We start from the raw sequence: 71,146 nt of genomic DNA on the forward strand, positions 1-71,146 counted from the left end.
TTTGCATGTTTCATCCATGTTTTTTTCACTTGAACCTCTGTCTGACCAGGCTGACCTGGCGCTGACATGGGTGTAGTGGGTATAAAGAGTCTCCAGGTAGGTTGTCCCCGACCTCCACAGGGCCTTGCTCTTGCCTTGTGTTGTGCAGTCCTTGGAGCAGTGTGCAGTAGTCCAGCATTGATGAAATCCAGACTCTCACGAGGTGCGGTCCATGGTCAGGCACCACGGTTGAGGGAGTACCCTTGCAAGCGTTTGGCGTTGGTCGGCCTTGCGTTGCCTTTGGAGATGGGTTGGACGGGGTTCAGCCTTGAGTTACCCTTCTACGGTTTGGTTGTTATGGGGCCACGGCAGCGCTCAATACCAACACAACCTCCTACAGAAGACAGTATACACAATTACACAATACACAATTCTTGGCACCACCTCTACTGGGCTAAGTGGTTGTCACTGAGGTAGAACGGCATCAAAGCCACACAGTAGGCAAAAGCGGAAAGAAACTTAAGAAGCTGAGACAAAACGGTGGACAACGGTACACACCAGCAAAAAGATTCACACTGGAGCCTCCTCTGCACACACCTAACACTTTTAATCTAACAGTACCAGCACTTCTCACTAAGGGCGCAAGACTTTTAATGGGAGAGTAATGGCACTTCGCACCAGGGGTACAGTACTTCAATGGTAGAGTACTAGTTCTTCTCAGCACTGCTGCAATACATTTAACAGCTGAGTTCCTGCACTTCTCAGCACTGCTGCAATACATTTAATGAGAGAGTACCGGCACTTCTCAGAAATCCTGCAATACATTTAATGAGAGAGTACGGGTACTTCTCAGCACTGCTGCAATACATTTAATGGGAGAGTACAGGCACTTCTCAGCAATGCTACAATATATTTAATGGTAGAGTACAGGCACTTCTCAGTACAGCTGCAATCATTTTAATGGGAGAGTACCGGGACTTCTCACTGCTGAAATACATTTAACAGGTGAGTTCCTGCACTTCTCAGCACTGCCGCAGTACATTTAACGGAAGAGTACCAGCACTTCTCTGCACTGCTGCAATACATTTAATGTGAGAGTATCTGTACTTCCCAGGACTGCTGCAATTCATTTAATGGGAGAGTACCAGCACTTCTCAGCAGGGCCGGACTGGGAACAGAAACCGGCCCTGGCACACTTCTCAGCCAGCCCCCCTGGGGTGAGGGGGAGTGCCGCAAAGCAGTGTGCGAGGGTCGGTTTCGGCCGATTTTGTTACTGGGGGCCGATATTGCCGACCCCCGGTAACAAAAAAACGGCCCCCCAGGGGTCCAAAATCGGCCCCCACCCTAGCGGCCCACCGGGGAAACGCCCGGTGCCCGCTATGGCCAGTCCGGCCCTGCTTCTCAGCAGTGCTGCAATACATTTAATGTGCGTACTGGCACTTCTCAGCACTGCTGCAATACATTTAATGGTACAGTAATGGCACTTCTCCTCACTGCTGCAGTACATTTAACGGGAGAGAACCGGCACTTCTCAGCACTGCTGTGATACATGAGAGTACTGGCACTTCTCAGCACTGCTGCCGTACTTTTAACGGGAGAGTACCGGCCCTTCTTAGCAATGCTGCAATACATTTAATGGGAGAGTACCAGCACTTCTCAGCACTGCAGCCATACTTTTAAATGGAGAGTACCGGCATTTCTCAGCACTGCTGCCGTACTTTTAAATGGAGAGTACCGGCATTTCTCAGCACTGCTGCCGTACTTTTAAAGGGAGAGTACCGGCACTTCTCAGCACCGCTGCCGTACTTTTAACGGGAGAGTACCGGCACTTCTCAGCACCGCTGCCGTACTTTTAATGGGAGAGTACCGGCATTTCTCAGCACTGCTGCCGTACTTTTAAAGGGAGAGTACTGGCGCTTCTCAGCACTGCTGCCGTACTTTTAACGGGAGAGTACTGGCGCTTCTCAGCACTGCTGCCGTACTTTTAACAGGAGAGTACCGGCACTTCTCAGCACTGCTGCCGTACTTTTAACGGGAGAGTACTGGCGCTTCTCAGCACTGCTGCCGTACTTTTAACGGGAGAGTACCGGCACTTCTCAGCACTGCTTCTGTATTTTTAACGGGAGAGTACCGGCACTTCTTAGCACTGCTGCCGTACTTCAACGGGAGAGTAATGGCATTGCTTAATAGCAACTTTGTACTTTAGGACACTTTTGTATTTCTATTTGCAGCACTGTCCAATAAAATATTAAAACCACTTTGTGGTTTACGGAAATCCCCGAACCATAAAGGGCTGGCGAACAGAGTCTGCGGAACAGTAGAAGTAATGCTTATGCGCTACAAAGATGCACCTGACGTAGATAGTACAGAAGGGGGAGACCCATCCTTTTTATCGCACTATAAAAATGCATGTGACATAACATATTGCAGAAGGGGAGACACGTCCTTTTAATGCACCATAAATGCACGTGACATAACAGGGGAGACACGTCCTTTAATGCACTATAAATGCACGTGACGTAACATATTTATTTATTTTATGCGTTTTTATATAGCGCGGACTTTACCCGAAAGTGTCCGAGCGCTTCACAATAGGAACAGTAATGATACATGAGGAGAAAATTACAAGTGAACAAATTACAGAAGCAAATGTTACATTACATGAGGCAATAGTGACAATTGTGCATGTATCAAGAGCAAACAAATACAAGAGGTAGCAAACGATACAATGCAAGAGGAAAAGTGACATGTGTGCATGTTGCAAAAGCGTACAAAGTACAAGTAGAGGTATAATACTGCAATAAATGGCAGACACTCAAAACACAAGAATAAACGTTACGTAGGCAATGGTGGCACTTGTGCAAGTATCGAAAGCAAAGAAAATGTAAGAGGTAGCAAACAGTACGTTACAAGAGAAAAGTGACGTGTGCATGTTACAAAGAGTGCCAAAAACAGGTAGAAGGATAATACTGCAAAAAATGGCAGAACGCACTGGGAAGGCACTTCTATAGTAATGTAGAACAGAATTTCCTATAATGGGAGGACTTCCTTCAGATAATAGAGAGGGCGTGAATTAAATTTGGAGGGTCTTTGAAGGAGGAGGCAGGTCCTTTTTAATGCACATTAAATGCACGTGACATAAGATACTGCAGGAGGGGGGCCTTTCCCCCTGTCAGACTTTCCTTCCCTCCTCCTGCCTTCTCATTTGTTTATTCACCTCTGCGGCTTGCCACGTATCCCTGCTCCACCCCCCCCCCCCTCTCTGTCTCTCGTTCCTCATTCTCTGCTTCTTTCCTTCTCTTTCTCTCGGCCCTTCCTCTTCTCCTGTTTCCAGCTGCCGTGCACCCACCCTCCCTCCCTCCTCCCACGCTCACTCCTTTCCACAGTCCCCCCACCTCCCCTCGCGTGTCCTTCCCTCCCCACTCTCCTCTCCTCTCCCACCTCTTCCATGCCCTCTGTCTCTCTGCCCTCTGTCTCTCTCCCGCTCCTCTCTCCTCCCTCCCTCTCTGGTCCTCCCCCGGGGTGGCGCTGGGGCGGGGCCGGGGCTGGGGTCGGTGCTGCTCGGCTCGGCCCTATCCTCACTCCGTCCGGAAGAACAAGTTCCACCGGTTCAGGAGGCGAGGAGCAGCGGCCGCGGGGAGGAGGCGCCGGGAGCGGCCGAGGGGTGCAGAGGAGCCCGGGAGCAGAGAGGGGGAGTCCTCGGGGAGAGGAGCGCGCTCCAGGTGACAGCACCCGGGAGAGAGTGCACGGACCGAGAGAGGAGAGAGTGCACCGACCGAGGGAGGAGAGAGTGCACCGACCGAGGGAGGAGAGAGTGCACCGACCGAGGGAGGAGAGACTGCACCGACCGAGGGTGGAGAGACTGCACCGACCGAGGGTGGAGAGACTGCACCGATCCAGAGAGGACTCCTCGGAGAGAGCCCCCGGGGCGCCCCCTGTCACTGAACCCTTCCTGGACGCGACCCCCGAGGAGCCCCCACCCGCCGGTGACAAAGCCCCAGGCTTCAATATGAGGCCCCAGGTGGAGACTCCCCCCGTGGACGAGAGATAACCCCGGGAGCACAGAGCACTCTCCGCGGCCCCGGGTGCCAGGACCCCCAAACCGCGCAGAACAGAAACTTCCTCTGAAGGAGACCCCCCTCAGCCATGATGATGGACAAGAGGAAGGTCTTCGTGGCGCTTGACGTCCTCTGCGTGATGATTGGTGAGTGCTCTTCGGACCTCGGACTCTCCATCCGTGCGCAGGTAGCCCTCATGCCTGACCCTGGTGGCTCCTGCCTGACTCTGGGACCTTCATCCTTGCAGTGCTCTCTCTATCGCCTGTCTCTGGCCTCTCCTGCTCGACTCTGGGACCTTCATCCTTGCAGTGCTCTCTCTCTCGTCTGTCTCTGGCCTCTCCTGCTCGACTCTGGGACCTTCATCCTTGCAGTGCTCTCTCTCGTCTGTCTTTGCTGCCTGACTCTGGCGTGGACTCTTGTGGCTGTCTTGTCTCTACTGACTGATGCTGGTGTCTTTCTTGTCTGCTTTTGTGTTGTGTTTGTCAATTTACTCTCTTTCTGATCCTGGTCTCCTGCCTGGCTTGGGCTCTGGTCTCCTGCCTGCCTTGGGGCTCTGGTCTCCTGCCTGCCTTGGGGCTCTGGTCTCCTGCCTGCCCTGGGCTCTGGTCTCCTGCCTGCATTGGGGCTCTGGTCTCCTGCCTGCCTTGGGGCTCTGGTCTCCTGCCTGCCCTGGGCACTGGTCTCCTGCCTGCCCTGGGCACTGGTCTCCTGCCTGCCCTGGGCACTGGTCTCCTGCCTGCCCTGGGCACTGGTCTCCTGCCTGCCTTGGGGCTCTGGTCTCCTGCCTGCCTTGGGGCTCTGGTCTCCTGCCTGCCTTGGGGCTCTGGTCTCCTGCCTGCCTTGGGGCTCTGGTCTCCTGCCTGCCTTGGGGCTCTGGTCTCCTGCCTGCCTTGGGGCTCTGGTCTCCTGCCTGCCCAGGGCTCTGGTCTCCTGCCTGCCTTGGGCTCTGTTCTCCTGCCTGCCTTGGGCTCTGGCCTCCTGCCTGCCTTGGGCTCTGGCCTCTTGCCTGCCTTGGGCTCTGGCCTCTTGCCTGCCTTGGGCTCTGGCCTCTTGCCTGCCTTGGGCTCTGGCCTCTTGCCTGCCTTGGGCTCTGGCCTCTTGCCTGCCTTGGGCTCTGGCCTCTTGCCTGCCTTGGGCTCTGGCCTCTTGCCTGCCTTGGGCTCTGGCCTCTTGCCTGCCTTGGGCTCTGGCCTCTTGCCTGCCCTGGACTCTGGTCTCCTGCCTGTCTGGCTCTGGCCTCCTGCCTGCCTGGGCTCTGGTCTCCTGCCTGTCTGGCTCTGGCCTCCTGCCTGCCTGGGCTCTGGCCTCCTGCCTGCCTGGGCTCTGGCCTGGGCTCTGGCCTCCTGCCTGGCTGGGCTCTGGCCTGGGCTCTGGCCTCCTGCCTGCCTGGGCTCTGGCCTCCTGCCTGCCTGGGCTCTGGCCTCCTGCCTGCCTGGGCTCTGGTCTCCTGCCTGCCTGGGCTCTGGTCTCCTGCCTGCCTGGGCTCTGGTCTCCTGCCTGCCTGGGCTCTGGTCTCCTGCCTGCCTGGGCTCTGGTCTCCTGCCTGCCTGGGCTCTGGTCTCCTGCCTGCCTGGGCTCTGGTCTCCTGCCTGCCTGGGCTCTGGCCTCCTGCCTGCCTGGGCTCTGGTCTCCTGCCTGCTTGGCTCTGGTCTCCTGCCTGTCCGGCTCTGGTCTCCTACCTGTCCGGCTCTGGTCTCCTACCTGTCCGGCTCTGGTCTCCTGGTCTCTTTCCTGGCTCTCTTCTCCTGCTTGCATCTGCTCTCTTGCCAATACTGACCCTCTGGTCTCCTGCCTTACGCTGACCCTCTGTTCTCCTGCCAATACTGACCCTCTGGTCTCCTGCCAATACTGACCCTCTGGTCTCCTGCCTGACGCTGATCTTGTGCCTGACGTTTGTCTTCTGCATGTTGCTGATCTTGTAGCCTCCTGTCTACCTCTGTTCTCCTCCCTGGTTCTAGTCTCTGACTTACATCTAATTGTCTGGCCTCTGATGGGCTCTTCTACCCACCTCTCCTTTCCTATTTTCCTCCTGTTACCCTCTTGACCTGCTAGGCCTGTTTGTTTATCTTTCAGTTACTTCAGGCGTCCCCACCATCTGCTCACCCCTATCTCTGTTACCCCTGTCAAGGGTGTCTCTTGCACCAGCTTTCTCACTGGTGTTGTATCCCTGAGGTGTGCTTTGTTGACATCCCACTTCCTCTCCAGATTTATAGCAGTGTAAGAAGGCGGTCGGTCCTTGGTGGTCACCCGTCAGCTCTTGGTGGTCACCCGTCAGCTGTCAGTGGTCACCTGTCAGTGCTTGGTGGTCACCCATCAGTGCTTGGTGGTCACCCGTCAGCTGTCAGTGCTTGGTGGTCACCCGTCAGCTGTCTGTGCTTGGTGGTCGCCCGCCAGCTGTCTGTGCTTGGTGGTCACCCGCCAGCTGTTTGTGCTTGGTGGTCACCCGCCAGCTGTTTGTGCTTGGTGGTCGCCCGCCAGCTGTCTGTGCTTGGTGGTCACCCGCCAGCTGACTGTGCTTGGTGGTCACCCGTCACCTCTCTGTTCTTGGTGTGCCCCATCAGCTGTCTGTTCTTGCGGGTCACCCATCAGCTGTCAGGTCTTGGTGGTCACCTGTCAGTTCTTGGTGGTCACCTCTCTGTTCTTGGTGTCACCCATCAGCTGTCTGGTCTTGGTGGTCACCCCTCACCTGTCAGTTCTTGGTGGTCACCCCTCACCTGTCAGTTCTTGGTGGTCACCCCTCACCTGTCAGTTCTTGGTGGTCACCCGTCAGCTGTCTGTTCTTGGTGGTCCCCCATCAGCTGGCTGTTCTTGGTGGTCTCCCATCACATGGCTTAATGAGGAATCCTCCCCGGACATCTTTGCTGCGACCCCGCCTGGCTACTACATTCTCCAAGCTAACAGAGCCTCGGGTAAGCCGGGCGGTGGGGTGGCAGCTATCATCAAGCACCCCATCAGATTTTCCTCATTGGCTGTGGACGGTATTTCTCTGGTTGATTGTCTCATCCTTAAACTGGAGTCCCCAGTGGCACCTCTTATCTGCGTCTTGGTCTACCGACCCCCTCAGCACATGCCCAACTTTCCGTCCATGTTTGGTGACATGCTCTCTCAGCTGGTCATCAATAATTCCAAAATATTAATCTTAGGTGATTTTAATTACTGGTCCTCTGATGACCTTTTCAGACTTTTTAAGGGACCTGAATTGCTCCCAACATATCAAATCGGCAACCCATGTTAAAGGCCATATCCTGGACCAGGTATGGACTGTTAATTTAGATATTTCCACCCCTCTTGTTCTTCACTGTCCCTGGTCGGACCATTTTATTATCACTTTTTCTTTTATTGTTACATCTCACACCAGTCGGATACTGGAGGGTAATCTCCTAGCCAGGAACTGGAATAGAGCTGACCTTAGTGAATTTGTATCTTTGCTCAGAGCCTCTCCTCCTCCTGACCGTGACTCCTTAGACACTCAAGCCTTAGACCTCAAGCATTGGCTCGAAGCAGCGCGTGATACCGTAGCTCCTCTTAAACAGGTCAGACTAAAACGCCCTCACAATGCACAAAGATGGTTCTCTGAGGAACTTAAAGGCATGAAGCTTAGACTTAGGCAGGCTGAGCGTTGCTGGCGACGAGATTATGCTTCTGATTAAAAGCTGGTATTTACGACTCAGCTAAAAGAGTATAAGCTAGCCATTCTGCAAGCTAAAACCTTTTATTTTTCCAAGAAGATTGTAGACTCTGCCTCTAAAGCCAAAGACATCTTCTCTATTGTTGAGGAACTGTCACACCCAGATAGGGTTACTATTAAACCCCTCCCCTCTCAGGAGCTCTGTGACTCCCTCAACCAGTTTTTCATTGATAAAATCACAAAAAATAAAAACAGTATTTGTTCTTCGGCCATCCATCCCTGACCCTATTGTTCCTGCTGCTACTCCGGTTACTCTTAACTCTCAGCTGATCACTTAGATACCCCCGATCTCGGAGGATGAGTTTCTGGCTCTGTTGAACAAGGTTGCTTCTGGCTCCCCTACTGACTGTTGTCCCCCCCCCCCCACGTTCTGCGTGAGGCTTTTGCCGCCTGCCCCTCCCCCCTCTGACACTTCTCAACAATTCACTTAAAATGGGTCTAGTTCCCAGCTCTTATAAAGTCACAGAGGTGGTGCCTATTCTTAAAAAGTCCAACGCTGATTCGTCAGTTATGAGTCATTTTTGCCCCATTTCCCTACTTCCCTATCTTAGTAAAGTCCTTGAGTCCCACGTCACCAACTCTCTGAGCTCTTTTATCGAGCAATCGCAGTTCCTCGACCCCCAACAGGCCGGCTTTAGACCCGCCCACTAAACTGAGTCTGTCATTTTCTCAGTGATGGAGGAGCTGCGGAGGGGTGCAGACCTCAACATCAGCCAGGTCTTGGTGCTCCTGGATATGTCGGCCGCCTTTGACACGGTCGACCATGACATCTTGGTCGGCCGTGTCAGAGAGGCCGGCATCCAGGGACCTGCCCTTAATTGGGTTTGCTCCTTTTTGAGCAACCGTCACCAGGCTGTCCGTCTCTCCCAGTTCTCTGCTGAGAAAGTTGGGATGACATGTGGTGTCCCACAGGGCTCTTCCCTCTCCCCTCTTCTTTTTAATTTGTATCTCACCCCCTTATTCGGTCTTTACGAAACAGCAAGGTCACTGCATTTAATTATGCGGATGACATTCAGCTGGTTTTTGATATCGACCCATCAGGCCAATCTATCCATAATTTTCAGTCCACCCTATGCCACATCAGTGACTGGCTGGGGGCAAATCACCTCAAACGTAACCCCGATAAGACCGAGTTGGTTCTTATCGGGGGTGCAACTAACCCGTGGAGATCTAATTTTTGTCCCTCAAGTTTGGGTTCTCCCCCTATCCCTACTACTTCAGCTAAAAGTCTTGGGGTGATCATCAGTAATGATCTCTCGATAAAGCCCCAGATTAATGCTGTAGTTTTTTCAAGTTTTTTTCACTTACGTAAAATCCGCAAAATTGCTCATTTCCTTACCACCGATGCCCTCACCCTGACTCTATTGGCTTTGGTCATTTCTAGAATAGACTACGCCAATTCCCTCTATGTTGGTATTCCTGTCTATCAACTGAACCGACTACAGTTGGTCCAAAATCAGGCGGCACAGCTAATTTTCCACCAGCCCAGGCACCAGCATGTGCGCCCCCTGCTGAAGACCCTTAATTGGCTCCCTGTAGCGGAACGTTGCTACGTTAAACTAGGCTGCACCATCTTTAAAGCCCTAGCTGGCCTTGGCCCGTTATTCATTTCCTCTTTGCTTCACCATTACGTGCCCCCCGCAATCTTCGCTCCTCCCACTTAGCCCTACTCAAGACTCCTGTCTTTAAACGTAAGAAACACGGAGGGCTCAGACTTTCTTTCCTTGCCCCTTCCTTCTGGAACGCACTCCCCCCGGAATTTAGGCTTACGGTTTCTTACACCCATTTTAGGTCTCTTCTCAAAACCTATCTGTTTCGCAAAGCTCACAACTGAGTCCCCCCTGACTTGTTGCTATATACTCCCCCCTGCTCACAGCGCCAAGAAACCGTCAGGTGTTAGTTGCGCTTTACAAAAGCTTTTACATAACATAACATAACATAGCTGTCTGGTTTTGGGGGTCCCCCATCAGCTGTCTGTTCTTGGTGGTCACTCATCAGTGGGTCTTGCAGGAGGCATGATGTGAGAGTAGTTGTGTCAAGATGATGTGAGAGTAGTTGTGTCAAGGAGAGCGAGGTGGCCCTGTACCCCCACTGACCAAGAGCTGCCACCAGCTTGAAGTCATTGCAGTCACCACCCAACGGTTGGCCCTTAAAACGCTGCGCCCTCTTTGCCTAACTGCGGCACGAGTGAGTCCAACCTGCAGAACCGTGGCAAACCCTGCGGAGAGCGAATGCAAAGAGCGTGGACCATCCACGGGCCCAAGAAGAGATGCCAACATTAAAGACCTCCAGAGGTACACACTGGGCATTGTAAGTGGCGGGACCCCGCATCAGCAATCTGTTCTTCATGAAGACCTCGTTGACCCTCTCCAAGGTGCCTCTCGGCGTGCCTAGCCTGCTCTTTGACTGCCCACCTGCTGAGCCCTCGCCTCCTCCATGACCGGCTGCTGGTGAATGTGTGTGCTCCTGGTGTCCAATCTGCCTCCTCGAGACTGGGTCCTTGGCTGGAACATCTGTCCATCGGATGGTCCACCACGTCCTCCTCAGATGTCATGCGGTCCGCAGGGGAATCTCCCACGACTACTTGAACCTCAGACCTGAGCATCCTTGAGAATGCTTACGCCTCCGTATTGTTCATTCTCGGTATGTCCACCGCCCGCTCTTCACTCCTTCGCTGTCCTCGCATTCCTACCATGCTCCGTGTCGATGTGTCTGAAGTGACACCTTAAGTTCTTCTCATGCTGTGGAGGTCTCTGGATCCGAAACATTCAGTTTCTTCTAAGACTGTCTTAATGATCCTCCCCTCGGCATCATCAGGGTGGAAGTTGTGCTTTCCCCCTTCTGCGTGTCGGGCTTTGGTCTTCTTGCCCAAGGTTGGATCTCTCATGGACAATAGATTCGTATTTGTGGGTGATACCATTGTCCTCAAGGTTGGAGGGGTAACTCTCTTCCTGAGTTAAGATGTCAGTTTCTCAGCCTCTCGACTCCTCTCTCCATTCCTTCCTAACTGAAGTTTCTCCCATGCCCTCTCCCCTTGCATGTGCTGATGACGCATGTCTTCAGTACAAAGTTTCCCACACAATGTTATCTACAAGCCAAGACTAAGGTCTCTGGGAGATCAGAAAAAGCCAGAAGGAAGTGTCAATTCTTGGCAGATGTAAATCCCCAGTCCAGGCCAGCCCACTCAGTCTGGCTTCATCTGTGCTGTAGGCCCCCCTCATACATCACGCTCACCGTGGGTTCCCTTCCCTCCTCTCTTGCAGGGGCCATCTTGGGTTGAAGAGATGCAAGACTCTAGTATTGCCAAGTTGTGGATTTGAAAGTCTGGTGCGTGGTGTGACACACACACTCGCACTAAGTCTGGGCATTGAACTCCGCTCAGCTCTCAGAGTTTGCGGAGATTTCCACACTCCGTGTTACACGGAGCTCGCAGAGTTCCACAAAAGTCAGTTTTGCAGAATGGAGGTTTTTCTCTCGCTCGCGTTGTTCAATGTCAAGTTGGAGAGCGTGAGCAAGGAAAATCCACCTCCCGGAGGGATTTTTTCTAATTCGTGATCGTCAGCATCAAGTTGGCAAGCGTGAGCATGGAAAATCAACCTCCTGGTGAAATTCCTCAATGCAGGCGGTCAGATTTCTTATTTTGTGTTGTTACGTATGCTCGCGACTGCTCGCGTAGAGAAACTGTCCGCTAGCTTTGAGAAAGCTGCTGCTCAAGTTAAAATCTATCTGAGGGGCAGAAAGGAAGCAGCTCCCACTTGAGCGGTGCATGGTGCCGTTTGCGGTGACTGCACAGTGCAGACAAGCACCTGGCACTGAAAATGGCAGTGAACAGCATTTATCAAACGCACTCCCCTGCTTGCGGAGCTGCACGTAGCGCGGCAGAGGTTTTTCTCACTTTGCGGAGTTTCGCATAGCAGAGCTCCGCAAACTCAGGGCAGGTGTGGACAGCCTTCCAAACAACTCCTGACCATAGTGTAGACCAAGGAACCCCAATGCCCAGATTCTGCTGCCACCTACAGGTGCTATGTCGCCAACGCGCAAGGGCTCGGGTCTCTGCAGCGGGGTCACCACTCTAGTCCTCATTTGTTCCTTCATTCACATCTTTCTTCTGCCTCTTGCTCTCTTGTTCATCTGTACTCTGTCATTTGCTCACTTCACTCTTTTCGCCTTGGCTTCTCTGCTGCACTCTTGTCCTTCTGTGTGCAATACCAGCCCTCTAGGATTCTGCTCTCTCTGGCTCTCTTAACACTCTACTTTTTCATTATTTGTTTAACTTCTATTCTCTCTTTGACTCTGCTCTCTTTGGCTCTCTTGTTCCTCTGTACTGTCATTTACTGAGTCCCTTCCCTTCTCTTTTGGACTCTGCTCTCTCTGGCTCTCTTGCTCCGCTGTACTCTTTCATTTATTGAGAACCTCCACCTTATGGACTCTGCTCTCTTGTTCCTCTGTAATCTCTTTGGCTCGCCTCACTCTCGTTCCCTTTATGCTGTATCTGACTCTCTACCTCTGTTCTGTTTCATGGTTTCTCTTCCCTCTAGGGTTTTTCTCTCTTAGGCTCTGTACCTGTTTCATCCAGTGAGTCCCTTCCCTTCCCTCTAGGACTTTGCTCTCTTCTGCCTTTGTTCTGTTTCATCCATTGAGTAAGGTCCCTTCCCTCTAGGACTTTGCTCTCTTTGTCCCTGTTTCACTTCCTTCCATCGACCCATCTCGCCCTCTTTCCCTCTGCACTCTTCAGCCCTGCATGTCTTGTCACCGGCACTCCCCTCCCCCTCGGCCTTTGACTTTGCTGGGTTGATTGCTTCAATCTTTCCTCCGGTCGTTGCTGTGATTGGCTCGCCTCTCTTCCTAGATAACTTCAGTTTATGGTAGCTTCTGCAGTGCCATGTGCTGGAGATACGCGCCTGCTAATGGACAGATAAGGAACACTCCCATGGTGCAACGGGGCGTCGCTCAGTGGTACGCTAGTGGCCACTTACCTGCAGCAGATCCAGTAGAAGTGGTTACTTCAGCAGCGCTCCTTCTGTGGGGGCTTCCGTGGCCCTGAAGAGCTGGGGGGTTTTGGGAAGTCAGCAGGTTTTGGCAGAGGTATCTAGTGTCACTCATTGCGAGTGAGACTCACGCATGTGCAGGTTTGGTTGAGCTTTCATTGGAATCAGGTGAAATGCACAGTTGGTGAGAAGGGGCTCGGACTGACCTTCTATAGGTGTTTCTGATCAGAGTTCAGCTGTGAGCGCTGCAGCCCCCTAGAGCCCCAGAGGCTACAACAAGCCCTCCGTCAGCCCCTGGGAGCCCCAGAGGCTACAACGAGCCCTCCGGCAATCCCTGGGAGCCCCAGCGGCTACAACAAGCCCTCCGGCAGCCCCTGGGAGCTGCGCTTCTGGCACATTACAGCGCCTCTGCACATTACAGCGCCTCTGCACATTACAGCGCCTCTCCACATTACAGCGCCTCTGCACTTCTTGGGGACACTGTGTGTTCCACCTTTAATCTGGATGTCTGTGCAGGACATCAATTGAGTGCCGCTGGAGGCCAGCCATCGGTTTTTAACTAAGTGTTGGTGCTATTTTATTACTTTTGACACTCTTTTTTTATTTGTTAATTATTTAAATTAGTTACTTTCTGTGTTGTCACTCATATCATACGTCTTGTGACGTAAGTTCTTATGATGTCGTGTAACATTCTGATTAGTACTTCCAATAGTTTCCAAAGCTTAAGTGTTCACTTTTAGATCCAACGAGGTGATGTTCTGGGTGGCCTCTGCCGGGTGTTTGTGGATACCCTTGGAACCCTGCCTGAGGGAGACGCTCCACCCTGACAGAGGGACACGCTTGTCAACGAGAGACATTATCCTCCCTGGCTTAGCTGAGGGAGCTTCTCATCATTAACTGAGACGTTCCTCCCTGATTGAGGGAGACGTTCATTCATAGCTTGGTTGAGGGGGACGTTCATTCATGGCTTGGTTGAGGGAGACGTTCCTCCCTGGTTGAGGGAGACGTTCATTCATGGCTTGGTTGAGGGAGACGTTCCTCCCTGATTGAGGGAGACGTTCCTCCCTGATTGAGGGAGACGTTCCTCCCTGGTTGAGGGAGACGTTCATTCATGGCTTGGTTGAGGGAGACGTTCCTCCCTGGTTGAGGGAGACGTTCCTCCCTGATTGAGGGAGACGTTCATTCATGGCTTGGTTGAAGGAGACGTTCCTCCCTGATTGAGGGAGACATTCCTCCCTGGTTGAGGGAGACGTTCATTCATGGCTTGGTTGAGGGTGACATTCCTCCCTGATTGAGGGAGACGTTCATTCATGACTTGGTTGAGGGAGACGTTCATTCATGACTTGGTTGAGGGAGACGTTCATTCATGGCTTGGTTGAGGGAGACGTTACTCCCTGATTGAGGGAGACGTTCATTCATGACTTGGTTGAGGGAGACGTTCCTCCCTGGTTGAGGAAGACGTTCATTCATGGCTTGGTTGAGGGGGACATTCCTCCCTGATTGAGGGAGACGTTCATTCATGGCTTGGTTGAGGGAGACGTTCCTCCCTGATTGAGGGAGACGTTCATTCATGACTTGGTTGAGGGAGACGTTCATTCATGACTTGGTTGAGGGAGACGTTCATTCATGACTTGGTTGAGGGAGACATTCATTTATGGCTTGGTTGAGGGAGACGTTCATTCATGGCTTGGTTGAGGGTGACGTTCCTCCCTGATTGAGGGAGACGTTCATTCATGACTTGGTTGAGGGAGACGTTCATTCATGGCTTGGTTGAGGAAGATGTTCCTCCCTGGCTCGTATAAAGGAGATCCTTGCGCTTGTCTTGTGGTTCCACGTGTGACTTCAGTTTTGGGCCCTGACGGGCGGTGTTGATTCAGCCATGAGTACATATTGGACTAGTGGGTGGTTGTTTACAAGTCTTTCTTTGCTTTCCATCCCCTCTCCATGTGAGCGTCATCGCTGACTCCGCCCACGCCCTTCTTCAGCTGTGGTTGGACACCAACCACGCCCCAGCTTAGGACCTCCTCAGGGGGAGCAACATTGAAGGTGGTGAGTGCTTCTGCGGCAGCCACTGCACCCTGCAGGACTGCTTGGCTTGTCTCCTTTTGGAAGTTTTGATCAGCAAGTGCAATTTGTATTTGTGTTTTGTACCTTATGATGTGAAACATGGGGACCTTACACGTCTTCAGTGACCTGATGGTGCACAGACACTAGTGCTCGTGCCGTCTGATACCCAATAGCATAGCAAGGAAGCCATGGGCCCTGGTGCAAGCAAGGAAAAGGGCCACTTCAACTGCTGTTGGGGGCAGTAAAACACATCATTGTCAGGGTTCAAAGGCCCCTGAGGGCTCTGGGCCCCGGTGCAGCTGCACCTGCTACACCAGTGGTAGCTACCCCCTTCTGATACCTTTACTCCAGCAGGTGGCTGTGAGGTGGTGTTCCGTTCCACGTGTGTGTCTGTGTGTGGCACTGCAGACGCATGTGTGCTGCGGGGCTCTTCAAAAGCAGTGGGTTTGTAGTAAGGCCTCACCTTCAGGGCTGTGGCTGGGGCCTGGTCTGACAGTGAAGTACCTGCACCTGGGTTGAGGTCACGCGCACCAGGACCCACCTTTATACAGTCCAGCGCCCAGGGTGGTCGGCCCAGGACCCTACTTTGGGTTCAGTAAGTCTGTATCCATTCCCCTCTCATGCCACTGGGGCTGGTAGGTCAGTTTCTAGTCCCAGAGCATCCTGGGATCCCCTCTGTCACCCATTCACTCTTGTGTGGTTGACTCAAAGGCTTTATCCACCCCTTCCCATGTACATACACAACTGTTATTCCATGTGGTGCCAGTGGGCGGAGCCCTCTCCTCTGAGCAATCTTCCCTGTGGTGCTGCTGGAAGCCTTCTGCGCCACAGCCAACCCATCCCCTGGCTTTTCATCCCAGATCACAGCCTGACTCCCTGTTAGCTCACTCTCCCAACTTCCGGTTTTCCCCGGAAGTGAGAGCTGTGTGGAGCTGGTGTTGGCCTTAAGCTCCGTTGCCCTGTTTGACTTCTCTTCCCAGGGCACTCCCACAGAGTCCTGGTCTCGATGCTGCTTAAGACGCCCAGGAGCCTGCTTGAGATGCGAAATGATCCCGTGACAGCAGCCGTCTCTTGGCTTCAGGGTTTGAGTAAATCAGTTACAAGTGAATAGCATTTCTGGAGCTCCACGTAACACCCAATCAGAATATTCCAAGCAGGCGTCGCCTGCCTGCACACAGCAAGGTGTTGGGGAATTTTACTCCAGGACTGGAGTTGGAATAGTAAATTAACCGCCTGTACAATTTGGGAGAATGTTGGCCTTTCCTCAGATATTCTAGGACTGGAGTTAGAATAGTAAATTAGCTGCGTTTACATCCAGAGAGCCCTCTGCTACCTGGAGGTGCAACTCTGAGCAAGAAACTCAAGGCTCGGTGCCACAGAAAACCCGAAGCCAAACCCTCCTCCTAGCAAAGGCTCGATTCCAGGGCGGCTTTGGAGTGCGATTGAGTACGCCGCAGAGATGGTGGCTTCCGAGGAAAGGCGGCAAGTGAAAGCCTGTAACCACCTCCCTCGTCAGTCCCGTACAAATTCCAAATTCTCAGACGTGACTCGTCTCGCGGTTCAAGAGACGGGTTGGTACTTGCCAGGTCTGAGCGCGGCCTGCCGCACATGCAGCTTCTCCTGTGACAGAGCGTCTCCAAAATCCTTTTGGCTGCAAGTTGGACAAAATATTTGTAATCCGCGTTACCCTGAAATTAGAGGTCGCCGTCAGAACATTTCCCGCATGTCTACATGTGTTTTACAGTTTACTAAATACAGGGCCACTCGAATAATGCAGCAGAAGAAGACCAAATTATGTGGCAGAGTTGACTAAATTATGCGTCAATATAAGGCAAAAACATGCGGTGTAATGCGACCCATTTTGTGACCGTATTACTTCATTATTTTGTCATTTTTACCCATGTTAATACTATTATAGCAAAGGTTTCACCTCATTAGTACCACTTTTTCTCACCCAAAACCAACAATAAACTACTGAAGATAACTAATCTTCTTGAAGGGCCTTTCACTGCTCAGCAGCACATGTTGATTTGTTTTTAGTAACACTTGATCCGTTTGAGCTAGAAACAACATTTTTCGGGTAAAATCTACAAATTATACAGCATGTGATGGCTTATGAGGCAAATACTGAAAATCCTTAATTATGTGAAAAACATCACTTCCGCAGACTCGTATATTTCCAGGGTCCTTGCATTTATTGTGCAGTTGGAATTCACAGTAACTCTCTTAAAACCCAAATTTGGGTGTTTAAACATTGCTGAATTGAAGCACCCTCTGTTCAGACCTGTTTCCTAAAGCACAGGCCTCGAATGGATGGCCGCTTGAAAGCATGTTCTTCGAAGAACGGGCGATCGGAGTAGCCTGTTTCGGTCATGTCTTCTATGCACTTGGCCTTCATCTGTTCATTAGCTGGTCAGCGATTGCTGTTGTCTCCAGCTACAAGGCCTGCTGAGGTTGTTTAGCTGACTCTCAGGTAGGGGTAGAGAGAATTTGTAATTCATCCTGTGGAATTGGAGGAATTTAGTAATTCCACGATTATAATGCAGAATTATAATAAATTCTAGGGGTGAGCAGAATTGGCAGAGTTTTACGCGGAATCCCATTCAAATTCTGCAAGACTGCGTGAAATTCCACAAAGGGCCAGAGTCGGCATGACGATGCACAGTGCATACCTCTTGGTGCCCTTACAAAAAGATATAAGGGCACCAAGGGGTATCCACTCCAGTGCATACCATTCCGCGCCGTTAATTACTTGTTATATGGGCGTTGAGGGGTATCCACTACAGTGCATACCACTCAGCGCTCTTACATTCTTATTGCATGGGCGCTGAGGGGTATCCACTCCATTGCAGTGTGCAGGTATGTATGGGCACCAAGGGTTATGCACTACACATTGTGATGATCTCTCTGCCCCTTCGCACAATTACACAGAATCTCGTAATCCGCAAATTACGCCCACCCTTACTCTCAGGGCATTTGGGCCTTAAGCTGTCGGGACCAGTTGCGTCCAGACCTTCGTGCAATGAATCTCCTGACATCTTCTTGGTCTGAGGTGGTTTCAGGGCACAAGTCCTAAATAAAGAAGTGGGGGGGTGCTGACGTCACAACAGGAAGTGACGTCACGAAAGGTGGCTTGCACCATCAGACTCATTGCCTCCCCTCACTCACCCCTTAGATGCGATTGCATCAGAGAAGCAAGCGCCTGAGTAGCGTTCTGAATGAGCTCGGATCTCGTCCCAGAGAGGCCAAAGAGTGAATGTGTGGCTCCATTTGCTCCAGTTATCGAGCTCCCGGTAAAATAAGTTGGGGAACGCCATCCACCCTCGTGGTACCCCGACTCAAGCCCTGGTGGTTTTGTATGCAAAGGGTTCCCACCGGGGGATCCCGCCTTGATCCGGCGAGGTCGAGCCGTGGTTTCCGGTTGGTGTTTTCTCCTGGAGGACTGTCAACCAGGCCCTTCTAGGGTGTTGTATAAATTATGTGAGCTACGAGTGTCCGCTCCAGAGCCTTTACTACTCAGAGTTGTAGGCGGAGTAACGCAACAATTCCGTGCCCTCAGCATTGTGTTTTTATATGTTTTTAATTTATTTGGTGAAATAAAAAAACTTTCTAGTAGTTTTGACTGGGTGGTGAAGCCTGACAGCCTTGGCACGTCTCGAATGGAAACGTCTCGGTTGTGAATCCTTTCCTAATGCCAGGTCTGTTCAAAAGTTTCGAAGCGAGACCTTCGTCCTGCTTGACATTAGGCCTCAAGAATCTGCACATTTTAACATTTTCAGGAAGCCCTCGCCCGCCCTCTCTCTAGCTTCCTTCTCTCTCTCTCTCTTCTCCAGTTCTCTCAGTCAAAACAGTTTTTTTTCTCGTGCGCAGGGAGAACCATTTTTTTCCAAGAACCCCCCCTCCCTTTCAGATCCTCCCAGCTGAGGGCCCAAGCCAGAGGGGTGACCGGGATGTGAACCTCCGCTTCCGGAAGTGCACCCTCCCTCCCTCCCGCCCTCACGCCTCCTGTCTGGGAGGCCGGGCCTCACCGCTGCCATTTTTAGCCTCTGCGGCTGGCGCGACGGCGGCAGGTAGATTTTTGTGGCCACACCGGTCCCAAAAAGAAGAAAGCGGAAGAACAGAAACAAAAAATAGAGAAGGCCTGCATATTAGTTGTGATTAGAGGCCGGCCAGGAAGTGTGCTGGGAAGGGCTGTGGTTATTCCGGGGCGGGCCCATGTGGGAATTGTTTGGATTTCCGCCAGCGGAAGCTGGGGTTTATGAGCCTCGCACACCTGAAACCTGCGCGGCCCAAGCGAGCATGCGGTGAAGGTGCCGCCATGTGCATCCCTGCACACCGCTATCGGACTCGCGTAGAGAAGTGGCGGAATGAAACTTGAGGGGGGCCCTTGCAAAATGCATGCAGGGGCCCCCTGACCTTCCTGATCCAGTTGGGAGCTCTCAGGCCAGGGACCTTCCAGTCCCGTCGGGGTCCCCCGGAGTTTGGAGGACCCTACACCGCAGGGCCTTTTGTTACACCACTGGTATAGAGTTGTCATTGCAAAGGACATTGGGTATTGCCTTCCACGTACCTCCATAAAAGCTGGAGTAAATTACCAGCGGCGACCAGTTTTCTGCAACACTAATAGATGCCCTGTTTGTACCTCGAACGTCACATCCCACGTCCACATATCGGTCACACCGCGACCAGACCCTCTTCCAAGCGGACATGCAGTCCTTTTTTTTTTTTTTGTATTTTTGTTTTGGTATTTGTATTTTATTAAATTAGCACAGTTAATTGAAACCATTGCAATGAAGTTGTCTCTGTGGCAGTCCTCCTTTAAGTGCAGTGTATAATTTGAGTGCTGTGACGCCGCACAAATGGTATACAAAGTCCATCTTGTGACAGACTTTACCAACCCTGCTGCATTTTACAATGGGACTGTCCGCTAGAAAATCCTGTGATTTGGGAGACAGCGGACACCGGGCACGTCTTCTCTGCCTGGTTCCCTACCCTCCATTCCCGCGACCCCACACCTCTTCTAGGGGCTACCTGTTCCCTTCACACGCCTGCTTCTTCCAGGAGTTGGCTGCGGGCCTTTGTAAATTCTGCCAGCCTCCCCTCTTACTCCTGCCAGCCTCCCCTCTTACTCCTGCCAGGCGGTGGAAGAGATGTAAGCGCTCTTCATGCTTGCCATGAAGAACCCTTTCGTCCTGCTGCCGGTGGGCCCCAGCCTGGTCTTACAGACGGAGTTCACTTCTCCGCAGTCTATTCAGCTGGCGCTCGCTAAATGTCCTCTCGGGTAGGATTTTCCCCAACGTATTGCTGGCATTTAGTGCTATTTTCTTAGGACACAATGCCCACTCCTGCCCCAACTGGACCCAAGGATGCATGTTGCTGTAAGAAACAGCGCTAAAAGCAGTAGTACGCAAATAGAGCTTGCAGCTGCTCGTGCTCGCTAAATGTGCTCTCGCTGTAGGATTTTCCCCCCCAAATTACGCTTAGTAATGCGATTACTCCTGCTCGCGTAATTATCAGGAATTCCGTTAAAGAGTAATATGACATTCCTGGAATTAGTCCGGCGTAGTTGAAATGATGCCCTGGCCTACTACATACTCTGGCGTATCCATAGAGGACGGAATACGCCAGTTACCGCCCTGGAGAGAGAAGGGCGTAGACCCCCACACGCACTGGTTCCAGCAGCCGCAAAAAGTGTCCCATAGGCTCCTGCCTGGAGCGACAGAGCAGCCAGGGCATACACTTGTTCCAGGCATCCGTGGGTGCAGCAGGTGCAGTGGCACCGGGGCCCAGAGGCCTGAGAAGACCACAGCACCCTTCTTTTTGCTGCAGTAGCTAGGGGCCCCTTTGCTTCCTGGCACCTGGGCCCATGACGCACTGGCTGCCCGCTGCAGGCCGCCAGGGCTCAGGGCTGCAGGTTCCACCCAGGAGAGAGGACGCAGAGCCCAGGCCGGCCCAGCCCTGAGGGCAAACAGAGCTGAGAATGAGAGAAGGGGGCGGGGTGGACTAGAGAGAGAGAGCGTGGGCCGAGTGGGAGGGAGAGGCCTGGAAGGAGAGGGGTGAAGTGGAGAAGTGCAGGCGCCCGAGAAAGAGAAGATGGACTGGCACAAAACAGAGGGAACTAAGGGAGGAGGCGTGGGAAGGGGAGAGAAGGCAAACAAGTGGGGTAACAGAGGATGGGTCAAAAGGTGCAGGAAGAGGAGGAAAGACAGGAAGGAGGGAGGTGCATAGCGCACAGATCACCAGGGAGTGTGTCCTGGCCCTATATGAACATTCAAAAGTGAGACAAAAGGTTTTCGTGAAAAGGGAGTCATTTTTTCCACCACGTTTATTGCATTTAAATATTCCCACTGCACAGAACCTACCTTGTCATTACAACACTATGGGGCAGATTTATGTTAACTGGCGCATCCCCAGGGATGCGCCAGTTAACATGCGCCACAGCTCCGCCAGCCATGGTGCGCCGCATTTATAATGCGGCGCACCATGGTGCAAAAACGGCAGCGATGCGTGACGCATCTGTGCCGGAAATGTGTCGCATTGCTGGAGTTGCGTCACAAGCGCGACGCAGCTCCAGCAAGGCTCGGGGGTGCCCCATTTTAACAATGCTGCGTCAAGACCTACGCTTGCTTCAAGCAAGCGCAGGCTTTTGACGCAGCATTGGCTTAAAAGTGACTGAGTGCAATCTTATAGATTTCACTCAGCCACTTTTGCGAGGCGCACCTGCGCCGGATCGCCCACAAGCGGCGCAGGGCTTTACAACGTGACGCATCTGCCTAGATGCGTCACGTTGTAAATCGTTCGTAGGGATGCGCCACGTTTACGCCGCTTTGCGTGACGCAACAGCGGCGTAAACGTGGCGCAAGGGCCTCATAAATCTGCCCCTATGTGTGCAAAGCGGTCGTCTCTCTCTTAAAACATCCGAGCAGAGTCATAACCAACAACTCGGCGTTAACTTGTGTTAACTTCTGCCAAGTGTGGAGTTGTTCCTGAAACGTGTCTGTTTGATGCAATCGTCAAATTGTGCAGTTGGTGGTGGTTTTTGCTGTGCAACCTCAAATTCTTATTTCTCGAGTTTTAAAGCCCACATGCCCCGTAACACAACAACTGAAGTGCATAACGCAGCGGGTGACGTGTTTGCAGTGCCCTGCCTGTGAGGGGGCCCGCTGTGGGCTCCAGAGGGGGTGTCCTCCGGGCAGGAGGGTGAGGCCTGGCCTGGGTGTGTGTGGGAGGGGGGGGGGGGGTCCCGGAGGCCTCGCCCCTGGCGCAGGCGGCGTGGCCCATTGTCCAGCAGGCTGGTGCGGCCGCCACACAAAGCAGGCTTGTTTGCCGCTGTGGGGCCGGACAACAACAGGCAGGGCGGGGGCGCATGGAATGCAGGTGGGGCTGAGAGGGACGGGCAGTTGGAAGGGTCTAAGGCAGGCTGCAGGGCAGTTGGCTGTCGGGCAGGCAGCTTCTCCACTGGCTCTTCTAGGGAGTATATTTGCTTCCAGCAGGTGCGCCCCTTTAATTCTTTTATTTTCTGGGCTCTGCATAGTGTGAACCTGGCATTGGGGCACAGGACAGAAACCCCTGGTGGGCTGGCACCCTGGTCCCTGAGGTGGGCGCAGCCATTGTTGAGCCTTGTATAAAGAGCACACAAGAACAGGACTCTTTTCGGGCAGTGCTACCAAAGCCTGAAACTCCTTTATTTTATTTTATTTAATTTTATTGTATTTTTCTCTTCTTTTTTCTTTGCAGCCTTTTTTTTAGATTTTCAACACAAACAGTTCAAACCCAGGCTCAGCCGAGCAGTGCACTAGGGCAGTCTTGGAAGGTCTTAGTCCAGGGAGCCAACATAAGGGTTAAGGACAGAAGGAAGGAAATGGCCAGGAACTTGTGGTGGAGGGGTGGACAAGGTCCCCAGCACCCCTCTGGTTCGCCCGCCCTGGACACTGCCCAAGTCCCAGGGTGCTCTCGGGCGACGGTCCCCTACCCAATCACGCATCATCAGCGAGGCGCGCCGCCCACACCTGCAGGTGGCCGCCCAGTTTATCGTTGAGCGAATACACGAGCCACTCATAGGGCGCTATTTTAAAGATTTCCACCCGCCATTCTGCATGCAGCGGCTAGGGCGACTGACTCCGGAACCCGGGGGCTCAAGGTTCGATCCCCAGCGCCGGCGGCAGGGGTCTGCCCAGCACCATGTGACTCTGGGCAATAGCTCGCTTAATCTTCCCGTCGGCTCCCAGCGCCTTGACACCTTCGGGTAATTGTTCGCGCTTTAAGAATACTGGACACTTACATTTATAGGACCGAATTATCAACATTTCCATCAGCCATTCTGCCTGTGTGGGTGCATGTATGGGTACATGTGAGCAGCGCGAGTGCCGGACGATACACCGCTAAACCGGCGTCAAGGCCGTGGCAAAGAACCGGCGCTCACGCCGAGACATCGGGGGGGTATTTGTGAGGCCATGTAAGAACATGGTGGAGCAGGAGCATAAAGGTACGTGGCAGCGTTAGGCCCAGTGTCGTCTGCACCTCTGCTCAGAGCCACCGAAGATCTGGACAGTTGTACAGTATGTGTGGAACGTCGCAGCTTGGCAGGACGCAACGCCAACAGTGTGAGTGGTGGCGGAGGCCAGCACACTGGAGCGCATCAAGCCTCTTGTATGCCACAGTAGAGCGCCAAAGCATACTGTTCCACTGAGGCAGTGATCCTCCAAGTACGGCCCGGGGACCGCATGTGGCCCTCCTGACCTTTATTTGCAGCCCCCGGTGATCAGTAGCAATGCGCTGCTGTTTACTAGGCCTGGGCAGAATTTGGAGAAATCCGCCACACTTCACAGAGTTCTGCAAGCAGCGGAGCGTGTTAGGTCGCGCCGTTCACATTGATTATTAGCGCCGGGTGTTTGTCCCTTGCTGGAAAATCAGCAGAAACGGCACCATGCGCAGTGCGAGAGGGTACAGCTTCTTTCTGCCACTCGCGTAGATTTTCAACTCGAGCGACAGCTTCCTGAACGTGAAAGGATGGCTTCTTACCGCGAGCGGTTGCAACTATCCACAACCGTATGCATTGAGAAATCTCACTGGCAGCTGGTCTGGCATTGGATTTTCCTCAGTTGCCAACTTAACGAGCAAGGAAAAACTTTTTCGGGTGATTCCGCATTTTCCGTGGAGTGCGGCAAAATCCACAAATGGAGCGGAGTTCACCGCCCAGTAATACTGTTTACTTGAATTTGCAACAACAATAAAAAGAAGTTAAATAAACAGGCAAGCATTTATTCAGTGGTTAATTGAAGTTAAAGAAAGTGAATAACTAGGGTGTCCAGCACCGCTTAGCTTAAGAACACAAATTTTAAAGGGCTCTTGCAGCAAAAGTGTAAACATTTGATAGTCTCTTCAAAATTCAAAATGATGGATTTCATTAACATGCACAACCATTTTTTCCTGAGTACATCAGATCATATCAGTAAATTGAGTAGTATTTTTTTTTTTAAGAGATAGTTTTAAAAAATGAATGTAGAAACATTCATACCCCACCCCCTAACAACAAAACCAATAGAGAATTAAGAGTCATGTCCGTTATGTGCATTCTTTAGGTGGCCCGGGTTCCTATTATTTATGAACTTTATAGTTTATTAAATCAAACACAGGAGAAATTTATCGAAAGTACACAACCTGCATTCTTGTATTTCTAGGTCATTAAAATGGATTTGGATGAAACAATTTGAATAAGTGGGGAAGCTGAGATTAACCCCAGGTTTTCTGGTTGCACATTGTGCAGTTCGGCCACTGACATATATGCTTCGTTTCTCCTACACCCAACTCACAGCCAACCACCACCCTACTGGCATCAATGCCGCCCTCGGTTACATAGCAGACCGACATTTTTGTCCCCTGGGAAAATGTTTGCACCCGCCCATGCACTGAGGGAAGACCCAGCCCATTGTATTTCCTATGGGCGACCGGTTTCGGGATCACCGACCGTGGTCGCGCAGAATCCAAGATGAAGCCCTTGATGTGGCTATCCATGGATCGAAGGAGGGAGTTCAGACGTGTAAGGGCAATGTACCCAGAATGCTCGTAAACGTGGGAAGGGTAACCATCTCAACCACCTGGACGCACCCCACAGTGAGAGGTTGAGGTGCGTATATTTGGCAAAGTCTGTCCGAGTCTGCTCTACCAGCGACTCAACATTGTCCATTGCCAAGCGTTCCAACTCCCGGCTGACAAGAATCCTGAGATACTTGAGGCAAGACAGCGTCCAGTGGAATTGGTAGCCGTGGACTATGGCCGCCGTTGTAGAGGAAGAGAGGGGAGAGCCTCGCTCTTCCCCTAGTTGATCCTGTAGCCCGTTGTCTGTGCAAAATCATGTATGAGGGTAAAAAGAGCTGAAAGGGATTGAGGTAGATCTGTAAGTGTGAACAGAATGTCATCCACATAACTGAGTATGGAGAAGGGACCTCCCGTGGTTGAAATGCCCACAATCTCCGGCAACTAACTGACAGCCACAGCTAAGGGGTAGAGGGCCAAGCGGAAGAGAAGTGGCGAGGGAGGTCAACCCTAACGCATCCTGTGGCTGATCTGGAAGGGATCGGATAGGACCCCCCCCCCCCTCCCCCCCCCCACAATTCTCCTGCACCGATTGGTCATCCTACAACTACTGGTCCCTGGAAATAAAGTCCTCCACCAAACCGGCTGAGGTCCGCAAAGAGATATCCCCACTCTATGCAGTTGAACATCTTCTCAGTGTCGAGGGAGCAGGCCAGCGCCTCATGTGTCGCCCGCCAGAGGATATGATCTGGGTTTCGTAGGCGGTTGCGGGAGGAGCAGTCCAGAACAAAACCACCCTGGGTGGGGTGTATCAGGGTGGGTATTAACTTCTTGAGCCGCGCAGCCTAGACACTGGCCAGGATCGTAACATCCCCATCGATGAGGAGGATAGTGGGTCCTTGCCTGGTTTGGAGAGCACCGCAATGACGGCCATGCTAAAAAAAAAATTTTTTTCTTTCTTTTTGTTTTTTAAACAAAAAATAAAGTCCAATGTTGTCTGTAGAAGCACTAGAAGCAAAACTGGCTCTTTTACAAACTAACAATATGCTTTTTCTCCAAAGTTATGTGACAAACATCTGGCAAAACACACCACAAGCAAGGGGACTTTAACCAAGCTGCCTATTAATGGTGGTGGGAGGGTAAAGCGATCTTTAAAAAGACGTTCCTTCCAGGAAATAGCTGTTTTGAAAGGTGTGACTTCTGGTTTAAAGAGGCTGGACTTCCTGTATGAGTCATCAAAGCAGGTTTTAAGGACTGATTTCTTTGTGTTATATGGAATGTGAAAGGTGGGCTTGATGTTAGCGACACTGCTCAGTTGCATCTTAACAGGAAGTCCGCTTCCACATGTTCCAGCCCTTGCGTGGCTGCAACAAATACAAACCTCCTTACTTGTGCCTACTACCCTTCCTGGGGAATGAACCAGGACTTTCCAGCCATCTCTGTCCTGGGCTTTTCTTTCAGTCTGGCTCCAGGTGTAACCCATTTCCTTCCAGTCCGCCTCGAGTCCTCGGCGCCTGGTGTTTCTTGGCATTCCTCTTTTCGTTTTCCCTTTGGGGTTCCATGTCGGGTATTTGATGCAGGCTCGCAGAGGGTGTGACCTATCCTACCCCAGCGTCTGTTCTTGATTTCTTCATGAGCATGGAGTTGGAAAGTCTGCTGTCATAGGTCGTTGTTGCTGATGGTGTTTGCCAGCGGATTTGGAGGGTTTTCCTCAGGCAGGTGCTGCTGCAGGTCTGGACTTTGCAGGTGGCGGTCGCTGTTGTCTTCCAGGTTTCTGCTCCATACAGAAGGACCGGTTTTCCGTTCGTGTTGAAAAGCCTGATCCTGGTTTGCCGTGTTGGGTCCAGATCTTCTCTGACTGATTGACGGACGCCCCTACTTTACTGATTCCCGCCTTGACATTGGCGTCCGTGCCACCCTGCTTGTCTATGACTCTGTCCAAGTAGGTGGAGGCCTCAGCCTCTTCCAGTGCATGGTATGAGTTTATCTGACACACCGTAGAGGTGGAGGGGCGTCCGAAGGGTCTCGGTCCATGCTGTCGAAAACCTTCTCATAGTCGATGATGTTGACACCGAGGGGAGAGCTCCATTCCATCGACTGCTCAGTGATGATGCTCAGTGTTGCAAACTGGTCTGTGCAGATCTATCTTTGCCGAAGCAAGCTTGCTGGTCTCACAGCTGAGCGTCGACGTGTTCCTTCATTCTGTTCAGGTTGTTAGAAGAGTTATCCCTCTGTAGTTTCGTAGAAACTCAGGTCACCTTTCTTGGTGATCTTGATGAGATCTCCCTCTTTTCAGTCTGATGGACCCTTTTCTTCTTCGCATGTCCTTCCAAACATGGGGTAGAGCATGTCTACTGATGCTTTTATGTCTGCCTTCAGTGCTTCTGCAGGAATGTTGTCCTCTTTGTAAGATGTTTGATGGCTTGGCGTATTTCTTCCTTGGCTGGTCTGCTGCAGTCGACAGGCAAGTCCTTGTCTTCTGGCTGTACGCCTGGTGGAGACTGCGGAACAGGCTTGTTCTTCAGTTCTTCAAAGTGCTCCACCCGTCTTCGTTGTTGGCCTTCGTTACTCACGATTGTCTTCCCAGCCTTGTCTTTAACAGGTCTTTCTGGCTTGCTATATCTGCCAGAAGGTTTCCTTGTTATGTCATAGTTGTTTGAAGTGTCTGAGGCTTGTTGCTTCCTGGGCCTCTGTGTCAAGCCCATCAATGAATCTTGGCGAGTCTGCTCTTACATTTCTCTTTGCTTCCTTGATGGTTTTGGTGTATTCGCTTTAAGCTTTCACTTTTTCTCCTCTTCTTCAGCTGGTGTTGCCTGCGGCTTACTTTTCCTTTCTCTCTTTGGTTGTGACTAGGAGAAAACTTCCTTTGAATTGTGTGAAGCCAGATGTGGTTTTAAAAAAAACCAAATAACTTTTATTCTTTTTGAGAGATTGGTTGTAGGAAGGACCATCCCATCAGAGTGTGGCCACGGGGGTGGAGGGGGGGGGGGGGGGGGGCGGGGGGAGAATTGTGGTGTAACTTACAGAAACTCATTTCTCGATATATAACTTTTTAAGTTACAGTTCCAAGATTGAAACAACAAAAAAGAACCCAGGGTATAAGGCAATAATGACTGCACCTATCAATAATCTGGCCTAAATAATCCTAAAGTCTGGGTGCTAGGGACCTGAAGCTCAATACCCCTAAGCTTCCAAGGGAATATTCCCACAATTTACAATGATCCAGCACTCCCCACAAGAAAGTGAACAACAAATAAGTATAGCAAAAATTAGAATCCATTCAGCGGGTCTTTTTATTAATGTTCTTTATTCTTATTCTTCACACGACCATAGCCAACACGTTTCGTACAAAAGGACTTCTTCAGGGCAAGAAAATAGTGATTTGAACTGTACTTGTTGGTTCTTCAATCACTCCTCACAGTTTATAGTATTCTTCTAGGGCAGCACCCTGTGAATAATGCTTATCCATTTCCAAATATTATTCTCCATGTACTATTGGCAGTCTACACTCGAGAGTTGCACACAAAGATATTTTTCGATCCTCCAGTCTGTATTCAAAAGGTAGCCATCTCGGTGTATTAAAAAATTCTTCACCCTGTATTGGGGAAATTCGAGTTTGATGCGTGCTCCCAGTCCAATATATGTGGCGTTAGCCCCTCCAAATTAAAGGATTTGATGCTGTGTTCACATGTCGCGTCGTCGTTACCGAAAACCGTCGGTACCCACTGTCTCATAACCGTAAATAAAAAAAGAAAACAATAAAATGGGAGCCAGACCATGGCGTGCGCATGAGGTGACGCTTGCATGGGTATACGTCACTATGCAAGCGGCCCTTTGTCGGCTTTCCTGTTACTCATTTGCGTGGTTCTTAATTGTCGGCTTTCTTTGCCTATCTTGTCCCTCCCTCTCAGCGTAGCCTCTTGATCATACTCTTGATTTGGTTGACTTATGTCCATCCACTACTCACTTTTAGAGAACTACTTTTTTCTTTCTGATTCAGCACTTCATCCGAGTGTGTACGCTTTCCAGCTTCCTCCCCTGTGTGCGTCAGTGAAAATGTGCAACCCCAGCACTTCATGCTGGTGCACTTCACCCTCTGTCACAGCACTCTGTGCTTTCCACAGGTGCTTCTCCCTATGCCTCCTATGTTGCTCTCTCTCTCATACACTGCCCCCACCTCCATGGTCGTTCTTATTTTTGTATTTTTTTTATTTTGCGCTAAAAATTCACACAGTTTTATATTTACCGATCCGAGTGATGTCAGTCATTTTGGAAGGGTAAATAAATAACAAAACAAATTGTGCCTGCATAATTCCTCTTGGGCGTATTGGTTGTTGCGGATAGGCGCACACAAACTTCATCATGCATAGATGCACCAGAGAAAATAAGCACCTTTTGTTGTATCATCAGACCATTTTGTAAATCATTTTTATTTTTTTTGCGATGCTTCCCAGGACAGTATCACCAAAAGGCATTGGCAAAGCCAATAATTCTCAACTTTTCACAAGTGAGACCTGTTCGCTTTGCTAATGCCTGTTTATCTGCTGATGCTGTTCCGCATCTCTAAATGTAAAAATAAATAGAAAAGCATTCGCTACAATAACATTTATTTCTAGTTTTTGCCAATAAGTCTGCATTAGAACGGCCTTAAGGAGAGTCCTGTAGTTTTGCCAATGCTTGTTTTTTTGTTGTTGCAGTTGCTATGTGCAGTCCCCGCTTTGCCCTCCAGCACAGGGGGTATTGTCTGTAGTTCAGTCCACTCAGCAGTCCTGCACCCGGCCCACTAGAATAATCTGGACACCCCCAGTCCTCTCGTGTGGGCGATCAGGGCCGCGAGCCAATTTCCTACATTTGCCCCCGCACCCAGTCTGTGTCTCTGCTGGACCGAGGGAACCCTCATCCTACAGCCCCTGCCACGGTGGGCTGGTGAACTGTGTGGAAACCCTGCTGCCCAGACCACAGCTGGAGCCAGGAGGCGTAAGCGGCTCGCTTCATTCTGGCGAAGCAGCTGTTCCAGGTGTGGGAGTCCAGCTCCCCCATTGTAGATGACTTTAGGGGTCCAAGCTCGCCCCATCGTTGCTGACTTTTGGGATCTCCTCACATGCGCTCTTCAATGCACTCACCTTTTGAAACTGGTAACCTAAGTTAAAGCCATATCTAAGTGCCAAATTACCCATCATGCCCTGTTTGGGCGGGAAGTATTCCAGCCTTCCCTACAGGCTCTGTGTGGCTCGGTTGAAGATGGGAGAACCAAGTACCCAGAGAAACACACCTCAGGGAAAGAAACTTGGAGAACCCAAGAACGTATCTGGGGGGCACAGCTGTACATGTTTAACCCCCCAGTGCCGTGCTCCGCCCGTGCGGAGGTTGACCCATGATGCTTAGATGTACCCTAAAACCGTTCGCATAGATGGACGTCCCTGCGGCGCCTCACACTGTCTCAATGAAGGAGGGTGGACCGACCTCTGACCCCAGTATCGCCACTGAGGTCCCCCTTCCATGAACACGCCCCGCCCCCGAGATGGGGTCTAACCAGGGCGAGATATTGTATTTGGGTGCTCATGTCTAAAAACGGGTGCAAAAGCTCCGCACCAGAGGCGCTCTCCAACAGCACATCCGTGAAGCTGACGTCCGCTCCCAGAGCGAGCTCCGGTCCTGTCCAGAGAGGCCACTGTGATGGCTGCTGCGGCATCGTCCCACCTGCAGAGTGGCCCTGCTTGGCTGCTCTTGCAGACCCCTCTGTAGATCTGGGGGTTGAGAGTGCTGCTGTCAAACAGGCCCGTGACTGACCATCTGCACGGAGTGGAGTGAGGGTCCCCCTCTTTTCATTATTGGCTTTCTCCGCCAAGCCTCTTTCACCAGTCGGCTCGAGACATTCTCAGCCGCCTCTTGGCTCAGCCCAGTGGTGTTTCATCTCTCACCTAATGCTATTGGCTGTTTGGGTGTATCCTTCAGACTCCACTCGAGTGCTTGCATTGGACTGTGCAAGGCACTACTCTACACCTATTACGCTCATGTTCTGGCTCTGCTAGGTCCCTCACGAGTGCCTGTTCTAGTGTGCTAGCACTGTAAGTGTCGACACTTCACCCGTATCTATTCGTTTTGCCAATGCTTTTTTCTTCCATAGCCCCAATCCGTCTCTCCTAAAGTATGTCACCATAAAGGCAGTCATGTCTTCAGGGGGGCCTGAGTGTCTAACCTACCGGATGGAGACCCAGATCGGCAGGAAATGCTAAATATTCAGCAACTCTTCTTGAGGGACATTTTAAGTATCTGTCGTTGACCGCCTCGCCTGTGTGCCAGCAGCCGGCACGCCTCACAATCTCAGGAAAGAGCCCGGATCACACTTTGGAAGACACCCAGTCTTCAATGGGGAGGTCCTACCCAAGCCCACCCACTGCTAGGACTGCAGAGCTCCAAGGCCTGGTCCGCCTTAGGCCTACCACTCTGGAACGAGTAAATGACCCGCTGACCGCCCACTGTCCATGGATGGCGTGAACGGCAGGACCATCCGTTGAGGCACCTGCGTGACTGCTGAGGACCCAGGTATGCTGCTGTGTGAATTTGAATCTTTGAAGGCCAGTTCAGCCCCATAGAGAGCGCCTTCAGTCACACGTCTTGTTTCCTCTGCTTTGGTTGAGATCGAGATATCTTTATGTTCAGGGTAGAGCTGGTCTCTGTGGTTTTTTACCAGAAGTGGCCCCGGTGGCCACCATAAGACCTTGGCTAGTGCACGTTACATCTGCACACGCAGACAGTTTCTTACATTCTGCCATCATTCGTAGACCTCCTCGGCGTGACGCACAGAGGAGGAGAGATGGCGAGTGTTTCTTCCCTGTCCTCTGGTCTGTTGGTGGGTAGTTGACCTGTCTTTTGAAGTGGGCCCTCAAGATTTGAGGGTGTTCAAGTATGTTTTTGGCTCTGAGGAGTGCGAGCGCTTTGGTGTTGCATGTGGCTGACTGGGTGAATTCCACATTTTAGCACTGTCCTCTAGGGTGGAAGTGAGGCAATCGACAGCCATGCACTGTGTTTTGAAGTTGCTGACTACTGCTCCCAAGGGAAGCTCTCTGAAGGGGTTAACAGTGGCCTCCAAGAAGCCCAGGCTCAGCTCCTTCCAGGTCCTATCTTGTTTTTTGGAGCAGGGCTAGCTGTTGTTGTGTCACTCTGGTAGCCGATGAAGGCGTTGGGAGAAGCTCACGCCATGCGTGGTGCAGAGCTTTGGAGGCGGCCATGTTGCTTCTGGTGTTGAAGATTCCGTCTGGATGGCGTCCCGAGGGCGCGTTGGGGGTCTGAGTGGTTACATTAGTTTCAGGACCCTTGAAGTCCTAAGACCTGGACGTGTTTTGGTGAGGAAGGCGGCTGAGCCCCAGAAGGTGGCTGCAAAAGATGGACCCAGCAGGGGTCTGGGGTGGTGGTGGTTAGTACGAAGAATAGTTCTTTTTGACTGGTAGAGTTTAGTATTCTATTGCTGAGAGACCGTCCAGGTGGACGGAGGGTGCCTCGTGATTTTATATCTGGGTGGTTTCGCTTCATGTAGGATGGTGGTTTCTCTTATTTGGTTAGCCATGTTTTATTTACAAATACCCTGTCTAGTTCTATGTCCACTTTAGGCCATTCTTATAGATTGTTTTTTGTTCTGGTGTGTGTAGAAATGAAGAGGAACATTTCAATGTAGGTTGAAATAAGTTTATTCCAGGAACGAGCAGGTACACAACCTGACATGTAGTCAGTTAGCATCAACTGAATCAAAGCAGCACATATATGTCATAAATGGAACACAGTACACAAGGTTCCATAGAATGTAGAATGTGCACAGTTAAAGGTGTATTACATATTCACAACATAACAGCGTGAACCATTGCTTTTTGATTTTACTCAATTCTGTGTATTATAAACCTTCTTACAGAGGCTTTAAGCAAGCCCTCTCCATCCATTGGTCTGTTGAGGTCATTCACATTGTATTTCTGTCCACTTCAGCCATTGGTTAAGTTCACTGTGAGTGACGGCATTCCGCCCTTTCACAAGGAGCGCATCCGCACCCAAAGTAGTTCTCTTCTGCGCCAGGAACTACTATGGCAATGTGTGCTTTTTAGGACCAAAATCATATTCTTGCCTGCAGCCAATTATATTGATCTCTTTTAGATGTATTATGACCGGAAGCTTCCCTAACAATAAAGGTTTGTAAAAGCCATGAAAACAAGCAGTGGCAAAGCCAAAAGGCTGGCGGCTGAATAACCGATGTTTACAGTTACTCAACGGGACTCATTTTATCGACCTCGGAAGGATGAAAGGCTGAGTGGACCCACAGAGATTGAACTTGGGACCAGGAGGTCGAATACAGGCCCCTTCAGTGGACGCATAGGCCTCTAAGCCACCAGACCCGGCTTGCGTTGAAGAGTTTGTGCGGTTTAGATGTGATGTGCACCCGATCCAGGGAGCTGAAGACAAGTCCCTGAAGGGAGCGCAAGCTTCACACACTCTGTCCATCTTCGCCATTCAGGGGTTCTCTGCCCATGTGCTTCACGTCTAGTCAGTTGGTGGAGACCCCACATGCTCCCTGTGCGCTGCCAACATGCATCACACTCCCAATGCTCACACCCCCTTATTCCTTTCCTGTCCCTATGCGCCCTACATGTTCTTGGGGCTCTTCGCGCTCTGTGCACTCGCTCCATGCCACATTCTTTGCATCAGGCTCATTAACCCTCTGTGCTACCTTATGATGAGTCAAAACTGCCACCAGACAAAATTCTGATCTCTCACCAGTAGGAGCAGAAATCACCACTGCTATCTTGACATTTTTATTGTTGCCTGAAAGCTGCCGGACCGACAAGGAAGTTCACTGCTTTTAAACCAATAGTTATTTTTAATCAAAGCGCCCTCCCACCAAAGTCAGAGCCAGGCGCAGCTGCACCGGCCGCACCGCCCTAAAGTCGGCCCTGGTCTCCACGGTGACCCAGCCCTGGCCTATGAACTATAGAAGGACACTTTCCATGGGGCTGTTTGTCGCCCCCTAGCAGTCCTCGCGGCCAGAGGCATCCGGAGGGGGGGGGGGGGGTGGCAGGAAGTACCTGCCGGGTGGACGAATCCAGCCACATCTGAGGCTATTTCAAGTGAAACCGCAGCGAGGGTGTCTCCCCTTACTCAACTGTCCCAGGACTGGGCAAGGGAGGGGGGGGGGGGGCAGCCCAGGAGGCTGTGGAGGAAGCGCGCGACTTCCTCCCTTCACTAAATCTGTACCTTTGTGTCTAAAAATACTCACCTGGCAGTGAGAGCGTTTCACTAAATGTGTATGTTTGTGTCTAAAAACACTAAATGTGTAGGTTTATGTTTAGGAACGCCCACCTGGGCTGGTTTTAGCAGGCCGTGGGCAGGAGCCCTGCTGACGCTGTATCCACCCCGGGCTGGGGGCGTGGCTACAGGACGTGTTTACCGCCTCGTTCGTCAAAATATACACCTCTCGGTGAAAGGAGGTGGCCTGGTGACGTCACTGTTCCAATCTTAGAACTAATGGGCCTCTGCTGCTGTGTTTTTAAAGAGCGAAGTATTTTGGGATGTGGAGTAAACACTGAGTTTACTGCCCAGTGACTGAAGGTCACGTCTCAACTTGCCATCAGTGCGAATGAATGTTTGAATGTAGTATTTTTATAGCACAAACCTAGCCAAAGGGCTGTGAGGACTATTGCACAGGGTGAAAGGCGGGCATTAAGTCACCGAGTGGTAAGGGAGGTAGCTGGGAGCAGAAGTGGACTTTTACCTCACTGAGTGCATTACTTTACTGTTCCACAGCGCCCCGAGACCCTCCCGGGTGATTTGCTGCGCTCTATAAATGTTTGATTGACAGATGCGACGGGACCACGCACCTGCTCCCGCGAGAATGAACTGTACACAGTTGAATGCCCGGATGAGGCATTTAAACGTAGTTTTATTCTGACAATCAAGTGTCTTTGAAAGGGGGTGAAGATGGGGTTCGGATTTAAGGGGGTCGGGAATGAGGCGAAGCACAAACGCTGGGGCCAAAAGACAGAAATGCAAAAGAGAAGGCGGTTATCAGGGATGACCCCAAAGGCAGTGGCGGCTGGCATTAACAAAGGGTGGTGTGACCGTGCTGGGGGAGGGGGAAGGTGTTAATAATAATTTTTTTTTTTTTAAAGGCACTGGAATCTGCCGGCTCCCTCCCGCGTTGCGTCGCTCTTGCTGTCCTCTTCCTGGTCCCAGCAGCCCCTGGGACAGACTCCCATCCAATCCCCGTGTTGCAGACCGGCACGGGTATTGGTTTGAGCGGGCTGAAAGGACACTCCACTCTGGTCAGGGAATCTGTGGGGTTTCTCCAGCCTGGCTGGTCAATGCATCCTTGATGGAGAAACCTAAGGGCACATGTGTGTTTTGGTTGGCCTGAGATATCCGGCCAAACACATATGCGTACTTGGGGAGTCACAACAACAACTCCTCCCCCTCCCATGCCCCGCCCCTCCATGCACAATCTGGCAAACGAAAAACAAAACGATGCTAAAGAATCGAATAATTTTTCGCTTGCTGGCTCTGCGCCAGCCAGTAAGGCGACGCTCCTTCGCCATTGTGGAGCAGCCGCCGCTGCCTCCAAGGGCCCGAGGTCTTGTCATATCCCAAAGTCTTCCATGTCTGCCCGGTCCACTCCACGACCCAGCAGGCTGATGAAAATGGAAAAAACTGGAAGCATTTATTCTTCAAATTACTAAAGCATCCTAGATAGACCGTGAGCCAAGCGAAAGGGCGGGTTCATTGTGAGCGTTAAAAGTGGATCCCAATGGCATCCGGTGCATCTGATTGGCTGTGAATCCTACTTGAACTTTACATTTGTGACGTCAAAGAGGCCTCTGCTGGAATACCAGCGGGCAGTCGAAGGCTCCCCCAAAGACGCAACCAGTTGGCTTTACCAATGGTTGTTTCAAAAGGAAGGGCCCAGAATTAGTTCTGTTTGGCCATTCATTCTAGTCTGGCAATATCCAAAAGACATATGGGGGGAGGGGGTGGAGGCAGTAGACCTCTCCTTGGAAAGGCCTGACTTGTAGAGCCCACATGTATGTACAAAGCAGGTATTAACCCACTCCCTTCAAAGGCGTGTCCTGCAGAGCGCACATGTATGTACTCCCTGGTCCAGTCGCATTGTGATCCCGCCCCTAGCAGTGTCAGGGTGGCACTGGCCTATCGCTGGCTGGTTATGGGCACCGGCTTTGAGTTAGACCCGCTGTACTCCGGGCGCAGAGGCACCGGTGAAACCCGGTCACTGCCTGGTGCACAGTATGCGCCGGCCCGAGCGGCTCTCCGCGGCACGAGCTTCAGCTGCTGTTTTAGCCTCTGTGGCCACCAGATCTTAACCCCTTCCTGATGTCACGGTGGGCGTGTGCGGAAGACGGCCGGGGGCCGTCCAAACTGCGCACGCGTCATTTTTTCAGCACAGCAGCAGAATGTCCGCCGCTGAAAAGGCGTTAAAATAGTCCCACACACTGACTTGCCAGACAACCCTTCTGGCACCGCCAGGTTGTGCTAGAGGCCAGTCCGGGCCTGGGTGAGGTCCAAACCCTCCTAGAAATACCGGGTGGCCCAGGAGGAGTGATGCGGGCCCTTCACAGGGGTGACAGTCCAGGGATGAGCCAGGGAGCCCTGAAGGCCTTCAGTAAATAGGTTTATGGCTGCAATAATCGGAAGCAAAGGAATATTTCAGTCGAAAGGTCGGTGGAGGTGTGGTAATCCTGACAACACGCTCTGCCTCGCACTTATGCTTCTAGGCCCCTAGGAGGGGGAGGCTTGGGAGGGTCTTGAGTCCCCGGGGTGTGAGAGGCCCAGGGAGAACTGTCTCACAAGTCTCCAGAGTCCCAGAGCTGAGCCACTTGAATTATGCGATTCTGCAGCTTTTCCGCATAATTCTAGATTCACCACATAAGAAACCATCTGCTGCATAATTTGCAGATTTTAAAAATTGTTTAGAAATCGTTAGAAAAGCATCATCGGTCGTTGCAGACTGGATGAAGGACAACTGTCTCAAGCTCAACAAGGACAAGACAGAAGGCCTCCTCTTTGGGCGAACACCTCTCCATGGAGCCTGCTGAGCTCGGCGGCCCATCCCCCGCTCCGACCGACCACACCAGCAACCTGATCATCCTCTTGGACAGCAAGCTATCCATGAAGAAACAGGTAAATGCAGTCTCATCTGCCTGCTTCCACGCCCTATTCATGCGCTGCAAATCTTCAAGAGGCTCCCAGTCAACACCAGAAGGACCGTCACGCAGACCCTCCTCATCAGCAGGCTGGACTACGGGAACATACTCTACGTAGGGATCACCGCACGCCTCCTGAAGAGACTACAGACAATACAAAGACCGCGATCTGACTCGCCCTCGACAAACCTACTTCAGACCCCACCTCGAGAAGCCACACTGGCTCCTGATCCAGAAGAAATGCCAGTTCGGGATGCTGAGCCAGGCATACAAAGCCCTGCACAACGAAGGACCAGCGTACATACCGCAGCAACTCCCGCGCCTGGAAACCCTCACGGGGGAGTTGCTCCGCTTTACAAATGCTTGATGGATTGATTGAGAGGCTGATATTGGTGGCAGCCTCTCTACAGAGGTTAGCCGCTCATCTGTGAGTTGTGGTAACTATACGCTTGTACGAATGAGGCGTAACTCTTGCCCACTGAGCTTTAATGCGTGCTAGCACGAGAACATGGCCAGCGACGTCTTTCTTCCACAGTGTGTGTTCTCTTCTGCCACAGAATTAATTTCATCCTTGCTGCATAATTTGGCCGTGCCCCGGGGTGCTGTTGCACACGAGGAGCCGGATCTTCCAGTGCAGGAACCAGCGGGCTCCATGAGCTTGAAGGGGCATGCGCAGGGCTCGAGTCGGGGTACCACGGGGTGGACGGCGTCCCCCTACTTATTTTACCGGGTGGACGCCGTCCCCCCTGCCAAACAGCTGGACTTCACTCTTTGGCCTCTGTGGGACGAGATCGGAGCGCCCAGCACGCTGCTCACACACTGGCTTCTCAGATGCAATCGCATCTAAGGGGGTGAGCGTGGGGAGGCAATGAGCCTGATGGTGCAAGCCACCTTTCGTAACGTCACTTCCTGTCGTGACGTCACTTCCAGTGACAGCGTCCCCCCACTTCTTTTTTTTTTTTTTTAGGGCTTGTGCCCTGGGCATGTGTATTTGCAAGGGGGGGGCAGGATCTCATGGGGGGGGGACAGTAACCCACAAGCGTGCATGCGCTCGTGGAGTCTGGGCGCTCCTTGCATACCTGCCAACTCACACGGTGCCACCGCGTGACACTAGATCTGCTCGCATCACAGGGTCACCCGGTGAGGAGCCAATACCACACGGTGGCAGGAGAGTGAGGTGAAACCGCTGTAAATAATGATTTTCCAGCTCGTTTTTGAGTGGCGTTGAACTGCCGGCGTCCGTTCAGGGTTTGTAAAAACACCCTGGGACATTGGCACCAGCCTTGGCAAGCTCTTCTTTTCTTGGGGTTCAAAAGTGCCTCTTGGGTACTTCTCAGGACGAGGCCCCGCCCCCTCCAGGACCACGCCCCCTCCTCCCACGGTGAGATGTGTGTTCCATGCAGGTTAGGTATGCCCTTGTAAAATAGTCCTTGTGCGTATGATGCGGGGAAGGAGCATTTCTCGTGAGTGGGGGCCCAGGGAGGAAGATCCGGCCCGGGATGGAGGAGGGGGGCGGTGGATTCTGGGCCGGGGCCCGAGAGATGCTGAATCTCCGATTCTCTTTCTTTGCACAGACTGCCAGAGCTGGCCAGCGTTGACACCGTTGCAGAGCCTCCCCCGTGCCCCCTCTTCCCTTGTGAGGGTCTCACATTCTCTTCTCATGGAAAGAACACATTCCACGGCTGGCCGAGAGCTGCAGCTGAAGTGAAGCCATGTGTCTGCCGCGGAGGCCGCCCTGGTGCTCGGAGCTCCGAGGCCCCCCTGACACCGAATACCCCGCGAGACTGTCTGTGTGCCCAGGACCCAGGGGGGTGGGCAAATATTGGGACAGGCAGGAGGCCGGGAGGAGGCGGCTGAGGAGCGTCTTGTGGGGCCACAATGAGATTAGTGGCCTGTAGGGTAATGAGCCCAAGGCAGGCTCCGGCTGGTCCCCCGGGGGTGCCTGGGCTCTCGCATCAGGTTCGGTCTCGTCCTGCGATGGCGGCTTCTCCTCCAGACGCGGGTCCCGTGCTCTCCATGCCACTGGAGTCAGGCTATCCTGGCGGAAGAGGGGTGAAACCCCGAAACCGGTCCTAGGATGCTTGTTTCCAGTCCAGGGAGGACCTGGCTTGGCAGTTCGGGCTGGACTGTTCCCATGAGGCGCAGGGTCAAGGCTGTTTTGCATATGGCCATGTCAGAACTGGGGTGGTGTGATGAGCAAAAAAACGATGGATTTAGGCCCATATCTCTGTACTGGGGGGAATGTACGACATTGTTCTGCATTCTGTCCATCAACTGTTGTTTTTGCATTTGCTTCTCCAGGGCCATCCTCTCCGGTCCCTCGGGGCTGCCTGTGCTCTTGCACCAGGTTGGGTCTTGTCCTGTGATGGCTGTTTCTGCTCCAGGGCCAGCCTCTCTGGTCCCTCAGGCTGCCTGTGGTATAGCACCCCTTTAGGCCTCGTCCTGTGTTTGCCGCTTCTGCTCCAGGGTCAGGTTCGGTCTTCCCATTGAGACTGCTCCCCTTCTAGAACCAGGGTCTCTTTGTTCGTATGGAGGCCGCTTCTGTTCTAGCGGCAATCACAGCCTGGTCCCATGGAGGCCGCTTCTGTTCTAGCGGCAATCACAGCCTGGTCCCATGGAGGCCGCTTCTGTTCTAGCGGCAATCACAGCCTGGTCCCATGGAGGCCGCTTCTGTTCTAGCGGCAATCACAGCCTGGTCCCATGGAGGCCGCTTCTGTTCTAGCGGCAATCACAGCCTGGTCCCATGGAGGCCGCTTCTGTTCTAGAACTAGGTTCAGTCTTTTCCCGACACAAAGGCTGCGTTGGTTCTGGTGTTAGCTCAGTCTGTACTCATTGAGGTTGGTTCTGTTCTAGAGCCAGGTACAGTCTGGTCGCGTGAAGGGTACCGTTGCTCTGGACTCCTCTCCTGCCCTCTTTTCATAGTCCGCTTCAGTTCTAGAGCCAGGTTGCGCCTGATCTCCTGACCAGGCATCTCTTCTGGACTCTTGTCTAGCCTTGTTCCATGGAGGTTTACTCCGTTCTAGATCCATGTTGGGTCGCCTCCCTCTTGTTCCTGAGAATGGTAATCAGGTGTGTAGCTTCTTATGGGGCAACTGGTGCAGTGGCACCAGGGCCCGAGCAGCAAGCTGAACCCCAAATATTGCTGTATTTTATCATTCAGACAGCAGCCAGTGGGTCCATTTCCTTCCTTGGCTACTCTCCTGACTGTACTAGGGTTGTCGCAATGTTAAACTTCCCCCAACGGTCGGTGCTACTTTTCTTCTAAGTAAACTATTCATCCATTTGATTCAGCTCTGAGACATTCTTCAGCAGCGCAGGAGCACCCGCTGATCAAGACACTCGTGCCAAAGTCAAGCAGGTGGAACTTCTTGAACATCTGTCTGTCATATCTGTGGTGTGTGCGACCTGCATGGATAGATTGTTTATATACATGGCTTTTAAATAAAATGTAAGGACTGTTAACACAGTAAAGAGGGAGACAGAGGCTAGGTTTATCCTCCTGACAGTTACGTAGTTAGACAAAAATCAAGTACATCGAAGAAAACCTGCCCTTAGGGAATTAGATAGGATACAGCAAGAATTCAATGTAGACTCTCGTCTGGAAAAAAAACTTTTTTTCTAGAGACCCCTCACCCACCAGGGTTGCCCCTAGGTGGCATGCCTTAACATTGGGGTCCCTCTCAATCCTCTACGGATTGAGGCGTGCTGCGACTTGCAAATTAAGTAGGAGCACTTTGTAGACCCTGTAGTGCAGTGATGTGGAGTGGAAAGGGAAAGAAAATCTAAAAATACCCAACTAGTTGGCCACTCTTTTATTCCTGCCCTTAGTTGGTATGGTTAAAAATCAGGGGTCGTTTACTGAGAAGAAACCTGACCTTAATGAGTCTGGTTGTCTCAATAATGTGTTTTTGTCAACATGTTTCGAGCTGTTCCCCTAATAGCTCTTCATCAGGACTCCAGAGAGACAGCTGCACTGGAAACATTGTTGCCAGACACATTGTTGCCTGATCAGTGTCACAGGGATACAGCTGCACTAGAAACATTGTTCCCTGACCTATTGCTGCCAGGTGATTATTACAAAGCAGCCAGTCACTCCCGACACATGGTTAACAGACATTTTTGCTAGTGTCTTCCTATCCAGTATTAGAAGGCTGGCGATGGGCCCTATTGCGATCATCAACAGTTGTGACCCCCGTGCATAAGAATGGGTTCTAGGCCACCTGGAGCCTTTCATTTCAAGGCTTGGTCTGAAGCGTATTTTCCGCTCATCGCTCAGATCTGACCATGCATGTACCTGGGCACACAGGGTCTTAACCGTGTGTTCCTTCCACCGGACGGCTCGGGGGGGATATCAGGTGTTCAGTGCAGGGGTATGTTGGGTGCATAGTGATGCCATGCAAGTGACCAGGCTCTTGCCACAGGCAGCCATCCTTGTTTGAAAGGTTAGGACAACTTGCAGGAGCAGTTCAAGCACATTCCTGGTGTATGCGATGCGCACGCGCTTCTGAGGTTTCAGGTGGCTTCTAGGCGCCTGGTCTTGGATCCTCTACAGCTTTAAATCGTGTGTGCTTGGAAGCCCTAGGTTAATCATTTTACAATACCCCCCCCCCCCCCCCCCCCCCCTTGCAGTCTCAAGCTCTCTCGTCCCTTGCATTTCCACCCTGGGCAAGTTGCAGGAGCGAGAGCTCCTTCCTCAGTAGAAGGTGCAGCGGCTTGATTCGTTTGACCCAGGCTTCGGTTGTGGAGTGAAGGTGTGCTCTCCGACACTCTCCAGTTCACAACATCAGTGGGGTGGGTGGAGGTGCTTCAAGGGCAGGCGGACCAGTGAAAGGTGGTGAGTCACAATCTTCTCCACCCGACATCCAGCTCCTGAACTTGGCTGCGTTCACACAAAGGAGACTGCATCTTTCAGAACACGTGCTCCAGGTGAGTGCTGAGGCCGCCTTGCATCCTGCCGAACTCTGCCTTTCAACCTGCCAAAGACCTGCTCCAGGTGAGGCTGCCTTTCGTCCTGTGGAGCACGTGCTCCCGTAAGGCTGACTTTCAACCTGTGGAACACCTGCTCCAGGTGAGCAGAGAGGCTGTCGTTCATCCTCCCGAATACCTGCCCAGGTGAGTGCAGAGACTGCCTTTCATCCTGTGGAACACCTGCTCCAGGTGAGTAGAGAGGCTGCCTTTCATCCTGTGGAACACCTGCTCCTGGTGAGTAAATGCAACCTTTTATCCTGTGGACTGCATGCCACAGGTGAGTGCAGAGACTGCCTTTCATCCTGTGGAACACCTGCCCCAGGTGAGTGCAGAGACTGCCTTTCATCCTGTGGAAACCTGCTCCAGGTGACTAGTGAGGCTACCTTTCATGCTCCAGGACACCTGCTCCAGGTGAGTGCTAAGGCGACCTTTCATCCTGTGGACTGCGTGCTACAGGTGTGTAGAGGATGTCTTTCACTTGGCACTAGTTGTGTTGTGCTCAAGGGTGTACACAAACGTGGGAGAATAGGTGTGTAAAACACCAGCTGTGACTATTGCAGAGATCTCTGAGTACTTTCAGGGTTATTGAGTGGAGACTGGTGTCCTCTATGGGTATTCCAGGGGTTGGTGCGTTATTGTGGCTACCACATGGATTGGTCGCCGATGGGTTATTGTGGCTATCGCATGGATTGGTCGCCAATAGGTTATTGTGGCTATCACATGGATTGGTCGCCGATGGGTTATTGTGGCTATCACATGGATTGGTCGCCGGTGGGTTATTGTAGCTATCACATGGATTGGTCGCCGGTGGGTTATTGTGGCTATCACATGGATTGGTCACCGATGGGTTATTGTGGCTATCACATGGATTGGTCGCCGGTGGGTTATTGTGGCTATCACATGGATTGGTCACCGATGGGTTATTGTGGCTATCACATGGATTGGTCGCCGGTGGGTTATTGTAGCTATCACATGGATTGGTCGCCGGTGGGTTATTGTGGCTATCGCATGGATTGGTCGCCAATAGGTTATTGTGGCTATCACATGGATTGGTCGCCGATAGGTTATTGTGGCTATCACATGGATTGGTCGCCGATAGGTTATTGTGGCTATCACATGGATTGGTCTCCGATAGGTTATTGTGGCTATCACATGGATTGGTCGCCGATAGGTTATTGTGGCTATCACATGGATTGGTCGCCGATGGGTTATTGTGGCTATCACATGGATTGGTCGCCGATAGGTTATTGTGGCTATCACATGGATTGGTCGCCGATAGGTTATTGTGGCTATCACATGGATTGGTCGCCGGTGGGTTACTGTGGCAGGGATGGGTGGATAGCCGGAAGGCCACAGTTGGAAGCATTGAGTTATTGCATCCTCCGGTTCTTTCACTGTTAGATTTGCTCATTTGCTTCACTGGGCCTTTGATGGAATTAATTAGCTGCAAGTGAGTGAATTGTGCCACAAGCCAGTGCTTAATTTGAGCCAGTGGTTTCCGATGCTTGACCCTGGCACTTAATTGTCGACATCGGCACTTATGCCACATGGGTGCGCTGTTGGTCTAATTTAGAGATGAGCAGACCAGCAATTGTTTAGTCATTCAGTATGCGTTAAAAACAACTAATACCTGCCGCCCAGGCTATTTTTGTATCTTTGGGGGCCTGGAATAGACTGAATTGTCCCTCTTGTAGCAGTGTGCTGGTTAGTAGTTGTGTTGGTACTGTTATTGGCAGCATGGCAGGGGCAATGTGTGGTGCAAGCCGCAGAGGCCTCCTGACTGGACTTACAAATTAAGCGCGGTCACAAGAACATCCGAAGTCCCCTTTTCATTTCGAAATCTGCACTGGGTTGACTTCAGAATTCCTCCCAGAATGCACTGCCACAGTTTCCGCCCAGTGTTTTCGTTTCCCAGATCATTGGCTGCAGAAGAGCCAGGGTTGTGGGGCTCAGGCCTGTTGTGGTTGTGTTGAGGGCCTCGCGGCCTGAAGCCGCCTCTTTGTTGGTTTGTCCTGGATGTGGTACACACCGCACAAGCACAACACAGCCACACACACACACAGCCACACACACACACACACACACACACACACACACAGCCTCCTGGCTCCCGTCCCGTCAAAATACTCCCGTTTGCAGGGAGTTTGTTTTTCTGGCAGCTGATGAGCGTGGCGGGCCCTGGTTGTCCTGACGGGAGCTGGGGGCCTGGTGGTCTGTGTGTGAGGAGAGGTCTGTGTGTGAGGAGAGGTCTGGTGGTCTGTGTGTGAGGAGAGGTCTGGTGGTCTGTGTGAGGAGAGGTCTGTGTGTGTGGAGAGGTCTGTGTGTGAGGAGAGGTTTGGTGGTCTGTGTGAGGAGAGGTCTGTGTGTGAGGAGAGGGTTGGTGGTCTGTGTGAGGAGAGGTCTGTGTGTGAGGAGAGGTTTGGTGGTCTGTGTGTGTGGGGAGGTCTGTGTGTGTGGAGAGGTCTAGGAGAGGTCTGTGTGAGGAGAGGTTTGGTGGTCTGTGTGAGAAGAGGTCCTGTGTGTGAGGAGAGGTCTGTGTGTGAGGAGCGTGCTGGGGGTGCTGTGTTGGGGGCTGACACTGGTGGGGCCCACTCCTTGTTGTGAACAGCGCATGCTCTGTTCCTGGCACTGGGATTCGTTCCCATCGTGACGCGCGCATCAACAAATATGTCATTTCCATTGGAAGCCATCTTTGAACACATGTGGAGCTTGTAAAATGTTATGTGTCTGGGCTGAGCGGGCAGAGGCGCCCCGGGCCAGGGCTGGGCCTGCCCTCCGGGGGTCCTGCTTCACTGGTGCCAAGCTGGCCCCTCGGCCTCGGAAGGAGCCCAGAAAGAGCCCGCGCGCCTGATTGGCCGGTGCATCAAGAGGCCTGTGGGGCCGGGGCAGAGTCTTTCAGAGAGCCTCCCTCGGGGACATTTTCCATTTAGATTTTTATTTAGTTCGACTCGTCCAGTGGAAATAAATGAGACAGGCCTGCTTCAAGGACAGGCCCAAAAAGTTTTTATAAGTTCGAGACAGAGTTGTGTAGTTGTGGAGTGGTCCCTTGCATGGACCACTCCACAACTACACAACTCTGTCTCGAACTTATAAAAACGTTTTGGGCCTGTCCTTGAAGCAGTTCTGTCTCATTTATTTCCACTGGACGAGTCGCACCATGTTCACCCCCTTCCATCCAGAGATGGTAGAGTCCTTTCTGGGAGGGGGCGTATGGAATGCCCGAAGTGGACTGAACTAACAGCCAAGGTGGGAGGCAGAGCTATTTCTAGCAATTATAAATTCATGTATTCGCCTATAAAAGAAATGATGCGCCAGCTACAAAAAAATGGAGTCAAAGCAGGCAATATTTGTGGCAGAGGAGAGGCAGCGCCTATTTAAAACAGTGTGCCACGCAAGACAAGCGCCCATACAAAACCGCCGACCAAGAGAAATAACACACGTTTTAAATTCTGTCTGTGCATAATGTCCATCACTGTTCCCGTGCCAGGCCAAACTTTCTCTGCTCCTAATAATATGATGGTAAATATGCCAGCCTGCCAGCGGGGCCCGTCAGTGTGCCAGGGCACTTCTGGAGTCCCTGGCCGGCCATGAGTGATCCCTGATGCTTAGACAGGCGTGAACTCGCTGCACGAGACCTTCGCGGGCAGTACTTAATTTGTACACATTTAAGTGCCAGGGCCCAATGTTTTTAATGTGGGCCTGCAGCAGTTGCAACGACGTGCATGGCACTTTAAGCTCCCGCTTTAAGTCCGGGTTTAAGCATTTTTTAAATGTAGATTAAACAGTTAAATGCTCAACTAATGAACTTTGCTTAAAAATAAACACACAGCGCCACCAAGAGGTAGATTCACATAAATATGTGCATATGTTTTCAAATAAGTGCGGGTGCCGAGCACCGGAAAATACCTGCACAAATTAAGCACAGGGTGCAAGAGCTGTTTTCATGCAGCTAGGAATGGGGCAAGTTATTGATTTTACATGGTCGGCCCAGAGACGTCGAAGTTGTCTGTACAAGTACAGTTGCAACTGTGATAGTGTCTCATCATTCTAGTGTGAAAAACATACATTGTTTGATATTTTATACATAGCCCCAGCAGGTAAATCACCACTGCTGTACCACAGACCACATTGTGGGGAATCTGTAGATTGTCAGTTTACTGCCTGCCAAAAAAGACTTTGTAGAGTGTGCAAATCCCCACTGTTGTGTGCCGCTAACTGCATAGTTTGTGGTGTATGTAAATGATCACTGTCATACGTGCCACATACCACATAGATTTTGAGGTATGTCCAGTGCATCAAGTGGGATGAAAAAACAGGGGGGGGTCTTTCAAAGGGGTGTGGCTTAAAAACACGCAAGCTAAAAATCTGTGCTTAGCATAGTGTGCCGCCCGACTTGTGTTTTGCTGTTTCTGTCATTGCATCCAGATATATGATACAACAAGTAAGTCATACCTACAACAAGTCAGAACTATTGGCTTTGTCGATGGTTGTTAGTTGCAGAAGATAAATAAGCAGCAACTATGGCTTGTATATAATATTGAAAAAGCTTCCACTTAAAACCCTGGTGACACCACGACAATGTTGCTGCTCCTGAGTTTCAAAAAAGAAGAGAAATCCAGAGAGAAAATGACTCCCTTTAAAGGATTCCCCTTCCCCTACTATGCTCAGCTGGCATGACGTCATGCCATAACTTCTCCACTAGTGAGAAGTGAGCAGTGTGAGCAGCGCACATCCATGTGCCTGCTGTCACTGCAGTCCGCCTGTGCCAGGCACAGAACAAAAATGCTGGTGCTCAGCACCTATGAGACCTGGTCCACTTAAAGCCCTGAGTATGTCTATTACCACTGCCTTGCATATCAGAAACAACATTACCCTGGTGTGTAAGCACCAGTGTCATGCCAGGATCTTCATTGCCCTGAAAGAAGCCACCAGCTGGCCGGTGGCAGTGCCCGGGGGCATGGTGATAAATAGGCAAAGACAGTTGGCTGCCATTGTGGATTGAGAAGAAGGTCCGGGATGGTGGTGGTGTGTCGTATTATCCGGTCTGAGATTACAGAACCCAATGCGATGTAGATATTAAACTGTTATATTTATATACGGTCACCTGGAATTTCCCTACAACAATAAAGGAGCAGTACCAGTGTTCCAAGAATTTCATGGAGAACTGATCCATTTTACACTTAGACTTCAATGCGACATTTGCTGTAAAGAAATATATTAACCCTGATGAAGCTCCCTCAGAGGAAGAAACGCGTTGGCCTGGCTGTTTCTTTGATGTATTGAAGAATAATAACCCCTTTGGTGCGCATGACAACCCATCGGCCGTCATGCGTCACGGTGGGCGTGTGCCAAGGACGGCCAGGGGCAGTCCGAATCCCGCCCACTATTTAAACCGCTTGCACAGGGTGAAAATGTGCGCAGCGCCAAAGGGGTTAAAGAGAATTGTTTTGAGACTTCATCCAATGTTTTTCTGATAATGGAGAAGAATACATTTATAATGACACCGCTGAACTATGTGCACTCATTGAAAGGAGGAGAGAAGAACAAAGATCAAACTCCACAGTATAATTGTTGGGACTCCTCCCTTTTGTGTGTTTTTTGTGTTTTAATTTACTTATGGTTTTGGAGTAGCTTGACCAAGAGAGGGTGAACGTAGGCCACTTTTACCTTGTGGAACTAGCACCTGTGCAGCTGTCTCGAGCCAGAGCTACTCTTGATTTGGGATTATTTATTCCCAAAGTAGAACCTGGATACATTGTGGGTCCTCCTAGAAGGACCTTTATACGTAGTATTTTTTCCATAGTAGAACCTGGTTGCAATGTGTAGCCTCCTAGTAGAACCTGCCCCACAGATTAGCACAGGGCTGGTTGCTGATGTCTCCTCCCCTGGGTTGGTTCCGCAAATATCCTTACCTTTAATTGGTTCTTGATGTTTCCCTTTCCTGGGTTGGTTCCCGATGTCTCCTTCATTTGGGTTGGTTCCGGATGTGTCCTTGCCTTTGATTGGTTTGTGATGTCTTCTTCCTTGGGGTGGCTCTTGATGTCTCCTTTCCCTGGGTTGGTTCCTCATGTCTCCTTCCCATGTGTTGGTTCCTGATGTGTCCTTGCCTTTGATTGGCTCTTGATGTCTCCTTCATTTGGGTTGGTTCCGGATGTGTCCTTGCCTTTGATTGGTTTGTGATGTCTTCTTTCCTTGGGGTGGCTCTTGATGTCTCCTTCCCTTGTGTTGGTTCCTGATGTGTCCTTGCCTTTGGCTGGTTCTTATTTGCTCCTTACCTTTGGTTTCTTTTCGATTTGTCCTTGCTTTTGGTCGGTTCCTGATTTCTCCTTCCCTGGTCTTTCCACCATTCGTTCCGTTCTTTCCCATGTCTCTCCCTCTGCCGCTCATACATTGATCAGACTCCAGCTCCAGCCTCTGAGGATCTTTCTGCTGTGTGACCTCTTCAAGCCATGTCTCACCCGTGCCAAGGAGGTTCTTGGTTGGTTTCTCACCTCGCTGTTCTTTTCCTTTCAGCGGCTCTGCCTTTCATCATCCTGTCCTTGGTGAACTCTCCCTACAAGCGAGGCTTCTACTGCAGCGACAGCAGCATCCGGTACCCGTACCGCGACGACACCATCACGCACGCCCTGATGGCCGGGGTCACCATCCCCAGCGTGGTCATCATTGTAAGTATCGGACTGTGACACTGTTGTTTACTGATGGCCCACCACTTCTGGCCAAGGCCTTCTTATGCTTTTCACAGGATCGATGCACGAGCTACAGATACGCGTTTGTCGGTGCACCCTCCGTACTCTTTCCTGCCTCCTGATAACGGATCAGTCTGCACTAACCCATGGTTTGCACCCTGGTCAGTGGCGTGGCACCGCCTCTGACCTCCACCAATGAAAGATGAAGCAGAGTCAAATTCTATCTGCTCCTGTAGTCCTACCTCCCTTTCAGTTGCCCCCTCAGACCCAGAGCTGCTTGCTAAGGTGACCTGTATGACAGTGTAGAGGGGAAGGCCAGAGGCTTGGGGCATCTGTCTTCCCCATGTGCTTGTTTGGAAACTGTGGGCAGCTGAAGGGTCTCTTCATGTGAGTCCACATATGCTGTGACCTTGTCCACTTATGCTTGAGTTTAGGACAGTTTGTCTCTCCACGCTATGTTTCAACTCACACCGGCTTCTGCTTCTCTCCTCATACAGCGGGGCGAGGCAGGCTTTTCTCATTCGTGTTTCTTATGAGCAACACTCACTCACAGAAGATTAACTAGCAGTTAAGTGAGAGAAAATATTCAGCCAATGGGGATAAAGCCTCCAAAGCTGCTGAATTTGATTGGGTGGGAGCTTCAGTAGCAGTCCCTGCATCCGGTGGTCCTGCCCTGGCACAGAGCACTGCCAGATTTCGTTCCCACCCTGTTCTAAGGGCTGTCCTGGGTGTCGGAGGTCCCCAGCTCCTCACCGTCCATGCTGCCTTTAATAAAGTTTCTACAATTCTCCCATCTTGAAAACCAGAATGCACTGCAGACTCCACTCATCAGTGCCAGAACATGGTTGTGTGCATTTTGCATCCTCATATTGTTTGTTTTCAAACTGAATGTCCTATCAGCAGCCCCTAGCAATGGTATCAATAGTATTCTATAGCACTACTGCATGTTTGCATCACATGATGTCACTGCGTGTGGTCTAGATTATTGTGTGGTTTTCCCAAGAAATGTTATTACAGGCGCTGCTGTAGCCTAAAGGGATGTGTCATGGCAGCTGACCAGCTGTAACTTGCCTTGTTGCTGGATAATGCTCCCTTTTAACATAAAGAAAACCCGATGCAGATCAGCTAAGTTACCCTGCCTAAGCCAGAAATGCCGAAACATGTTGGTGATTATTGAACCTTATTTCAGAAACAAGTGATGCGACTTAGTGCCAAAAGGCTGAAGGCAAACTCTACTCTTGCCTCAAATACAATCTGCATAACTATGCTCTGCGTCCTGTTTACACTCAACAAGGTGTGGTGTGGTGTGGTTTGGTGCGCGTGTGTGCCACTTGTGTGCGTCTCCAGGAGCGACATGTGATACTTACTCAGCTGTTATTTTCTCCTTCAAACCCATACCTGTGTTGTTGTATGATACATATATGTTGGCTTTTGCAGATAACCACTGGAGAGGCCTACCTGGTATACGCCAAGCGACTGCAATCCAAGTCTGAGTTCAATACTTACCTTGCCGCCGTGTACAAGGTGGTGGGGACCTTCCTGTTTGGGGCCTCGGTCAGCCAGTCCCTCACCGACCTGGCCAAGTACATGATCGGCCGACCACGGCCCAACTTCCTGGCTGTTTGTAACCCTGACTGGTCAAAGGTGAACTGCACCGGGTACGTGCTCGAGGACGTCTGCAGAGGAAGCGTAGCCAATGTCACTGAGTCCCGGTAAGTGCCATCACACTGACTGCACCGCATTGGCACAAGGTATCCGTGAAGGGAAATTGTGACTATTGACGAAAGTCCTGCGTGTAAGCATGCATGTATTTGTGTGTTTACGGACTCCTTACACCCACTATATGACTTTCAGGTGTGGCGTAAAGAGTAAGTTCTTAACCTTTTTGAAAACATTGCCTTGTGTTCCTGTGGGGGTGAAGAAACATTACCTATCTCCACTGAAAGATGTTACTCACTCAGAACGTCCTCAAATCCACCTCTGGAGTTTGGGTCATAAAATCCTTTTTGAGCAATGATAGAGCAGTTGCCCACACATAGCGTTTAGATGCAAGAGCGAGACATTAACAAGCGGAGAACTTAGAATGCAAATATAAAGTTTGAAAATAAAGTGCTGAGGCAGAAAGAAACATATTTCAAAAAACATGTTATGGAGAAAATGAAGTGAGGATTCAGTAGGCTTGGGGAAAACTGTTTAAGGCATCTAGGCACTACAGTAGATTAGGTATCAGGGAGACTGGTTGCGTTATACAATTTTGTCTTGCATCACTTGGTGTGATCTTGGGCAAATGACCATTGGCTTACACACCAAATTACAGCTGATTGAATGCTTTACTGAGTGGTTGGCTACTGGATAAGGGGAGCCTCGTAGAGTTTCCTAGGACCCACCAGGGGTCTGAGAGGGAGACAATATGGTTCCTTCACCCCTTAAGGAGTTGGATGCCTTTCATGGGAGATGTGCCTTGCGCTTTACCAAAGATGGTCAAGTCCAATAAGGAGTGGCCAGGATTCATGTGCACAAGCCTAAGTGACCGTATGAGCACACTCCCCTTCACTTACATTCCAGCTGGGTTTATGGGCATGGCCATGTTTCGCTACCACCCAGGTACGAGAGCAGTGAGTTGTATCTATTGCGGGAGGGTACTATCGCCCATGAGCTGGCACCCAAGGGTCTCTGGGGCAAGTGTACGCTTGGAGAGGTAGGGTGGCTATCCAGGCTTGTGCTTGTAGGGTGTTCCGCGATCCTAGTTAGAGGAGCACTTAGTTACCATACATGGTACATACACACATAATGCTCATTTTCGCAGAACTTTGAAAACCTGGCTATTCAATCAATATGTCTTTTTTACCTCTCTTTTGGTACCTTCAGGGGGCGCAGGGAAACCCTTGGGTAGCTGTGCGCCTTACAAAAGCAAAAAATAAATAAATATGTAAGAAAGGCTTCTGGCCAGAAGGTGCCAGTGTCTGCCTGGACTCTTCAGTGGTGTTGCTGGAGGGCGGCTGCTGCAGGGCGGGGCTACCTATGTTGACACCGCTTCTAATTACTGATTGGTTCCTTGCAGGCTGTCATTCTACTCCGGACACTCTTCCTTTGGGATGTACTGCATGCTGTTTCTGGCTGTGAGTATCCACCCTCCCCGCCCTTCCTGCCTCTTTATTTTGCAGACTGGAAAGTACCCAGTTATTTATCTTCCAAATGAATACAGGTCACGCTTTAGTTACCTCTTGGAGGGTTCACGCGTGAAGTGGTTGGATGCATCTCGGTCAGTTTTCCGTTAACACCCTCATTGGTCCATTCTTGCACCCCAGGGATCCCCGGTTGGGTGGACATGAAGGTACAAGGGGTGCAGCTCATAGGCAGAGCGATGGTTTCTGCACCCCAGAGAAGCAGGACTGGTTGGAGACTATGAAGGAGGCCCCAGCTCACGTACGGTGGGGGGTGACGCAAGGGGTATCAATAGTTCCTGCACCATAGTAGGGGCGCGAGGAGCAAGTGGGTTAAACACAAGTGTCCCGAGGATCTGAGTAGCTTCCTACAGCGGGGGCTCCTTATCGTACCCGTTGGTTGGACACCAGGACACAAGGTGTCCAAGATCATTACTGCATAGAATATTTACCTTATGACACTTTATTAGGGTAAGAGCTGGGGCGCGGGCAGGGGAGAGAAGTATCCAGGGGCTCTCCAATACCTGTGTTTGTTGGCCACTACTGTCCGTCGGTGTCCATTCGCTCCAAGGCATCGGCCAAGAGAGGGTTGTTTGGTAATCAAGAGACTGTGGCGGGGGACCGACCTTGCTTTGATCTATGCATAGAATATTTTAACTTTGCCTGGCTGGATGGATGAGGTCCTTTGTGTTAGACTCTGATTTGCTTCCTCACGAGCAGCAAGGTCAACTTGCCCACCCCATGCATGATTATGTATTAATTATACGTTTGTCTTATCCCTTCGCCGCAGCTCTACGTCCAGGCCCGGTTAGCTGGGAAGTGGGCCCGGCTGCTGCGTCCCACCATCCAGTTCTTCCTTGTGTCATTTGCAGTCTACGTGGGATACACACGAGTGTCGGACTACAAGCACCACTGGAGCGATGTGCTGGTTGGGCTGGCCCAGGGCGCCCTCGTGGCAGTGATAATTGTAAGTAGTGAACCGCTCCGATCTCAGTATGCCTTCAGGCCCTCTCTCTCTCTCTCTCTCTCCACCAGCAGTGTGGCCAGTGCTTAATTTGAGCCGTTGGTTTCTGGTGCTCAGCACCGGCACTTAATTGTCAACGCCAGCACTTATGACAGTCCGCCACATGGTGGCACAATCTGTCTTATTTAGAGATGAGCACAACAGCAGTTGTTTATTAATTTAATATACATTAAACATTACTAATACCTGCCACACAAGCCATTCTTATAGCTTTGGGGGCCAGAAATATTCTGAAATGTCACATTTCTAAGAGTGTGATGGTTGGTAGTTGTGTTGCTGCAGTCATTTGCAGAGCTGGGAGGGGCAATGTGTGACACATGCTGCAGCGGCCTCCCGACGAGTGCCCTGGCTCTTATTGTTTTACAAATTAAGCTCCATTGCTGCTGTCCCCCGCTGAAAGCTTGTCCCCTCGTCCCTTCTCTAAACTCCTCTTCTTCTTTCCCACCAGGTCCGGTACGTCTCCGACTTCTTCAAGGTGAGACCATCTCGTCTCGAGTGCGAGGGGGATGCGATGGAGAGTAAGCCAAGTCTGCAGCTCAGCGACACGGACAACAACCACTTCGCCTACAGGGGTACTCCCTGATTTCAACCAGCCTCCTCTTGCTAGCCAAGCGTAGACGGCTGCCGTGCTGCCACTCACCTGGCAGAGTGGACATTGACCATTGACTGAATTATTTGTACAGTTGTCTTGTGAATATCTGGCGCAAGAAGTGCTACCATACGGAACCTGCTGTCTCCTCCGGGGTCCTGACTTGGAGGAGCATTGACCGCAGTGTACATAGGATGCTAACATGGAACATTGTGATAATGGTGTATCCCAATCAATCGTGGCACCATCAGGGCCCTTCGAAGTCAGGAGAAGTACCCATGGATATGTCTTTCCCTGGCAGGGCCTGGGCTGTACCCCACTATGGTGCGAGCTGTGTACTTTGCGCTTTCTGACCCAATTTCCTCCACAAGCACCTTATTTTATCAACCATTGTGTGTTCTCGGAGTGAAAGTTCACACATGGTTTCTCCACTTCTTGGGTCTCTGTGTAATCTGGAAATGCCAGTTCTCCAGGTGCTGCGCCTGTTGCACGGCTGGATGTGGCATTGCACATAATGGCTATTTACTGACACGCCTATTTGTGCTGTGATGCATCACTCGCAGCTGCACATGACTGATTTTGTTTTCCACGCCTCCACCCTCCTCAGAAGTTGCTGCCTCAAAGTTGGCAACCTTGAAATGGCTGTGCCTTCCACCCCCCTCCTCTTCTTGTCCACAACTCCACTCTTGTTCCCAGAACACTGCGCTGAAAAGTCGTCCAGGTGGGTCTTGAGCTCATGGTGTGGTGCATAGTGCTAGGTGGGCACGTTGAGCTCAAGAGGCAGGAAGCATGGACAGTTGACCAAAATTGGTAGATTTTGGGTTTCATGACCAAGGCCATCCTGCTGTGCTCTTGCCTGACCTCTGAGGCTGTCTCTTGCCTTGGTAGGAAATTCTGACGTGAGACGGCCATCATCCCAGGGTGGCCAGAGCCTCTCCTCAGTGACTGGGTTAATTTTCTCACTTTCACCATCTTCAGCAAGACTCTATACTAGGACATGGTTTCTGCATTTTGTTAAATTTAGGTTCGCCCCATCGCAGCCAGGAGAATGATATACGACTATAAATGGGACATTTCTCCAGAAAACATCTTTTCCATTTTGTGACAAAAACTTTATGTGATGGGCAGGTGCAGCTTCGTAATCATCGTATTGTGCCGCCTCCAGGAGCAAACATCCGAACCCAACTTCGAGAAACTCCTTGTCGACCACTGGGGGTTCCTTTGGTTCCTGGAGCCTCATGTCAATGTTGTTGGAATGTGTGAATCTAGTTTTTCCTCCATCTGTGCCAAGAAAGTTGTGTTTCCCTCTTCCACCAAAATGTTGTTCAGATCCTGGAATATCTGACTATCACAGGTCTTGAGACTATCGGCAGCCTTCTACCTTCCAACAAAAAAAAAACACAGGGTGAGATGGATTCTGTATTAACCAAAGGTGAATTTGTGAAATTTTAGTTCCATGCAAGTCACAGAAAATATATTCCAGGAGGGAGCGAGATGGTTGTGATTTGAATTTAATGTAATTGATCTCAAATATAGTAAATACAGAGGTGGGGTTGCGAGGAGGGGACTCTCGCAGATGGTTCTAAATAGAATTTTTCATCCCGGAAGAATGGATCTTGAGAAGGCGGGTCACAGCCTTTCACCTGGAAGCATTCCAGACCTCTCTGCTTTTGACAAATCTGATTGGTAGCTAGGGTTTTAGCTGCTGTGGAAAAGATGGGTTGTGTGTGGGTGTTGGATGGGGGGGGGGGGGTTTATTTAAAGGAGCTCTGTGTAATACCTGTTTCTACTTCCCCAGAAGTTTTCAGCTTTCTCTCTCTACTCATGCGCTTGGCCCCTAGAATTCCAACCCTTATTGAATTCTATGAGTCGAATCCGGCCTCCGCTTTCACCACTTCCTTTGACGCTCCTTATTGGGTTAGATTTCTCTTGGGTTATCCTGGACGACGGGTGTGGCTGTGCCAGCCCTTATGGCGTTGAGCAGCTGGAACCTAAAACCCCACAATATTTGCCAAAATCTTTAGAATTTCCATGGCCTCGGGAAATGGCCAGAATGACTCTACCGAACAAGGCAAAGACTAGTACGTATTTGGTGAGGATGGTAAACAACATTGAGGGACATTAGAATCCTTAACTTTCCAAAGTCTGAGGTATTCTCCAAAGCCATTTGGTGTGGATCAGAATGGTAAAACCAGTGCTGTGTGGACACGCACCAATTCTTTGCATTGGCACCCACCATTTACAAAACTATAAGGTACGGAAACAGCACATGACAAACACCAGTGCTATGCTGGCAACCCCACAACTATAGCACTCCAAGATGTTACAGAGTCACCCACCACTGACCAAACTCCCCGATACCAATCCTAGCCCAGTATTGGCTGCAGTGAAAGACTAGTGTTGTGTGGGCACATTTCAAGATGGGGCAGTGGCAGCCGCTATGTTGATTTGCCCAGGATCAAAAGTAGGTAAAATCCTTTAAATTTTAGAGGGTGATTCATCTTCTTTTGTTTGAACACAAGTCTACTGCTGGATGGTCAGCACAGAAACTTGAGGTATTAGACGTTGATAGAGCCACGCTTGCTCCTGTGATTGCCTAGTTTGGGGGGGACCATGCTCCTAGGATGGCTGGTTTTGAGGGGCTCATGTTCTGATGAATATGTGGTTTTCGAAGGATTTGTTCTGTGGTGCAATGGGTGTAGAGCGGAAAGTTCCTTCGGTGGAGTGGGGGGCGGTAACGTGTTGCAGGGAGAGTTTGCCCTCTGAAGCAGCATGCTTCGAACATAGAGAGGTTGCAATGGCCATTATGAGCTCTCCTCAAAATTGGGCCAGGATCTGGGGTTCTAGAGGTGAAGGAAGAGAGAAGGGCGAATGGGTCTGGATGTAACCACTTGTGCTAGAATCAGAAAGACGTTGATCGCCAAATTATAAAATGTTGATATTTGTAATAATTCTGTTGCTTTTTTTGGATACAGACATATTAAAAGAATTATTTCTAAGTTGGAATATTCCACTTTTCATGTATGGTTTCATTGTTGTCATTGGAATCTGTGTATTCTTTGCTGCAGTACGGTGATATGCAGGTAATGTTCTACTTTAATGTTTTTCATATGAGCAATATACATGCTTGGCAGACAAGATCTTGCGAGCTGCTCCCCCATGAACACTTAACAACCCCCCTCCTATTCTCCCTTAATGGAACCTCCCTCGAGCTCCACTATGTCTCGCGAACTGTGGTAATTCCTGCTACAACCTTTCTGAGCAAACGCAAGGAGATGATGGACGGAGCTGAAACTTTTCAGACACTCACCCCCAGTCACAGATCTGGGTTGAATCCATCATTGTTCTTTAGCTCACTTTGACACCCCAGTTCAGACTCGGCTATATGCAAATCAGTCTTTACCCTGTGCCTCATGGGAACAGTCCAGTCCGAACTGCCTGGCCAGGTCCTCCCTACGGGCTCATTACCCGGGTACAGCTTTGTTTCAGTGTCACTCTGTGCACGGGACCCACATCTGGGCATGCCCATGCCACTTAGGGCGGTAGATGCCACGGACAAAATATGATGGGAGGCTGCTTGCAATAAGTCTAATCACTGGCAATAGCTCGGTGTAGCAATCCACCCATCGTTTTTTTTGTTTACCATGCTATCTCAGTTTGGTCCCAGCATATGCAAATCAGTCTTGACCCTGTGCCTCATGGGAACAGTCCAGCCTGAACTGCCAAGCCAGGTCCTTCCTGGACCGGAAACCAGCATCCTGGGACCGGTTTCAGGGCATCACCCCTCAACAGCCAGGTCAGCTTGAATCCAGTGGCAAAGTGAGCAAGGGTCCCACGTCTGGGCATACTCTGCCAACTTTGTTCACCCTAATTTGGCAGGGTTAGCCCTACGCTTCCCTGGCACACACTTGGGTGCTCCCCTAACGAAGGTCATACTGTGCCCACCCTGCTAGACGTGTGCATTAGGTTATGCATGTCCATCTGTGTGCATTGACGCCTGCATGATCTGTAGAACACTCCAGCCGTGTTGATCTGTGTGTCTGCACCATATAAAGCCCAGCCCTATTGCCCTTGTAGGGCTTGTTTCATGGAGCAGGTTTTTCAAGCTTCCAACGTGCTCTCGGGTATGTAAGTCTGACAAGAGGAAAAACAAACCCTCTTTCACCGCCCAGGCCCCACTAGCCCCACCCTCTGAACTTCTTCCCCAGGTGTCTCTGTGCAGAGGTGCCGGCTGTCTGCTGGAGGGGAGGAGGGGGATGTGTAGGTATCACTCACTGTTTATGAACACCCTGCAGCCTCCAGGTTTTCATAGAGACCTGAAAACTGAAATGCCTATTTGTCCAGATCAAAGGGTGTGCGTGATGTCACGCCTTGTGATTGCATGTGCGAGGCGGGGTCAAGGTATGTGATTCACAATCTCTACCCCTGTAAGCTTGGTGAAGAGACAGACATGTGCATGTGCACACAGCAGCACAGCTAGAGTGCCAGGGGCCCCTATGCAAGCAGGCAGATGGGCCCTCCTCATATGTAGGTAGCATGAGTCCCTCCCACCTCTGGGCCCTGATGGCATTCACTGCATCTGCAGGGAGGTTGTGGGTACATGGGGGGGCAATCTCATTCGTCCCCACATGTGCCAGCGATGGGCTTTTATGCTCCCTCCCCCCTATTTTCACAGAGTGAACCTGTGTGTTGAGGCACATGCCTTATTTTTAGGTCTAGCATTCGAGATCTCTTGTATATACTTTAGTATATACTTATATACTTCGCTATATTTATATGTGTATGTACTTTGTTGGCTCTGGTGATCAGTCCTAGGCCTTCTCTGCTTCTGCTTAGGGACTTTTTTTTCTATTCAACTGCCTCTATTTAACTGTCTTGATAGAAAACAACCAGCAGAGGTCAGTAAAATACCAGAATTGCTTTCTACTGAGGGACTTTCTTTTTTTATTTTTCTGGCAACTGCCTCTATTTAACTTTGATAGAAAACGACCAGCAGAGGTCAGTAAAATACCAGTATCACTTTAGCCTTCTCTAGATTCCAGTCCACAGAAATTGTTTTCCACGCGCACCCGTAGACAATAATATATTTTTTAAATATTGTATTTTCAGTGATTTGACCACCGAAGGCCCGGATTTTATATGAAAAAACAGCTTTGGACTTTACCATTTCCCGCTGAAAGGCAATATTTATCTCCATGTGTTCCCTTTGCCTGATATGTCACGCAGTTTGGTGCTTACTTTCCCTCCATGTTAAAGAACATTAGATGTTTCAGCGCCCAGGCTAATGTCCTGCATAGCTAAATACATATAAGGTCCCAAAGGCGAGACCAATTGCATTACAAAAGCTTGTTATTGATTTCAGACACTTCTTGGCTTCTACTTTTTGTGGGTCTTGTAGTTGCTGAGTCGCCTCCCCAACACCCCCCTCCATCCCCCGTCCCCAGAGAAAGGAATCCTTTGCTCCCAGAATACTTTGAGAGCACCATGGGAGCCCAGGGGAGAGAAAGGGATGTTTATCTTGAGAAATAATGTATTTTCCCCTCACTGGAGTGGTGTCTGATGTGGGAAAAGCAGGCTTTTGGTTCCAGATTATTCTTTTCATATTTTAAGAGATGTTTTTTTTTTAACCAGTAGTGATTATTTTGGCAGCTGTATCCCTGGTCCCTGAAGACTCACCCAAATGTTGGGTTCTCAGGGAAAGAAGTTCACATTTCTGCTCTGTGGGGCCGGGAGTTTATTTCTGGGAATCCTTCAGGTGGGAGAAACCTGATCTATAATGGCATTTTCTTTTAATAAGATAATTTTTGAGCCAATGTCATGTCCTGAGAAAAGTGACAGCTGCATGGCAGTGGGCGGGCCTCCCAGCTCAGGTATCCAATGGCATCATTCCAGCAGGAGAGGAAGAGGAGGCGCCAGAGAGAGGATGTGGATTCTCTGTGCCAGTCCTCACCGCGTGCAGCTCCACTCTCCTGTTTGTACGTGTTCAGGCTTCTCCTCTGCGTTCTGTGGCCTTTGTTTCAGAACCAAAACTAGGAAGGGAGAAGATTGTCTGCAGACATAATGGGCACCGTTTCAAGTTACAGGTGTTAGTGTAACAACCTGTTGCATTCTGGGAAATGTAGTCTTGCTTTATTTCCATGGACTTGACTAGACAGACAACCTGCTGGCGATTCTTTATTTTTTTTTTTGAAGACCTTTATTACACCATTCCGCAAGAACACAGCTTCTGGCCTACAACCCGATGGGCCGGCCGCACATATTAAAACATACGCTCATTCAGTTTCAGAACACAGCTGTGATGCCGACAGCCAAGGGCCCGGCGGCATAACAACCACTTATAAAATGAAACCGAACTTGCAGTATTGATGACAAATCTCCTTGTATCCTTAAATTTTCATAGTAAACTTTATTAACTAAACAACCCCCCCCCCGTAGTCTTTCCGGATCCTAGTTGGACAGCCATTGAGGTGATGAAAGACAGCACAAGCATGGCAAGCGGTGATCACTGCATCATGGAGATACCTACAGTATGGAAACACCAAGGCATTAATCAAGAACAACCATTACCTGCATCAACAAGCATGACCAGCAAAGGGAGTGCGGTGCAACTGGTGAGACAGCAGGTGCATGCCCGAAGTAGCAACAGAGGTGTATGACCAAATGAACTCTAACTGCCTGGTAATTCCTCAACACTCGAGACATGGCCTCCGTGAGCAGAGCAGCGCGTCATGATAAAAGTGATGATCAAGCTTAGTTAGTCATCAGAGAGCTTCGCCAAAATGTAGGTGGTGTATGGTCCCCAAATATCTCTTGGGCGTGAGCCCACTGGCAACTCCTCATAGTAACATGTCAGCTGATCTCGACAATACGCCATTTCCTGCAACCAGGTGTTTACATCAGGCGCCCTCCTCCCTCCCCAGCAGGCCGCCACTCTACGCTTAGCCAACTGTAGCGCTAATGCAACCAGACGCCTTACACCCAATGGTATACCAGACACCATGCCCAGCAAACATATGCGCGGGTCAACATCAACTGTTACCGACGTCATGGCGGTCAGCGCCTCCGTCACACCTGTCCAGAACTTAGACACACGCGGACACACCCAGGCCAAGTGTAGAAAATTGGCTACAGCTATCCCACAACGCACACACTCAGGTGTGTCACGAAGCCCATATTTAAAAAGTTGCTCCGGAGTGTAATACCATTGTTGCAAGAATTTGTAGGGTATGAGCCTAAAATTCCCATTTGCAGCAAATCTGTCAGTCATAGCACAACATTCAGCCCAGTCATCATCCGACAGTGGCTCCAGCAAACACGCATCCCATCTAGCCCTTGCAACCATATTCACATCACTCATCTTCTTGCAAAACCTTGTACATTCGCGAAATCATCTTCACTCGGGAAGTTGCCGTGTACATCAACTGCAGTGCGTTCAACGTAGGTGCCTCCATCGGGAAGGACGGGTAGTGATCGTGCACCGCAGCGCGCAGCCTAACATAGGTGAAAGTAGCCATAGTTCCGTTAGTCGTTTGATCTAATAGAGTCTGCAAGTCAACAAATTCACCCGCCGGGAAAACATCCCCCATAGTGTGCATTCCAGCACCCTGCAATAATTGAAGGGCACCCACATCGCTCGAGACCGAAATGTGCGCATGATGCAACAAAGGCATGGCCGGTGCAAAAAGTGGTAGACGATCTGCGCGCTTATCCAGGTCCCGCCACGCCCTCGCTGTGCACTGTACCGAGTCTACCTCGCCCTTCTCATATACTGAGTGCGGATTCAAAACCATTGCCTTTAAGGGCAGCGGATAGATCGCCCCAGCCTCAATCGCTACATGTGGTGTGTACGGCGGCGCCGAGATCCAATAGGAAGCAAAGTGAGCTTGTGCACACAGGTAGTACAATCTCATATCCGGTACTGCAAACCCGCCCTGCTCATATGGCTTGGTCAGGATGTCCCACTTTATTCGAGGTTTCTTCCCTCCCCAGGCCAATGTGATTAACAAGGATTGAAGCATTTTAAAAAAGTTAGTTGTCAAAGCAAGTGGAATGTTTACAAAATAATATAAAAATTTGGGAAGCACCACCATTTTAATCAGAGCTACACGATCCGCGAATGACAGGGGTAACCGTATCCAGCGTGCAACCTGATCTTCCAACTTCGAGATCACCGCTCCGTAATTAGCGCAGATTATTTCTTGGGCGTCTCTGTGGATCCATATCCCTAGATATGGAACCTGGTTCCGAGGCCCATTCCAAAGGGAACTCTATTGGAAATGAGAGAGTAATATCAGTTAGAGGCAGCAATATAGATTTTTCCCAATTTATTGACAAGCCAGAAAAGCGCTCAAATCTGATGTAATCTCTGATCACCCCATCTAGGTATCTGTCTGGCTCCCGGATATAAAGCACCATATCATCAGCGTACATGGATACTGCCAATGAGCCAAGATGGAAACACAAGGCAGAGGCTGCATGTCTTTGCCGCAAAATACAAGCTAGGGGTTCCATAATAATAGCAAACAATAAGGGTGAAAGCGGGCATCCTTGCCTTGTACCTCTCTGTATAGCAAATGGAGCTGATATTCGACCATTGACTCGCACTCGCGCTACCGGATTTGTGTACAATAAGGTGATCAGGGACATAAAAAAAGAACGGCACACCCATGGGATGCAAAACCGCCACCATATATTTCCAGGCTACAGAGTCAAACACTTTGGCAGCGTCCAAAAGGACCGCTACCGCAGTTAGGTCAGGTTTGAGTAAATGAAGAACCGCGAACAATGCTCTCAGGTTATGCGTCGTCGAGCGCAGCGGTACAAAGCCCGATTGATCTGGCAGTACCATATCAGGCAATAGCAGTTGCAGGTGTGTAGCTAGCACTTTGGCAATAATCTTAACGTCCGTGTTCATCAGGGACAAAGGACGGTACGACTCACATCGATCTTGTGGTTTACCCGGTTTTGGAAGGACCACTAGGAGAGCCTCCCTCATCGTTGCTGGTAGCTGCCCCCGTTCAAAAGCCTCCTCCAGTACCATCGCCAAATGTGGCAGTAGCAAATCCACATATTCTTTATAGAACTCGGACGGTAAGCCGTCGGTACCTGCAGCTTTGCCATTACACAGCGCCGCTATCGCATCTCTCAGTTCCCCCTCTGTGATGTGATGCATTAGGAAGTCCTACTGTCCTTTCGAGAGCCAGACCAGCGCTATATCCTCCAGGTATTTTGCTATTTCTTCCTCATCAGCAGTGTCCCTATGTTCATACATGCTGGTATAGTACTGCGTAAAACATTCTAGTATACCTTCCCCATCCGTCACTGTCCTGTCACCATCCTTAATTTCCTGTACTTCGCAGTGTTTAGCCCAGGGATCTTTGAGTCTATCTGCCAGTCCCTGTCCAGGTCTACCACCCTCACCATAGTACCGTGCTCTAGTGCGCTTGGATAAATAGGTTACTTCCTGTTCTGCCAAATCGTTGTACTCAGTAACTTTCGAGTGTATTTCAGCTAACAGAGCGTCAGCCGGCTGTTGCTCGCATTGTCGCTCTAGACTCAGCAGCTCCAAACTATCCATAGAGTCCCAGAGCGATTTGAGCACTCCAGCCTGCAGTCCAATACATGCTCCCCGCACAGTCACTTTGAAAGCCTCCCATACAATACCCGCATTCGGCACCGAACCAACATTCTTATCAAAAAAGACTTCAATCATCTCACGCAGACGTTCACGCAGCACCTGGTCCGTTAAAGCCCCTGGTGGCACCCGCCATGTGAAAGGAGCATGTGCATGTGTTGGCATCCTTACTTCCATCAGCACAGGTGCATGATCAGATAACGTGCGGGGCAAATGCGCCGTCTTCTCCACCCATCCACTAACATCCTTCGTCACCAGCCAGTAATCCAATCGCGACCAGGTATCATGTGCAGACGTGTAACAGGTGCCCTCTCTCACACCCGGATGTCCAAGACGCCACATATCCACCAATCCCAGTACTGCCATCCCATCCTGAACTGCCCCACATTGACGTTTCACTGTAGCCTGTCGTACCTCCTTTCTATCCAAACCAAGGTCTAGTGTCACATTCAGATCTCCTCCACAAATAATCGCAGAAAGGGGCAACTTTAAACCTTATTCCATAACGTGACATAAAAGTCCGGATCATCAATGTTCGGCCCATACACATTAATCATCGTTATTAACGTACCACACAGTTTACGATGAAGTATAATATAGCGACCCTCTTTATCTACTTCCTCATGCAAACACACAAAAGGGACATTCTTTTTAATCAGAATCATAACGCCCCTAGCCACTCTCGTTCCCGCCCAACGACTAGCTACCGCACCAGCTGCCTGCCAGCTAAGATGCGTCTACTGCAAGAAGACTACCTGCACATCATGCCTATTCAAATATGCAATCACCTGCCTGGTCTTCTGCGGCCTGTTGAGACCCCGCACATTCCATGTTAGCCAATTGAGTTTCCCTCCGTTAGCCATAGGTGTATCCAGGGTATATGTTCAGCCAACTGTCCTGTGATGCACCTTTCAACCAATAAGCAGTGATTTTATCACCCAACTCCACGCCCCACCAATTGCGCACTCCTGTATATCGTACATAGATCCTCTTGTGATCCCCAATGTATACCTTCCAACCAGATCGGATCCCACAGCAACTCCATGCTGCCTCCCATCCCACGACAGCCTCCCCAACTTGCCAAAGCCACCCCCCCACCCTTACCACTGCCCTACCCATAACTTTTACATATGTAAAGACAGACCAAAGTGCAAAACCAAAGCCGCCCCAACTGCCCAAGTTCACACCTGCCCACCCCCCTCCCACTTCGGCCCCCCAACCAGCCAAAGCAGACCCAAGCCCCCCCATCTAGAACACAAACAGAGTGTGGGGTATTCCCATATGTGGGGGCGAAGAGGCACAGAACTCCCGCCTTCAAGGAAAACAGGAGGTGACTAAGCCACCAGGATATGCAATCCGCCCTTATTGCCCCATATCTACCCCGGTCATTCCAACAGCTGCCAGGCACCAGCACAAGAAATGGCAGATGCCCTCTTCAAAAGGACCGACAGTCCAAATTCCACATCTCAAGCAGTGGAGCACTGCTTAGACTTCAAAGGCACCACAGGTGCTGCATTATTAAGAAGAGCCATTACCACAACACATTGAACATAAAGCAAGGTACTTAAATCGTAGAACAGCATCCCAGACATCCCGGTACTCGGATCCCGAATCCTGTGACCCCAGTAGCTGCACAACTGTCCCATACCGCCATTGGTACATGCCAACAAAGAATATGAAAATGCACAGGGCATGTAGGCTCCCAACTAACGTTGACTAGTAATATTTAAACCAAGCAACACCTGTAAGGAGAAAAGTCAGTAATACAGAAAAAATAAACCACCTCCATTAGATAATGCACCAGTAGCCCAATAACTAACAACTATTTGCGCCCTAAGTGTAGGAGGACAGCTAGTCCTTTCCAGGCAGTTCATCCTCTCCGTCCTGCGCCCTAGCCGAGTCTTCCTTCCGTTTCTTCTGTTTTTTCGCATATTCCATGGCTGCCTTCGGAGATGTAAAAATGTTGTTATTTGAGGGTGCACCTATCCGCAGCCGCGCTGGGTACAACATAGCATATGGAATTTCCTCTGCCCTAAGAATCTGTTTCACTCCCGCAAATTCCTTCCTCGCCGTTTGTACGGCCATGGTGAAGTCTGGGAAAAACTCCAATTTGCTACCCTGATAGTCTATGGCGCCTTTTTCCCTCGCCATGTGCAGCAGTGCATCCCTGTCCCTATAGTTCAAAATTCGAGCTATTATGGGGCGTGGAGGTGCCCCGGGCACCGGACGCTTTGCCAAAGAACGGTGCGCCCGCTCTACAATAAACATTTTAGAGTTGGTCAGAGCTGAATATGTCCATAAAAAGCCTCTCCATAAAGTCTTCCATCCTGCCCACATTCGTGGATTCCGGCAGCCCAGTGACGCGGATGTTATTGCGCCGGGACCGCCCTTCCAACTCCTCATTCTTCGCCTGTATTACTGCCAGCACTCTTTCCATACTGAATACTTTATTAGTCACCGTGGTGAGGCCATCCTCCGTTGCGGACACCCTCTGCTCCACCTCATCCATTCGTTCATTCTGCCGTTCAAATTGTGTGGACATATGGTCCAGCCTGTGGTTAACCGCCTCCATAGTGCCTTCTATGGATTGCAGCGTTTTCTGCATGGCAATCAGTGTGGCCTCCAAATTCGGCACACCCCCTGCAGCTCCTGTTGTTTCAATGTCTGACATACCATGCGACGGGGGCGCCGCAGTTCTCCGCGTTTCAAAGTTCAGTTTGGGTTGATTCCTCTCAGGCCGGCCCATAGCACCTATTAAAACAGTACACTCCCTCCAGCAGGTCTTAGGCCACTACTAGGAATTTACGGTGTATCCTAAAATGGCGGCGGCAACACAGCAGAAGCACAAATGGCGCGGTGAGGCAATCAATGTCCCAACTACACTCCCGCAGGGGTGGCCAAATGTAGTCTCCAACAGGGTAAAAGAATTGCCCCACGTAGCCAGTAGGTGTATGCCGCCCACAATCCGCTCCAGCAAGGCGCTTTCCTCACTTAGTGCGCTGTCTTCACAATGCTGCCCTCCAGCAGCCGCTACAGTCCAACTATCAGGCCAGCCAGATACACTTTTGATCACCCATCCATAATTTAGAAGCTTAAGGGGATCGCAGGCACACTGCAACTCAGAGCCTCAGGCACCGGCCAGCAGCCCACCCCCGCCGGCCAGCAGCCCACCCCTGCCGGCCGCAGCTCGCGCGGCCAGGACCAGGGCAACCGAAGCCCACCTCTGCAGCAACCTCTACCTCCAGACCTTAGCCCCACTCACCACCACCAGCGCGTGCAGACGCCCGATCTTGCCGCCATCCGCCAGCTTCGCCTCGCCACCTGGAGACTCCCCCGGCCGTTTCCGCTGCACCCAGGACTGTTCACAGCGACGCGTCGAGTCCCCGGACCAGCGCTAGGCCCGTCCTCCGACACAACGCACCGCCCGGAGCACAGGCCGCCAACAGCCCGGGCTACGCTCAGGTCTGACGCTGCTTGTCGGGCGCCCCTCTGAAGCAGGACTCGTCCTGTACCGCCTCCGCCAGTCCCGGTCCGCTGGGCCAGATATCCGCACCTCTCTCCAAGCTCCGCTTCCCCGATCCGAGAGGCAGGCCCCAGTCACCAGCGACAGTATGCCTCCCGGTGCTGTAGGCCTGTGTACGCACCACGCGGCCAAGTCCGCGCCGGCACAGGAAGGGCTGTAATTATGTGCAGATCAGGGTCTCGGGTCCTCCGCACCGGACTCAAACCTCTCCGCTAGCAATATGGCATAATATTCTACCGGAGTAGAGGGCAACAGTAGTAGGATTTTGCGGATAAATAACGGATATTCAGCTCAGTCCGGCAGAGCCTCACCGATGTGCAGCCATCTTGCCGTGCGCCCTCTAGCACCTCCCCAACCTGATGGTGATTCTTTGTAATGGAGAGCACAGGACTACAAACCTTGTCAGTAATGCCACCGAGAGAGGTGACCACCCTTGCGGCTGGCACCATTTTGAGGTACGTGGTGGTAGTACTGGGGAGACTGGAGAAAACTCTAATCTTGGGTTCTGAAATAGCATGCTTCTGTCTGCAAAGCACTTCAGCGCCTTGTCTGGGGTAGTAAGTGCTGTATAAATTCACTTTACAATTAAAAGAGTGTTCACACTGACAGCAGGCCTGGTTGGTTCCCTCTTGCTCACTTTGCCACTGGATTCAAGCAAGCCCGGCTGAAGACAGCTATAATGCCAGAAACTGGTCCTGAGAAGCTCGATTCCGGTCCAGGGAAGACATGGCTTGGCAGTTCGGGCTGGACTGTTCCCATGAGGCACAGGGTCAGACTGATTTGCATATGGCCATGTCTGAAATGGGGTGGCGGAGTGAGCTAAAGAACGGTGATGGATTAAACCTAGATCAGTTGACTGGGGGTGGTGTTTGTATTGTCAACGCTCCGTCCATCATCCCCTTTGGTTTTTATTGGTTCCCTCTGGCTTCATCTGCTGTGACCTCCCCCCACCCCTTTGTTATGACCAGGGATTGAATGTCCAGCCACGGCTATTGAGGTGCCGGGTTTTTAGGGACCCGGTGGTGTCAGGGGACCACACCCAAAGACCTCTGAGTTCTCCCTGTTCTGGACTTACAGAAACACAGAGTCTTCTAGTTGAAGTCAGAGATCGAGTTTTATTGGCTGCAACCAAGTAACATGCGTCCTAGAAGTACGACAGCGCGGGCCGTAAGTTCTCAGGAGACTGTTCGTTTTTACAGAACCAGCCTTCTCCTTATATACATAAATAACAGCTGCAGGCAAGAATTCTTGAGTTTATGATATGGCTATACACCTATTTCTACAATAAAACAAAGAGCGAAGTCATGCTGGTCAGCACATATTTTAGATGCCCAGTTTGTGATGGATTACCCCGCCAGATCCAGAATTCCCATCAGATATCGATGAAACACCAATAAGGTCGGGCACCCTCCCATCATAAAACGGGTCATAAACAAGAATCATGGACAGGTGTATGTGTATGGAAAACAGGGTCTGTATGTAGTGAATGGTTAATGACATGTTGTGCCTTGATGAGATCTTGCTCAGCCACTGGGCGAGGAGCTGCCCGAACAGGCTTGGCTGGAGGCAGTGGAGTCAGTTCGGCCAGCTCATGGGGCAGTCAGCTACGGTGGACGTGTCCTTTCAGATCAAACTCGGTCTTAATCAATTGACTATATGAGGGCAAGTCATAAGATGGATGCCGTTTACAAAATGGAGTCTGCGGGTTCGAGACGGAAACCACGATTTAAGGGCGTTAGCATCACTCAATCATAACGCAAATGCATAGGGATAATGTCCTAATCATTACCGGTTCGTAGATACCAAATTAGTCATGGTACGACGATATTTTATGATACGAGTGTTGGACCTTGATATCTGTGGAACAGCAGGGTCCAAATTTACAGTACCACAGACCCTCCTTTTGCCCTCATATTAGGCAATAACTCATGCTAATCTGAGTCCAGATCTGTATTGATGAATTCATGGAGATGCTGCTGTAGCATCATTCTGTTGCTCAATTCGTCCCTTGATACAGGCTTCCTTACACATGAAGTGGCGCAGAGGCCACATATTGCAGGAGCGCACTGCACAAACAGGCAGAACATAAACAGAACGGCTAAGATCATCCCAATGAAGATCAGAGTTTTCCATCCCCAGGCAGAGATCAGTTCCCAGAACCACCCTAGCAGAGACCAATCCCCTTTCTCTATGTGAAGGGAATCAGAGATTTTGTGTAGTTTGGAGATGGCCTATTACACTGTCTGAGCATTATCGGGGATGAAAATGCAGCAGCTAGATTGGATCACTCTACATACACCACCACGGTCTGCAAGTATGACATCTAGGGCAACCCTGTTCTGAAGGGTCATAAGTCGATCCGACTTAAGCTCAGCTGTCAAGTTGCTAAGGGCACCGGCCGTTTCAGTCACGGCGGACTCAACTATCCTCGTCAACTGCCGAATGTTCCTGCTGTTCACCATGGGCCCCCAAAATGGCAGAAACCCCTTTGCGAGTGTCGTCTTGACTCACGACACCCCTAACTGTCCTTGTCCGATGGTAATCTGCCCCGGCCGTGTAGGTGGGTGGCAGCAGAAACGAGATAAAGCATGTGCCCGAGAAGTCAGGGGGCAACCATGTGTAGGCTTTGTCATGGCAGACGAAATAGGTGCCTTTAGCTGCCAAGAATGGAGGGGAAGTTCGGGAGGCAAACACATATTTTCCGTGCATATGCTCTTCCCCAACTGTGCTTTGGGATCCCTGCCAATACCTTGCAGACATAAGTGACCTCGGTGGGGCACTATCCAGACTGGGGAGGATTTCTTTGTTTTCTGGCTTTTATTCAAAGAGATCCCGTATTTAGTCACGTTCCAACGGCCGTAGGGAGTGAGTTCATCTTTAGGAATCATTTGATACGTGTCAACATCCCTACTCATATTTCTTATTCCTACCACTAGTGCCTTGTTGCTGGAATCGCTCTCTGCGGAACGGGTATGGTTCTAGGGCGAACAGGAACATGGTCTGGAAAGCCCACAAAGAACCGTAATAACTGAATGGTAGGATGAAGTATGGAATGCCCTTATCTGCCGTGTGCGGCATGAGTCCGCAGATCCAACAATTCGATGTGTTCATTATAGACTGGTGCTCGTGTAGGAGCTGGATAAAGGAGTTATTTACGAACTCTAGTCTTCTGGCAGACTCGTGTTCAGGAAGAGGGTGAAAGGAGTGTAAAGAAGCAGTCGGAGAAGGTGTGGGCTGAGTGTTGTTTACAAAGGTGATTTGAAACGTGGATAAGGTGTAACCAATCAAGAACATCATTATGCTACATATCATCAAAATACATATTATCAGGAATTTCTTCGTGGCCATCACAGTGCATATTTTCGTTTTAAAATTCATGCGTCTAGCAGGTCTCTCTACCCCTGGAAACTCCATCCTCTGGTTGCTGCCCGCGGTGGGAGGTTGCTTCTGCCAAGATGTGCGCTCTGTCCAGTCCGGGGTAATTCCCTCAGACTGACCAGAACCGTTGACCTAGGCGTCCCCGGCTGCACTCCTCAGACTTCAACCGCGGCCCTAGCAGCAGAACCGGATGGCGGTTCGAAAATCAAAAATGAGCTAGTTCCCTGGGCGAGAGAGCTGTGAAATCAAAAATAGTTCATGGGGAAAAGGGGGGAAATCGCACTAATTCGATTATGTCAGTTCCTTGGTCTTGACCTCAGATTATATCGTTCTTTTCCAGGCACGGTGTGATCTTTAAACAATGTTTCAGGTTCTGTAGTGTCCAACTGCATAGACGGTGGCACAGATCCTTGCAAAATACAATTGCTCTCTTTGTCGGTACCAGTTCCTTTTAGTCGTGCATCGCTGAAGGGGACAAAACGAGGTATAAACTCAGTTTCGGAGTCAGCGACTCCTTGCTGGACCCATCGGTCATATGGAAGGGGCAGCGGGACCCTTTTGCAATGGGCGCCGTGCACCCAGTGTTTCTTCCCGAGAACACGTACTGCAGAGCGGGTGGACAGTAAAACCTGGAAAGGTCCGGTCCAGCGAGGCTCCTCGTTCTTTGATCGTCTGAAGTTCCGAACCAGGATCCAGGAACCAGGTTCGATGGCGTGGCCTGGATCGTCAGACGCCGGTGGAGAGGAGCTGTGGACCTGTTGATGTAAAGTATGCAGTTTAGTTGTCAGTTCATGCAAATAGTCAAACAGTGCAGGATACTCTATCTCACTGAGCCTCCTGGGCCTTGGTACTCCCCATATATTTGCTGGGCGCCCGAACACGATCTCGTGAGGGCTAAGTCCTAATCTGGAATGGACAATCATCCTGGTGGACAGGAGTGCTAAAGGCAGGGCGTCTGGCCACTTGAGACCTGTGCTGGCTTGGATCTTGGCCAGTTTCAATTTTAACGTGCCATTATAGCACTCTACCAATCCTGCCGATTGGGGGTGATTTGCAGCATGGAACTTCTGGTGGATGCCTAGACACTCACACACTCTCTTCATCACTCGTCCCACGAATTCAGTTCCATTATCACTCCAGACAATTCTAGGCATGCCAAATCTAGGGAAAA

The 71,146-nt window shown here is 50.8% G+C and overlaps 1 protein-coding gene across 2 annotated transcripts; it reads left to right on the forward strand.

Annotated features, from left to right (window-relative positions):
- Nucleotides 1-3,231: 3,231 nt before the first annotated feature.
- Nucleotides 3,232-56,458, forward strand: PLPP2 (phospholipid phosphatase 2). Of its 2 annotated transcripts, XM_086946754.1 has the most exons (7): nucleotides 3,232-3,721; nucleotides 3,769-4,183; nucleotides 48,491-48,642; nucleotides 50,101-50,375; nucleotides 51,725-51,782; nucleotides 52,618-52,794; nucleotides 53,300-56,458. In XM_086946754.1, the coding sequence occupies exons 2-7, from the start codon at nucleotides 4,126-4,128 to the stop codon at nucleotides 53,432-53,434; spliced, it is 855 nt and encodes a 284-aa protein (XP_086802880.1). In that variant the 5' UTR covers nucleotides 3,232-3,721; nucleotides 3,769-4,125; the 3' UTR covers nucleotides 53,435-56,458. The 2 variants fall into 2 exon arrangements, with proteins under 2 accessions (XP_086802880.1, XP_086802879.1); XM_086946753.1 differs by lacking the exons at nucleotides 3,232-3,721; nucleotides 3,769-4,183 and having other exon boundaries at nucleotides 48,412-48,642.
- The last annotated feature ends 14,688 nt before the right edge of the window (nucleotides 56,459-71,146 follow it).

This window comes from Lissotriton vulgaris, chromosome 12 (assembly GCF_964263255.1).
Source record: "Lissotriton vulgaris chromosome 12, aLisVul1.2, whole genome shotgun sequence".
NCBI lineage: Eukaryota > Metazoa > Chordata > Amphibia > Caudata > Salamandridae > Lissotriton > Lissotriton vulgaris.

Coding starts and splice junctions, on each gene's coding strand:
- PLPP2 (XM_086946753.1), top strand. CDS start 48,427: ATGTCTCACCCGTGCCAAGGAGGTTCTTGGTTGGTTTCTCACCTCGCT. Junction 48,643..50,100: donor TCCCCAGCGTGGTCATCATT/GTAAGTATCGGA, acceptor TGGCTTTTGCAG/ATAACCACTGGAGAGGCCTA. Junction 52,795..53,299: donor CCCTCGTGGCAGTGATAATT/GTAAGTAGTGAA, acceptor CTTTCCCACCAG/GTCCGGTACGTCTCCGACTT.